At 38.6% G+C, this 72,089-nt stretch overlaps 1 protein-coding gene across 1 annotated transcript; it reads right to left on the reverse strand.

Moving 5' to 3' along the window:
- Positions 1 to 8,823: 8,823 nt before the first annotated feature.
- On the reverse strand, positions 8,824 to 49,810 carry NANS (N-acetylneuraminate synthase). The gene is made up of 6 exons (XM_053702731.1): positions 49,629 to 49,810; positions 43,550 to 43,765; positions 28,999 to 29,098; positions 28,640 to 28,794; positions 24,022 to 24,288; positions 8,824 to 10,139 (listed from the first exon to the last, which is right to left on the reverse strand). Exons 1-6 carry the CDS (start codon positions 49,758 to 49,760, stop codon positions 9,930 to 9,932), a joined length of 1,080 nt encoding a protein of 359 aa, XP_053558706.1. The 5' UTR covers positions 49,761 to 49,810; the 3' UTR covers positions 8,824 to 9,929.
- Between the last annotated feature and the right edge of the window lie 22,279 nt (positions 49,811 to 72,089).

Raw genomic sequence — 72,089 nt, forward strand, 5'->3', positions numbered from 1 at the left:
TAAACATAAATTCTGTTTTCTCCAACATAGGTGTGTCCGGTCCACGGCGTCATCCTTACTTGTGGGAACCAATACCAAAGCTTTAGGACACGGATGAAGGGAGGGAGCAAATCAGGTCACCTAAATGGAAGGCACCACGGCTTGCAAAACCTTTCTCCCAAAAATAGCCTCAGAAGAAGCAAAAGTATCAAACTTGTAAAATTTGGTAAAAGTGTGCAGTGAAGACCAAGTCGCTGCCCTACATATCTCATCAACAGAAGCCTCGTTCTTGAAGGCCCATGTGGAAGCCACAGCCCTAGTGGAATGAGCCGTGATTCTTTCGGGAGGCTGCCGTCCGGCAGTCTCGTAAGCCAATCTGATGATGCTTTTAATCCAAAAAGAGAGAGAGGTAGAAGTTGCTTTTTGACCTCTCCTTTTACCAGAATAAACAACAAACAAGGAAGATGTTTGTCTAAAATCCTTTGTAGCATCTAAATAGAATTTTAGAGCGCGAACAACATCCAAATTGTGCAACAAACGTTCCTTCTTTGAAACTGGTTTCGGACACAGAGAAGGTACGATAATCTCCTGGTTAATGTTTTTGTTAGAAACAACTTTTGGAAGAAAACCAGGTTTAGTACGTAAAACCACCTTATCTGCATGGAACACCAGATAAGGAGGAGAACACTGCAGAGCAGATAATTCTGAAACTCTTCTAGCAGAAGAAATTGCAACTAAAAACAAAACTTTCCAAGATAATAACTTAATATCAACGGAATGCAAGGGTTCAAACGGAACCCCCTGAAGAACTGAAAGAACTAAATTGAGACTCCAAGGAGGAGTCAAAGGTTTGTAAACAGGCTTAATTCTAACCAGAGCCTGAACAAAGGCTTGAACATCTGGCACAGCGGCCAGCTTTTTGTGAAGTAACACAGACAAGGCAGAAATCTGTCCCTTCAGGGAACTTGCAGATAATCCTTTTTCCAATCCTTCTTGAAGGAAGGATAGAATCCTAGGAATCTTAACCTTGTCCCAAGGGAATCCTTTAGATTCACACCAACAGATATATTTTTTCCAAATTTTGTGGTAAATCTTTCTAGTTACAGGCTTTCTGGCCTGAACAAGAGTATCGATAACAGAATCTGAGAATCCTCGCTTCGATAAGATCAAGCGTTCAATCTCCAAGCAGTCAGCTGGAGTGAAACCAGATTCGGATGTTCGAACGGACCCTGAACAAGAAGGTCTCGTCTCAAAGGTAGCTTCCAAGGAGGAGCCGATGACATATTCACCAGATCTGCGTACCAAGTCCTGCGTGGCCACGCAGGAGCTATCAAGATCACCGACGCCCTCTCCTGATTGATCCTGGCTACCAGCCTGGGGATGAGAGGAAACGGCGGGAACACATAAGCTAGTTTGAAGGTCCAAGGTGCTACTAGTGCATCCACTAGAGCCGCCTTGGGATCCCTGGATCTGGACCCGTAGCAAGGAACTTTGAAGTTCTGACGAGAGGCCATCAGATCCATGTCTGGAATGCCCCACCGCTGAGTGACTTGGGCAAAGATTTCCGGATGGAGTTCCCACTCCCCCGGATGCAATGTCTGACGACTCAGAAAATCCGCTTCCCAATTTTCCACTCCTGGGATGTGGATAGCAGACAGGTGGCAGGAGTGAGACTCCGCCCATAGAATGATTTTGGTCACTTCTTCCATCGCCAGGGAACTCCTTGTTCCCCCCTGATGGTTGATGTACGCAACAGTTGTCATGTTGTCTGATTGAAACCGTATGAACTTGGCCCTCGCTAGCTGAGGCCAAGCCTTGAGAGCATTGAATATCGCTCTCAGTTCCAGAATATTTATCGGTAGAAGAGATTCTTCCCGAGACCAAAGACCCTGAGCTTTCAGGGATCCCCAGACCGCGCCCCAGCCCATCAGACTGGCGTCGGTCGTGACAATGACCCACTCTGGTCTGCGGAATGTCATCCCTCGTGACAGGTTGTCCAGGGACAGCCACCAACGGAGTGAGTCTCTGGTCCTCTGATTTACTTGTATCTTCGGAGACAAGTCTGTATAGTCCCCATTCCACTGACTGAGCATGCACAGTTGTAATGGTCTTAGATGAATGCGTGCAAAAGGAACTATGTCCATTGCCGCTACCATCAACCCGATCACTTCCATGCACTGAGCTATGGAAGGAAGAGGAACGGAATGGAGTATCCGACAAGAGTCTAGAAGTTTTGTTTTTCTGGCCTCTGTCAGAAAAATCCTCATTTCTAAGGAGTCTATTATTGTTCCCAAGAAGGGAACCCTTGTTGACGGAGATAGAGAACTCTTTTCCACGTTCACTTTCCATCCGTGAGATCTGAGAAAGGCCAGGACAATGTCCGTGTGAGCCTTTGCTTGAGGAAGGGACGACGCTTGAATCAGAATGTCGTCCAAGTAAGGTACTACAGCAATGCCCCTTGGTCTTAGCACAGCTAGAAGGGACCCTAGTACCTTTGTGAAAATCCTTGGAGCAGTGGCTAATCCGAAAGGAAGCGCCACGAACTGGTAATGTTTGTCCAGGAATGCGAACCTCAGGAACCGATGATGTTCCTTGTGGATAGGAATATGTAGATACGCATCCTTTAAATCCACCGTGGTCATGAATTGACCTTCCTGGATGGAAGGAAGAATAGTTCGAATGGTTTCCATCTTGAACGATGGAACCTTGAGAAACTTGTTTAAGATCTTGAGATCTAAGATTGGTCTGAATGTTCCCTCTTTTTTGGGAACTATAAACAGATTGGAGTAGAACCCCATCCCTTGTTCTCTTAATGGAACGGGATGAATCACTCCCATTTTTAACAGGTCTTCTACACAATGTAAGAATGCCTGTCTTTTTATGTGGTCTGAAGACAACTGAGACCTGTGGAACCTCCCCCTTGGGGGAAGTCCCTTGAATTCCAGAAGATAACCTTGGGAGACTATTTCTAGCGCCCAAGGATCCAGAACATCTCTTGCCCAAGCCTGAGCGAAGAGAGAGAGTCTGCCCCCCACCAGATCCGGTCCCGGATCGGGGGCCAACATTTCATGCTGTCTTGGTAGCAGTGGCAGGTTTCTTGGCCTGCTTTCCCTTGTTCCAGCCTTGCATTGGTCTCCAAGCTGGCTTGGCTTGAGAAGTATTACCCTCTTGCTTAGAGGATGTAGCACTTTGGGCTGGTCCGTTTCTACGAAAGGGACGAAAATTAGGTTTATTTTTTGCCTTGAAAGGCCGATCCTGAGGAAGGGCGTGGCCCTTACCCCCAGTGATATCCGAGATAATCTCTTTCAAGTCAGGGCCAAACAGCGTTTTCCCCTTGAAAGGAATGTTAAGTAGCTTGTTCTTGGAAGACGCATCAGCCGACCAAGATTTCAACCAAAGCGCTCTGCGCGCCACAATAGCAAACCCAGAATTCTTAGCCGCTAACCTAGCCAATTGCAAAGTGGCGTCTAGGGTGAAAGAATTAGCCAATTTGAGAGCATTGATTCTGTCCTTAATCTCCTCATAAGGAGGAGAATCACTGTCGACCGCCTTTATCAGCTCATCGAACCAGAAACATGCGGCTGTAGCGACAGGGACAATGCATGAAATTGGTTGTAGAAGGTAACCCTGCTGAACAAACATCTTTTTAAGCAAACCTTCTAATTTTTTATCCATAGGATCTTTGAAAGCACAACTATCCTCTATGGGTATAGTGGTGCGTTTGTTTAAAGTGGAAACCGCTCCCTCGACCTTGGGGACTGTCTGCCATAAGTCCTTTCTGGGGTCGACCATAGGAAACAATTTTTTAAATATGGGGGGAGGGACGAAAGGAATACCGGGCCTTTCCCATTCTTTATTAACAATGTCCGCCACCCGCTTGGGTATAGGAAAAGCTTCTGGGAGCCCCGGCACCTCTAGGAACTTGTCCATTTTACATAGTTTCTCTGGGATGACCAACTTGTCACAATCATCCAGAGTGGATAATACCTCCTTAAGCAGAATGCGGAGATGTTCCAACTTAAATTTAAATGCAATCACATCAGGTTCAGCTTGTTGAGAAATGTTCCCTGAATCAGTAATTTCTCCCTCAGACAAAACCTCCCTGGCCCCATCAGACTGAGTTAGGGGCCCTTCAGAAATATTAATATCAGCGTCGTCATGCTCTTCAGTATCTAAAACAGAGCAGTCGCGCTTACGCTGATAAGTGTTCATTTTGGCTAAAATGTTTTTGACAGAATTATCCATTACAGCCGTTAATTGTTGCATAGTAAGGAGTATTGGCGCGCTAGATGTACTAGGGGCCTCCTGAGTGGGCAAGACTCGTGTAGACGAAGGAGGGAATGATGCAGTACCATGCTTACTCCCCTCACTTGAGGAATCATCTTGGGCATCATTGTCATTGTCACATAAATCACATTTATTTAAATGAATAGGAATTCTGGCTTCCCCACATTCAGAACACAGTCTATCTGGTAGTTCAGACATGTTAAACAGGCATAAACTTGATAACAAGTACAAAAAACGTTTTAAAATAAAACCGTTACTGTCACTTTAAATTTTAAACTGAACACACTTTATTACTGCAAATGCGAAAAAACATGAAGGAATTGTTCAAAATTTACCAAATTTTCACCACAGTGTCTTAAAGCCTTAAAAGTATTGCACACCAAATTTGGAAGCTTTAACCCTTAAAATAACGGAACGGGAGCCGTTTTGAACTTTAACCCCTTTACAGTCCCTGGTATCTGCTTTGCTGAGACCCAACCAAGCCCCAAGGGGAATACGATACCAAATGACGCCTTCAGAAAGTCTTTTCTAAGTATCAGAGCTCCTCTCACATGCGACTGCATGCCATGCCTCTCAAAAACAAGTGCGCAACACCGGCGCGAAAATGAGGCTCTGCCTATGCTTTGGGAAAGCCCCTAAAGAATAAGGTGTCTAAAACAGTGCCTGCCGATATTATTATATCAAAATACCCAGATAAAATGATTCCTCAAGGCTAAATATGTGTTAATAATCAATCGATTTAGCCCAAAAAAAGTCTACAGTCTTAATAAGCCCTTTTTGAAGCCCTTATTTACAATCGTAATAAACATGGCTTACCGGATCCCAGAGGGAAAATGACAGCTTCCAGCATTACATCGTCTTGTTAGAATGTGTCATACCTCAAGCAGCAAGAGACTGCTCACTGTTCCCCCAACTGAAGTTAATTGCTCTCAACAGTCCTGTGTGGAACAGCCATGGATTTTAGTGACGGTTGCTAAAATCATTTTCCTCATACAAACAGAAATCTTCATCTCTTTTCTGTTTCTGAGTAAATAGTACATACCAGCACTATTTCAAAATAACAAACTCTTGATTGAATAATAAAAACTACAGTTAAACACTAAAAAACTCTAAGCCATCTCCGTGGAGATGTTGCCTGTACAACGGCAAAGAGAATGACTGGGGTAGGCGGAGCCTAGGAGGGATCATGTGACCAGCTTTGCTGGGCTCTTTGCCATTTCCTGTTGGGGAAGAGAATATCCCACAAGTAAGGATGACGCCGTGGACCGGACACACCTATGTTGGAGAAATCCCTGTCCTTGTTCCGTCCGCGGAACTGGATGGATCACTCCCATTAATAGGAGGTCTTGCACACAGCTTAGGAATGCCTCTTTCTTTATCTGGTTTGCTGATAACCTTGAAAGATGAAATCTCCCTTGTGGAGGAGAAGCTTTGAAGTCCAGAAGATATCCCTGAGATATGATCTCCAACGCCCAGGGATCCTGAACATCTCTTGGCCACGCCTGGGCGAAGAGAGAAAGTCTGCCCCCCACACTAGATCCGTTTCCGGATAGGGGGCCATTCCTTCATGCTGTCTTGGGGCAGCATCAGGCTTTCTGGCCTGCTTGCCCTTGTTCCAGGACTTGTTAGGTTTCCAGGCCTGTCTGGAATGAGCAACAGTTCCCTCTTGTTTTGAAGCGGAGGAAGTTGATGCTGCTCCTGCCTTGAAATTTCGAAAGGCACGAAAATTAGACTGTTTGGCCTTTGATTTGGCCCTATCCTGAGGAAGGGTATGACCCTTGCCTCCAGTAATGTCAGCAATAATTTCCTTCAAGCCAGGCCCGAATAAGGTCTGCCCCTTGAAAGGAATGTTGAGTAATTTAGACTTTGAAGTCACGTCAGCTGACCAGGATTTAAGCCATAGCGCCCTACGCGCCTGGATGGCGAATCCGGAATTCTTAGCCGTTAGTTTAGTCAAATGAACAATGGCATCAGAAACAAATGAGTTAGCTAGCTTAAGCGTTCTAAGCTTGTCAATAATTTCATTCAATGGAGCTGTCTGGATGGCCTCTTCCAGGGCCTCAAACCAGAATGCCGCCACAGCAGTGACAGGAGCAATGCATGCAAGGGGCTGTAAAATAAAACCTTGTTGAATAAACATTTTCTTAGGGTAACCCTCCAATTTTTTATCCATTGGATCTGAAAAAGCACAACTGTCCTCAACCGGGATAGTGGTACGCTTTGCTAAAGTAGAAACTGCTCCCTCCACCTTAGGGACCGTCTGCCATAAGTCCCGTGTAGTGGCGTCTATTGGAAAAAAAATTCTAAATATAGGTGGGGAAAAGGGCACACCGGGTCTATCCCGCTCCTTGCTAATAATTTCTGTAAGCCTTTTAGGTATAGGAAAAACATCAGTACACACCGGCACCGCATAGTATCTATCCAGCCTACACAATTTCTCTGGAATTGCAACTGTGTTACAGTCATTCAGAGCAGCTAATACCTCCCCAAGCAATACACGGAGGTTCTCAAGCTTAAATTTAAAATTAGAAATCTCTGAATCAGGTTTCCCCGAGTCAGAGAGATGTCACCCACAGACTGAAGCTCTCCGTCCTCATGTTCTGCATACTGTGACGCAGTATCAGACATGGCTCTAACAGCATTTGCACGCTCTGTATCTCTCCTAACCCCAGAGCTATCGCGTTTGCCTCTTAATCCAGAGGCATACCTCTGACAGGGTATTATTCATGATTGCAGCCATGTCCTGCAAGGTAATCGCTATGGGCGTCCCTGATGTAATTGGCGCCATATTAGCGTGCGTCCCCTGAGCGGGAGGCGAAGGGTCTGACACGTGGGGAGAGTTAGTCGGCATAACTTCCCCCTCGACAGAACCCTCTGGTGATAATTCTTTTATAGCTAAAGACTGATCTTTACTGTTTAAGGTGAAATCAATACATTTAGTACACATTCCCCTATGGGGCTCCACCATGGCTTTCAAACATAATGAACAAGTATGTTCCTCTGTGTCAGAAATGTTTAAACAGACTAGCAAGCTTGGAAAACTCTTTAAAACAAGTTTACAAGCAATATAAAAAAACGTTACTGCGCCTTTAAGAAACACAAATTTTCCCAAATTTTGTAATAACAGTGAAAAAAATGGTTACACTAACGAAATTTTTACAGTGTATGTAATAAGTTAGCAGAGCATTGCACCCACTTGCAAACGGATGATTAACCCCTTAATACCAAAAACGGAATAACAAATGATAAAAACGTTTTTTAAAACGGTCACAACTGCCACAGCTCTACTGTGGCTTTTTACCTCCCTCAATACGACTTTTGAAGCCTTTTGAGCCCTTCAGAGAAGTCCTGGATCATGCAGGAAGAAGCTGGATGTCTGTGTCTGTAATTTTTGCTGTGCAAAAAAAAAAACGCCAAAATAGGCCCCTCCCACTCATATTACAACAGTGGGAAGCCTCAGGGAACTGTTTCTAGGCAAAATTCAAGCCAGCCATGTGGAAAAAACTAGGCCCCAATAAGTTTTATCACCAAACATATGTAAAAAACGATTAAACATGCCAGCAAACGTTTTAAAATACACTTTTATAAGAGTATGTATCTCTATTAATAAGCCTGATACCAGTCGCTATCACTGCATTTAAGACTTTACTTACATTACTTCGGTATCAGCAGCATTTTCTAGCAAATTCCATCCCTAGAAAAATATCTTAACTGCACATACCTTAGTACAGGAAAACCTGCACGCTATTCCCCCTCTGAAGTTACCTCACTCCTCAGAATATGTGAGAACAGCAAAGGATCTTAGTGACTTCTGCTAAGATCATAGAAAACGCAGGCAGATTCTTCTTCTAAATACTGCCTGAGATAAACAGTACACTCCGGTACCATTTAAAAATAACAAACTTTTGATTGAAGAAATAAACTAAAACACCACAGTCCTCTTACGACCTCCATCTTAGTTGAGAGTTGCAAGAGAATGACTGGATATGGCAGTGAGGGGAGGAGCTATATAGCAGCTCTGCTGTGGGTGATCCTCTTGCAACTTCCTGTTGGGAAGGAGAATATCCCACAAGTAATGGATGATCCGTGGACTGGATACACTTAACAAGAGAAAAACTTCTCAACTGCTTAAAAGCCACCACTGCCCTATTGAAGAGACTGATGTGGAATACGGCAAAACCCAGCTAGGAAGATCATAGCAAACCTGATCTGGCTTAAATAATAAAATCTTGATTGAAGTAAATCTTTTCAGACACCAAAAAAAAACTTCACCTCCTCCTTGCACCGAAGGCAAAGAGACAGCTTTGTTGTGGTGCTCTTTGCCTCCTCCTGCTGGCCAGGAGTGATATTCCCAACAGTAATTGATGATTCAGTAGACTCATTGTGTCATAATAGAGATAGAATATATAAAATCTATCCATCTCCATATATCAGTGCCAAAAGGTAGTTCCGCCCTTGAAGCAACACACAAAACGGCACTATCTTAATTGTGATAATGAAATATTTACTTTCTTGTCTCTTTAAATGAGCAGACATTTCAAATGATAAACAAAAATATTTAAAACAGACAAAAAAAAAAAATCTTTATTTTTTTTTTTTTAATGTATTACAAAACATTATTCATACACATTGTGTGTAAAAATGCAACCACCACAAAAGTGTCAAAATCCTTTTCACAAAACATTGTCAAGTCAAAGTATTTCAATCATAGAAAAGGTCAAAATGTAATTGAACTAAATGCAGCACATCACCTATCAATTATAGCTTTTAAAGCAGTCTACTTTACTGTGAATTTCCTTGGCTAGAAGTCCACATTTCATTAACACAGTAATTAAGTTCAACAAAAGAAAAAATAAATAAGGATCAATATCTTATCCAGCCCAGAAAATACATGCAAAGGCAAAAACATAAAAAGGACCAAAACAATTTACAAATGTATTTAAAAGAGTATGTTTTAAACCAATATTTATCCTATACTGATCCAGCTGTAGATCCATTTTTAGGTCTTTAAAAGCAGCAAGGTAATACTAGAAACATATGTATGAAACCCATAATGCCCCACTACAGTGTCCTAAAATGACATTCGTAGTCAAGTGGCATGTACAAAAACTATACTGGATCAGGCATAGGTTAAGACAGTTATCTCTTGAAAACCTCCTGCATGTGAGTACTTTTAAAGCATCTTATAAATATTTTTTTCCTTGAAACTCAGTTAAGCTACTTTAACTAGACTTAAAAATAACTAGCCAATGCAAATATCTTGAGGAATTAATGTAATTTAATGCATAAATAATTTAACCTATGCAAAAACAAAAAGTGAGAAATAAGAGTTTTAGAAGGGGCAGTACTTTTAGGAGGCACATAAAGTTAAAGCAGTTACCAGAATTTTACATTTCTATACAAAAACACAATTCAATGAATTTTCCTAACATTAACTTTTTTTTTTTTACTCCCCCCTCGTTTTAATAGATAAGCTGTTAAGAAAACAAACTGATTGCCATGCAATAATTCAAAGCCTTACAATGAACGGCATTCTTTGCACAGCCACACAATCTGGCATGCCACTGAGAGTTTGATACAAAAGGATTCCAAAACCTGTGTATGTGTACATTTTATACACAACATATTGGAAAATAGAAGGAGATCACTGGTGGGATGTTTGTTTAACATTTTGTTCTAGTGTTGTAGTTTTCTATTGCTTCTTCTGTCACACTTTCATCTTCTTCTATGTCACGTTTGACAGTTTTGCCCTCCAGGTCAAAGATTTCTTCAGGAGGAAAGCCATGAGGTTCTGCCACTTTTATGGTCAACATACTAAGATTGAGAACCGTACCAGCAGGAATCTTCACTTTTGCAACAACAGATTTACCAAGCTGAAAAAAATATAGAAAAAAAAATAAAAATAGAATATTATATAAAAATGCATACTTAGGTCATGGAAATAAGGTTTTGATATAAAACCAGGACTATTTTGAAGTATAGATAAGTGTGCAAGACAGATGTGGACATGTATGTTGGATTTGCAAGCGTGTTATATTTAAAATACACCACCACATGAAAATGTGTAACGGCAACTATTTTAAATCCAGCATTAGCCACAGTTCTCACTCAATAAATCTGTAATTTCATCAATGTTAACACCTTCACCCAATAAGACATATGTAAACACACACACACCTCTTTAACAATCTTCTGTTGGTGCTGGCGGGAGGGCGATCCAGCAGAGGAGGGGCCCTATGCTACGGAACATAAAAAAAAAAAAAAAAAGAAGCGCCTCATATTTGCAGACTGTCTGCCAGAAATCTTAGCACCTAACCTATGCTAAGATTTCTACATTGATATGCGCTTCTTAGCATTTTGAAGCCAGATTCCTCTCAGAGTACAGTGAATGTCAGAGGGATGTGAAGGGAGTATCACTTATTTGAATGCAATGGTTTTCCTCACGGAAGATCTATTTCATAGGTTCTCTCTTATCGGTCGTAGAGATTCATCTCCTACCTCCCTTTTCAGATCGACGATATACTCTCATATTCCATTACCTCTACTGATAACCGTTTCAGTACTGGTTTGGCTATCTGCTATATGTGGATGGGTGTCTTTTGGTAAGTATGTTTTCATTACTTAAGACACTCTCAGCTATGGTTTGGCACTTTATGTATTTATATATAGTTCTAAATATATGAATTGTACTTATATTTGCCATGATTCACGTTTTCAATATATTTCCTTTTGCAGACTGTCAGTTTCTTAACTGGAAAATGCATTTTTTAGGAAAATGTATTTGTTACCTGGGGTATAGTCTTTTTTTCAATTGACTGTCATTTTAAATTTGCAGGCAGAATTAGGCTCACGAGGGCGCAAAATGCCAAAGTATATTGTGTCATTTTTGGCGCAAAATTACGGTTGATGACGCAAATTAGTCACTTCCGGGGACTTAGTTGACGCCGAGACCTTTCAAAAGGTTGCATCCAGGGCTGGATTCACATTTCAGGTGCCCTTAGGCACAAAAACCTGAAGCGCCCCAACCCCCCCCCCCCCAAAAAAACAAAAACAAAAAAACAGAATTTATGCTTACCTGATAAATTACTTTCTCCAACGGTGTGTCCGGTCCACGGCGTCATCCTTACTTGTGGGAATATTCTCATCCCCAACAGGAAATGGCAAAGAGCACAGCAAAAGCTGTCCATATAGTCCCTCCCAGGCTCCGCCCCCCTAGTCATTCGACCGACGGTTAGGAGAAAAAAAGGAGAAACTATAGGGTGCCGTGGTGACTAGTGTATAGAGAAAGACATTTTTCAAACCGGATTAAAAAAAACAGGGCGGGCCGTGGACCGGACACACCGTTGGAGAAAGTAATTTATCAGGTAAGCATAAATTCTGTTTTCTCCAACATTGGTGTGTCCGGTCCACGGCGTCATCCTTACTTGTGGGAACCAATACCAAAGCTTTAGGACACGGATGAAGGGAGGGAGCAAATCAGGTTACCTAAACAGAAGGCACCACGGCTTGCAAAACCTGTCTCCCAAAAATAGCCTCCGAAGAAGCAAAAGTATCAAATTTGTAGAATTTGGCAAAAGTGTGCAGAGAAGACCAAGTCGCTGCCTTACATATCTGATCAACAGAAGCCTCGTTCTTGAAGGCCCACGTGGAAGCCACAGCCCTAGTAGAGTGAGCTGTGATTCGTTCAGGAGGCTGCCGTCCGGCAATCTCATAAGCCAATCGGATGATGCTTTTCAGCCAGAAAGAAAGAGAGGTAGCAGTAGCTTTTTGTCCTCTCCTCTTACCAGAATAAACGACAAACAAAGAAGAAGTTTGTCTGAAATCCTTTGTTGCTTCTAAATAGAACTTTAAAGCGCGGACTACATCTAAATTGTGTAACAAACGTTCCTTCTTTGAAACTGGATTCGGACACAAAGAAGGAACAACTATTTCCTGGTTAATGTTCTTGTTGGAAACAACTTTTGGAAGAAAACCAGGCTTGGTACGCAAAACAACCTTATCTGAATGGAACACCAGATAGGGTGGATTACATTGCAAAGCAGATAATTCAGAAACTCTTCTAGCAGAAGAAATAAAAAACCAAAAACAAAATTTTCCAAGATAGTAACTTAATATCTATGGAATGTAAGGGTTCAAACGGAACCCCTTGCAGAACTGAAAGAACTAAATTTAGACTCCAGGGAGGAGTCAAGGGTCTGTAAACAGGCTTGATTCTAACCAAAGCCTGTACAAAAGCTTGTACAGCTGCCAGTAGTTTGTGTAACAAGACAGATAAAGCAGAAATCTGTCCTTTTAGAGAACTCGCTGACAATCCCTTATCCAAACCTTCTTGGAGAAAGGAGAGGATCCTAGGAATTTTAATCTTACTCCAGGAGAATCCCTTTGATTCACACCAACAGATATATCTTTTCCATATTTTGTGGTAAATCTTTCTAGTCACAGGTTTTCTGGCTTCGATCAGAGTATCTATCACTGAATCTGAAAACCCACGCTTGGATAAAATCAAACGTTCAATTTCCAAGCAGTCAGCTGCAGAGAAATTAGATTTGGATGTTCGAATGGACCTTGTACTAGAAGATCCTGTCTCAAAGGTAGCTTCCATGGTGGAGCCGATGACATTCACCAGGTCTGCATACCAAGTCCTGCGCGGCCACGCAGGAGCTATCAGAATCACAGAGGCCTTCTCCTGTTTGATCCTGGCAACAAGCCTGGGAAGGAGGGGGAACGGTGGAAACGCATAAGCTAGGGTGAACGACCAAGGTGCCACTAATGCATCCACTAGAGCCGCCTTGGGATCCCTGGATCTGGACCCATAGCAAGGAACCTTGAAGTTCTGACGAGACGCCATCAGATCCATGTCTGGAATGCCCCATAATTGAGTTAACTGGGCAAACACCTCCGGGTGGAGTTCCCACTCCCCCGGATGGAAAGTCTGACGACTCAGATAATCCGCCTCCCAGTTGTCTACTCCTGGGATGTGGATTGCAGATAGGTGGCAGGAGTGATCCTCCGCCCATTTGATGATTTTGGACACCTCTCTCATCGCCAAGGAACTCCTTGTTCCCCCCTGATGGTTGATGTACAGTCATGTTGTCTGACTGGAATCTTATGAATCCGGCCTTCGATAGTTGAGGCCAAGCCCGGAGGGCATTGAATATCGCACTCAGTTCCAGGATGTTTATCGGGAGAAGAGACTCTTCCCGAGACCATAGACCCTGAGCTTTCAGGGAACCCCAGTCCGCGCCCCAGCCTAATAGACTGGCGTCGTTCGTGACAATGACCCACTCTGGTCTGCGGAAACTCATTCCCTGGGACAGGTGATCCTGGGTCAACCACCAACGGAGTGAGTCTCTGGTCAACTGGTCTACTTGAATCATTGGAGACAAGTCTGTATAGTCCCCATTCCACTGCTTGAGCATGCACAGTTGTAATGGTCTTAGATGAATTCGAGCAAAAGGAACTATGTCCATTGCTGCAACCATCAACCCTACTACTTCCATGCACTGAGCTATGGAAGGCTGCAGAATAGAGTGAAGAACTTGACAAGTGTTTAGAAGCTTTGACTTTCTGACTTCTGTCAGGAAGATCTTAATTTCTAAAGAATCTATTATTGTTCCCAAAAAGGGAACTCTTGTCGACGGAGACAGGGAACTCTTTTCTACGTTCACCTTCCACCCGTGAGATCTGAGAAAGGCTAGAACAATGTCTGTATGAGCCTTTGCTTTGGAAAGAGACGACGCTTGGATTAGAATGTCGTCCAGATAAGGTGCCACTGCAATACCCCTTGGTCTTAGGACCGCTAGAAGGGACCCAAGCACCTTTGTGAAAATCCTTGGAGCAGTGGCTAGCCCGAATGGGAGAGCCACAAACTGGTAATGTTTGTCCAGAAAGGCGAACCTTAGGAACTGATGATGATCTTTGTGGATAGGAATATGTAGGTACGCATCCTTTAAATCCACGGTAGTCATAAATTGACCCTCCTGGATTGTAGGTAAAATTGTTCGAATGGTTTCCATTTTGAACGATGGAACTCTGAGAAATTTGTTTAGAATTTTTAAATCCAGAATTGGTCTGAAAGTTCCCTCTTTTTTGGGAACTACAAACAGATTTGAGTAAAACCCCTGACCTCGTTCCACAGTTGGAACTGAGTGTATCACTCCCATCTTTAACAGGTCTTCTACACAATGTAAGAATGCCTGTCTCTTTATTTGGTTTGAAGATAAGGGAGACATGTGGAACCTTCCCCTTGAGGGTAGTTCCTTGAATTCTAGAAGATAACCCTGAGAGACTATTTCTAGTGCCCAGGGATCCTGAACATCTCTTGCCCAAGCCTGAGCAAAGAGAGAGAGTCTGCCCCCTACTAGATCCGGTCCCGGATCGGGGGCTACCCCTTCATGCTGTTTTGGTAGCAGCAGCAGGCTTCTTGGCCCGTTTACCCTTGTTCCAGCCTTGCATTGGTTTCCAAGCTGGCTTAGTCTGGGAAGCGTTACCCTCTTGTCTAGAGGCTGCAGAGTTGGAAGCCGGTCCGTTCCTGAAATTGCGAAAGGAACAAATTTGGACTTATTCTTAGCCTTGAAAGGCCTATCCTGTGGGAGGGCATGGCCCTTACCCCCAGTGATGTCTGAAATAATCTCTTTCAATTCTGGCCCAAAAAGGGTCTTACCTTTGAAAGGGATATTAAGCAATTTTGTCTTGGAAGATACATCCGCCGACCAAGACTTTAGCCAGAGCACTCTGCGCCACAATTGCAAACCCTGAATTTTTCGCCGCTAACCTCGCTAACTGCAAAGCGGCGTCTAAAATAAAGGAATTAGCTAACTTAAGTGCGTGAATTCTGTCCATGACTTCCTCATACGGAGTCTCCCTACTGAGCGACTTTTCCAGTTCCTCGAACCAGAACCACGCCGCTGTAGTGACAGGAATAATGCACGAAATAGGTTAAAGGAGGTAACCTTGCTGTACAAAAATCTTTTTAAGCAAACCCTCCAATTTTTTATCCATAGGATCTTTGAAAGCACAATTGTCCTCAATAGGAATGGTCGTGCGCTTGGCTAGTGTAGAAACCGCCCCCTCGACCTTAGGGACTGTTTGCCATAAGTCCTTCCTGGGGTCGACCATAGGGAACAATTTCTTAAATATAGGAGGAGGGACAAAAAGGTATGCCTGGCTTCTCCCACTCCTTATTCACTATGTCCGCCACCCGTTTAGGTATCGGAAAAGCATCAGGGTGCACCGGGACCTCTAGGAACTTGTCCATCTTGCACAATTTTTCTGGGATGACCAGATTGTCACAATCATCCAGAGTAGATAGCACCTCCTTAAGTAATGCGCGGAGATGCTCTAATTTAAATGTCACAACATCAGGTTCTGCCTGCTGAGAAATTCTTCCTGTATCAGAAATTTCCCCATCTGACAAACCCTCCCTCACTGCCACTTCAGATTGGTGTGAGGGTATGACAGAAAAATTATCATCAGCGTCCTCCTGCTCTACAGTGTTTAAAACAGAGCAATCGCGCTCTCTAAAATGCTGGCATTTTGGATAAAAAAATATTAGCTATGGAGTTATCCATTACTGCCGTCAATTGTTGCATAGTAACAAGCATTGGCGCGCCAGAAGTACTAGGGGTCGCCTGCGCGGGCATAACTGGTATAGACACAGAAGGAGAGGATGTAGAACTATGTCTACTTCCTTCATCTGAGGAATCATCCTGGGCAACCTTACTATTTGTGACAGTACTGTCCTTACTTTGTTTGCACGCTATGGCACAATTATCACACATATTTGAAGGGGAAACCACATTGGCTTCCATACATACAGAACATGATCTATCTGAAGGCACAGACATGTTAAACAGGCTTAAACTGGATAATAAAGCACAAAAACCGTTTTAAAACAAAACCGTTACTGTCTCTTTAAATGTTAAACAGGGCACACTTTATTACTGAATATGTGAAAAACTATGAAGGAATTATCCAATCTTTTCCAAATTTTCACCACAGTGTCTTAATGCATTCAAAGTATTGCACCCCAATTTTCAAGCTGTTAACCCTTAAAATGTGGAAACCGGAGCCGTTTGCAATTTTAACCCCCCATACAGTCCCAGCCACAGCCTTTGTTGCGACTTCACCAATCCCAGGGGGTATACGATACCAGTTGAAGCCTTCTAGGATCGTTTTCAGTGGATGCCAGACCCTCACACATGCAGCTGCATGTACTGTACTCAAAAATAACTGCGCAATAATGGCGCGAAAATGAGGCTCTGCCTACTATAGAGAAAGGCCCTTCCTGACTGGGAAGGTGTCTTAACAAGTGCCTGGCGCTAAAAACGTTCCCCAGTATTAGAAAGTGTGAAATTCACTTCAAACTGCATATAATACTTAAATAAAGCAATCGATTTAGCCCCTAAAAGTGTCCACCAGTTTATAGCCCATAATAAGCCCTTTATTCTGTTTGAGACTAAGAAAATGGCTTACCGATCCCCATGAGGGAAAAATGACAGCCTTCCAGCATTACACAGTCTTGTTAGAAAAATGGCTAGTCATACCTTGAGCAGAAAAGTCTGCAAACTGTTCCCCCCAACTGAAGTTCTCTCAGCTCAACAGTCCTGTGTGGGAACAGCAATTGATTTTAGTTACTGCTGCTAAAATCATACTCCTCTTTTAAACAGAACTCTTCATCTCTTTCTGTTTCAGAGTAAATAGTACATACCAGCACTATTTTAAAATAAACTCTTGATAGAAGAATAAAAAACTACAACTAAACACCACATACTCTTCACCATCTCCGTGGAGATGCTACTTGTTCAGAGCGGCAAAGAGAATGACTGGGGGGGCGGAGCCTGGGAGGGACTATATGGACAGCTTTTGCTGTGCTCTTTGCCATTTCCTGTTGGGGAAGAGAATATTCCCACAAGTAAGGATGACGCCATGGACCGGACGCACCAATGTTGGAGAAAAAAAAATAAACAGGATTTTTTTATTTTATTGAGGACAACTAAAAATAAATATTAGATGGAAAATGTAATTACCTTAAGCTTTAATTTTTTACCTTTTATGGAGATACACCAATTGCAATATTTGTTTTAATGGAAGCTACACCAAAAATCAATATTCACTAAAATGGCCATACAATTAAAACCGACCATTATCAAAAATGGATGGAACATACAGCTATGAAATATATTGCAGATATCTAGTAATTTATTTAGTGTATATATTGACAGAGGCTTTTTTTTATCCCTCAGTCAGCGCCCTTTATGGCCCCTTGGACAAATAATTCTGAATCAGATAGATCAATTTGCAAATTAAACACACTGACTTACAGTTAAGTTTACTGTTACTCACTCCTATGAGATTTTCTAGCCACAGTGTACGCAAACAGAACAGCTTGTCTGACCCCTCAAACACAGCCTCACTAATTGTGTTTTAGTCCTTGTATGTGTCACAGGGAGTCAATATTCTTTGTTTAGAACTATATTACAATTCGAAGACAGAAAATATGCAGCAAAGTGCAAAATTCATAGCTGGATCTGTTCATCTATTTTTCACGCTCTAATATATTTGTATATGTGTTAGAGCAGGAATTTGATTAAAGTGTGTGTGTGTGTGTGTGAGATTGTGTGTATATTATTCACTTCCTTCATTACATATTTCCTGTAATACATTTATCATTAAAACAAATATTTAACTTGTACTTTTTAAATGTGCTTGTGTATGATGTATCTGAATTTAAAAAAAAATCTAAAGAAAAACCTATTTAAAAAGAGACATAAAATGTGACAGCTTGTCATACTTGGCGCCAAATATTTTCATTTAAAACCCCATTACTATATGCCTCTTGCCTTTTATCTCTATCAGAGGGCTATGCTGTTTGCATTTTTTCCCATTCCTGAAACTGTCATATAAAGCAAAATTATCAATTTCCGTATGTTTTTTTTCTCTTTCATTTGCAAGATGTCTCAATCTGATCCAGTCTCAGAAATCACTGTTGGAACCCTGCTGCCTGAAAAAAATCCTACCAAAGCTAAGTGCATTTGTTGTAAACTAGTGGAGGTTATATCGCCAGCTGTGGTTTGTAATAGTTGTCATGATAAACTTTTACATGCAGATGTGTCCATCAGTAATAGTACATTGCCTGTTGCTGTTCCTTCAACATCTAATGTACAAGATATACCTGTGAATTTAAAAGAATTTATTGCTGATTCTATTCAGAAGGCTTTGTCTGCCATCCCGCCTTCTAATAAAATGTAAAAGGTCTTTTAAAACTTCTCATAAAGTTGATGAATTTTCAAATGACTGACAACATACTGAATTATCCTCATCCTTCCTCAGATATGGACACTGACAAATCTACTTATTCATTTAAAATGGAGTATATTCGTTCTTTGTTAAAAAGTAGTGTTGATTACATTGAATATTGAGGAAACTAGTCCTCTCGATATTAAAACTAGTAAACGTTTAAAGTCTGTTTATAAACCTCCTGTGGTTATTCCAGAGGTTTTTCCAGTTCCTGATGCTTTTTCCAATATGATTTCTTAGGAATGGAATAGTCCTGGTACTTCTTTTATTCCTTCAAGGATTAAACGTACTACTATTACTATGGAAGATAGTACTTCTTTTAAAGATCCTTTAGATAGGAAACTTGAATCTTATCTACGGAAAACCTATTTATATTCAGGTCATCTTCTCAGGCCTGCAATTTCTTTGGCTGATGTTGCAGCTACATCAACTTTTTGGTTGGAAAATTTAGCGCAACAAGAATTGGATTCCGATTTGTCTGGCATTGTTCGCTTTCTTCAACATGCTAATCATTTTATTTGTGATGCCATTTTTGATATTTTCAAAATTGATGTTAAATCTATGCCTTTAGCTATTTTAGCTAGAAGAGCTTTGTGGCTTAAATCTTGGAATGCTGACATGACTTCTAAGTCCAGATTGCTCTCTCTTTCTTTCCAAGACAATAAGTTATGTGGTTCTCAGTTGGATTCAATTATTTCAACTGTCACTGGGGGGGTTTCAGAGTAAGACCTCCTGTGAGAAGAGATTATCTCTCAAGCATCCCAGCAAATCCAGTAAAAAGTTAGGCTTTCCTGAAGTGTGTTTCAGACCTGGAGTTTTCAGAGGTAATCATGCCGGTTCCGTTTCAGGAACAGGGTCTGGGGTTTTATTCAAATCTATTCATTGTCCCAAAGAAAGAAAAATTCATTCAGACCAGTTCTGGATCTGAAAATTTTGAATCGTTTTGTAAGTGTACCAACTTTATAAGTGGTGACTATAAGGACTATTCGGCCTTTTGTTCAGCACGGGCATTATATGTCCACAATAGACTTACAGGATGCATATCTTCATATTCCGATTCATCCAGATCATTATCAGTTTCTGAGATTCTCTTTTCTAGACAAGCATTACCAAATTGTTACTCTTCCTTTTGGCCTAGCGACAGCTCCAATAATCTTTTCAAAGGTTCTCGGTGCCCTACTCTCTGTAATCAGAGAGCGGGTATTGCAGCGTTTCCTTATTTGGACGATATCTTGGTACTAGTTCAGTCCTTACATTCTGCAGAATCTCACACGAATCAACTAACGTTTCTTCGAAAACATGGTTGGAGGATCAATTTACCAAAAAGTTCTTTGATTCTTCAGACAAGGGTCACCTTTTTAGGTTTCCAGATAGAGACAGAGTCATGGACAATGAATCTAACAGACAAGAGACGTTTAAAATTGGTTTAAGCCTGTCTGAACCTTCAGTCTCAGTCATTCCCTTCAGTAGCTATGTGCATGGAAGTTTTAGGTCTCATGACTGCAGCATCGGACGCAATTCCCCTTTGCTCGTTTTCATATGAGACCTCTCCAGCTTTGTATGCTGAACCAATGGTGCAGGGATTATACAAGGATATCACAATTAATATCCTTAAATCCCAATGTTAGACTATCTCTGACTTGGTGGTTAAATCACCATCGTATAGTTCTAGGGGCCTCTTGTCCGTCCAACCTGGGGAGCTCTGACAGCACAAGGAGTTTGGAAATCTCAAGAGTCAAGATAATCAATATTTCGGAAGTCCATGCGATTTTCAGGGCTCTTCAGATTTGGCCTCTGTTGGAGAACCGTTCATTTGTTTTCAGACAGATAATATCACAACTGTGGCATATGTCAATCATCAGGGTGGGACTCACAGTCCTCTAGCTATGAAAGAAGTACCCCGGATACTTGCTTGGGCGGAATCCAGCTCCTGTCCAATTTCTGCGGTTCATATCCCAGGTATAGACAATTGGGAAGCGGATTATCTCAGCCATCAGACTTTACATCCAGTGGTCCCTCCATCCAGATGTGTTCTCTCAGGTTGTTCAGATGTGGGGTCTTTCAGAAATAGATCTGATGGCTTCTCATCTAAACAAGAAACTTCCCAGGTCCCTATCCAGGTCCAGGGATCCTCAGGCGGAAGCAATGGATGCGTTGACACTTCCTTGGTGTTATCAACCTGCTTATATTTTCCCGCCTCTAGTTCTTCTTCCAAGAGTGATCTCCAAAATCATCATGGAGCAATTGTTTGTGTTACTGGTAACTCCAGCATGGCCTCACGGGTTTTGGTATGCAGATCTTGTTCTGATATCCAGTTGCCAACCTTGGCCACTTCCATTAAGGCCCGACCTTCTGTCTCAAGGTCCGTTTTTCCATCAGGATCTCAAATCATTAAATTTGAAGGTATGGAAATTGAACGCCTAGTGCTTAGTCATAGAGGTTTCTCTGACTCAGTAATTAATACTAGGTTACAGGATCGTAAATCTGTTTCTAGAAAGATTTATTATCGAATTTGGAAGACTTCTGTTTCATTGTGTTCTTCTCAAATTCTATTGGCATTCTTTCAGAATTCCTAGATTTTTACAGTTTCTTCAGGATGGTTTGAAGGGACAGATCTCTGCTCTGTTTTATTTCACAGAAAGATTGCTAAGCTTCCTGATATTCACTGTTTTGTACAGGCTTTGGTTCGTATCAAGCCTGTCATTAAATCAATCTCTCCTCCTTGGAGTCTTAATTTGGTTTTGAAGGCTTTACAGGCTCCTCCATTTGAGCCTATGCATTCTTTGGACATTAAACTACTTTCTTTGAAAGTGTTGTTCCTTTTGGCCATCTCTTCTGCTAGAAGAGTTTCTGAATTATCTGCTCTTTCTTGTGATTCTCCTTTTCTGATTTTTCATCAGGATAAGTAGGTTTTGCAGACTTCAATTCAATTCTTACCTAATGTTGTAAATTCTAACATTAATAGAGAAATTGTTGTCCTTTCCATGTGTCCTAATCCTAAGAATTCTTTGGAGAGATCCTTACATTCTTTGAATGTGGTAAGAGCTTTGAAATATTATGTTGAAGCTATTAAAGATTTCAGGAAGACTTCTAGTCTATTTGTTATCTTTTCTGGTTCTAGGAAAGGTCAAAAGGCTTCTGCCATTTCCTTTGCATCATGGTTAAAGCTTTTGATTCATCAAGCTTATTTGGAGTCGGGTGAAGCCCCGCCTCAGAGTTACAGCTCATTCTACTAGATCAGTCTCCACTTTGTGGGCTTTTAAGAATGAAGCTACATACATTTACTAAATTCTACCGTTTTTATGTATTTGCTTCTTTGGAAGCAGTTTTTGGTAGGAAAGTTCTTCAGGCAGCTGTTTCAGTTTTTCTTTTCATTTATGAGAATGAAAACTTATATTTTGGGTTGTGGATTTTTTTTTTCAGCGAAAAATGGCTGTTTTTATTTTATCCCTCCCTCTCTAATGACTCTTGCATGGAGTTCCACATCTTGGGTATTGCTATCCGATACGTCACTAGCTCATGCACTCTTGCCAATTACATAAAAGAAAACATAATTTATGTAAGAAACTTACCTGATAAATTAATTTCTTTCATATTGGCAAGAGTCCATGAGGCCCACCCTTTTTAAAGTGGTTATGATTTTTTTGTATAAAGCACAATTATTAACAAATTCCTTTGTTGTTGCTTTTTACTCCTTTCTTTATCACCCCACTACTTGGCTATTCATTAAACTGAATTGTGGGTGTGGTGAGGGGTGTATTTATAGGCATTTTGAGATTTGGGAAACTTTGCCCCTCCTGGTAGGATTGTATATCCCATACGTCACTAGCTCATGGACTCCTGCCAATATGAAAGAAATGAATTTATAAGGTAAGTTCTTACATAAATTATGTTTTTTTTTTTTTTTTTACATTTGATTGCATTTGGCAGTGAAATGGTGACATGAAATATACCAAAATGGGCCTAGATCAATACTTTGAGTTGTCTACTTAAAACAAATTAAAACAGAATATAAATACAGATCGATCTCTCGATATCTCTCTCTCTCGTTTTGACAGATATAGAAAAACACAAAAAAAAAAAAAAAAAAAAAAAAACACAAACAAGGCTATATTCTCTGTTTAAATGGGAGTGATGGCAAAAAAAATGCTAGAAATTCTGGTACTTCGGGCAAGTTTTTTTTCCCCGGTAGTGAAAGGGTTAAACAAAATAATTGCACACTACAGAAAAGAAGAAACATTACAGATACCATCATGAGTCAATATAAAATAAATAGACACAGCATTTTGAGTCACAAGCGCTTGATTTCTAATGGTTATGGTGTGCATGTTTAACAATTAGACATGGCTATTAGCTCCTCCAGTATTTTTAATCCACTCAATTTCAGTTTTCCTAATGGACGTTTTACACGAGGCTGAGCCAGGTGTTAAGGTATATAATAACAATGTTGTCATGTAGTACAGTACTGTAAGCCTTTTAGTTGCCCACCAGACAGGGACATGTATTCTACTAGTCCCATTTAAAAAAAATAAGATAAAATTATAACAGAAGGGTGAGATCCTTCCACATAAAGCCTGTGATTACTGTGGTGAACTATACCTTTATCCAATACGTCAGGAAGTGCCTTTGGAGTGCCAAAGGCTTAACCGTTACTGACTTTTATGGTGAATCTTTAACTGATAAAATTGGGTACCCAGCGAGTATAAATCTGCTAAGGGCCAGTTCCCTCCATCGTATTTGATCTTCAGTCACAAAACATATCAGAACAAAAACATAAAACCACTAACTGGTTAAGTAAATGCTATTAGGTAATATGGTTGAATAAAAGAAACATCCCTGCTTGAATGTAGAATGGGACTTTTGATCTTGTACACTGAGCTCAAAAGCATTACATTTTGACTGGGCTATGCATTCTTGTTTCCTTTGTGTTTTACATTTTGAAATAGGCTGTTCAAGTATATATTCTAGTGTGGCAACACTTGGCTCATTTGAAATGTTATGCAATGAGTTTAAGGAAATTATGCAATTGTATATAAACAAAAGGCTTAATATACATGTGTATTAATTTATGTCCCATCATTTGTACAGGCTGATACCAAGGTCTGGGTTTTTATGTAGACTGGTGATATTTTTATAGCGATTGCAATCTGGTGTTGGTATAATACAATGCACAGAAAAAAAAAGCAACATAAATATCCAAAAATATGAACATAGTGCTGGGATTATATGTATTTTAAAAAAAGGTTTAACCTTCTCTTCCCCTTTACTGGAAAGGGGATTTCCTTCAGCACCATTATTTAATATATCAGTTTAAATAAGGTCCTTTAAACAAATAAACCTAGCGCTCATGTAGAAATATTTTTTATTTATTAAATAACCGGTTTCACCACCAGTTGTGTCTGCCTGCATATGCAGATATTTTATTTCACATACATATACACACACACACACACTTACCTTGTTGTAACATGGAGCTTCACAAGGCAGGAAATGTTTGATGGGGGAACCCAGTGCTCTCTCCACAATCCGGATAGACTTGACCAATTCAGCTAATTCGCCTGGCTCTAGTGATGCCTCATGATCATTTCCCTTCCAGGTTTTGTCCAAAGTTACATGACGTTCAACTACTTTAGCACCCAAAGCTACAGCCGCCACAGTGATAGCAATACCAGATTCATGACCAGAATAGCCAACTGGGATATCAGGAAACTGAGACTGATATTCCTTTAAAAGGAGAAAAAAAAAAAATTATATATATATATATATATATATATATATATATATAAAAAAAAAAAATATATAAAGTATGCCTTAAAGCATAAAATATTTTTATAAAGCATAACGTGCTATTATTGGGTTGGAGATATGCTACTATGTATAGTTATGTGTTACCCATTACTACCCAATAGATAACGGACTACAACATTTTATCTTGCATGGAGACATATTAAAACGGATATGAAACCCCCCAAAAAATAAATCTAATTTGTGATTTAAACAGAGCATACTAATATATATATATATATATATACATACACACACACACATACACATACACAGTATATATATATAAAATTTCAATTTGCTTAGGATCCTGCTTTTTAACAAAAAATAAATAAAAAAAAATAATGATACCAAGAGAATGAAGAAAATTTGCTAAAACTAAATTGGAAACTTGTTTAAAATGACATTCTCTGAACCATTTAAGAATTTTTGGGTTTCATGTCCCTTTAACCTCTTTGGTGCTGAGCCATTTCGCATGCTAGAGCTCTTTTAGCAGTTTGGTACTTATTGCATTTACACATAAAATGCAACCTCTTTCTGTGAAGCACCCACACGTCATACCTCTTTTTCAACAGACCAAGCGTTTTTTAGGTAACTTTAGTTTGCAGAAATATAATATTGGAAAAACATCACCATATGAATAAAAGTTTGTTTGCTGTTCTACGACTTCCTCTTTCACGTGTGGGGTCACCCAACCAATTTTAGCTAAAGGGACAAGTGACCCCACATTTGAAAGGAAAAAAAAAATCCCCTCTTGAATTGTGGGTTACAGGTCGCTCTGGAATGCATTGTAGGCAGTTTGGGAATGAAGGATTTTAATAAAGACCATATCCCTCCTGAAAACAAAATGCATGCTAAACTGATAAATTCATTTCTTTACAGGTGGTGAGAATCCATGGGTTCATTACATCTGAGATTCAACTTCTGGCCACTAAGAGGAGGCAAAAAGATTCCCAGAAACTCCTAGAGTATTCTATCCCTCCCACCTCACTGATAAGCCAGTTCTCAATATAGCCAAGTAAGAAGTTAAAAGGCAAGAAGGGAAAAAAAAAAAACAAGGAAATGAGGTGCAAAACTAGAACTGCTGCCAGAGAGATAGAGATATATATATATAGATAGAGATATAGATAGATAGAGATCTATAGATATAGATAGATAGATAGTAGGATGGGCCTTATGGACTCAACCTTGAAAGAAAGAAATTTTATCAGGCAAGCATACATTTTGTTTTCTTTCATAAGGTTGAGAAAGTCCATGAGTTTATTGCTTCTGGGAAACGAATACCCAAGCTGTGGCGTCCACGAGTAATGAGGGTAGGAAAAAAAAAAAAATAAAAAAAATAAATAAATAAAAACACACCTTTTTTGGTGAACAACTTGGGTTGTTTGTCGATTGGTGGATAAATTCATCCACCAATAAAAAAGTGCTGTCCAGAGGTCTGAACTAATAAAAAAAGCTTAGATGCCTTCTTTTTCAAAGAAAGATAACAAGAGAACAAAGAAAAATTGATAATAGGAGTAAATTGGAAAGTTGCTTAAAATTGCATGCTCTATCTGAATCACGGAAGAAAGAAAAAAAAATTGGATTCAGTGTCCCTTTAAGTCTGACTAAACCTTGAACAAAATTCTGATCAGGAAGTTTAGCCATTTTCCTATGATAAGAGCTGAAACTTGACCCTTCAGAAGAACTAGCAGACAAACCCTAGTCTAAACCTTGTAACAATTGAAGAATTATGGTTATTTGGAAAGAATGCCAATTCAAATGTTGCTTTTCAGACCCAAAAATAAATGGAAAAAAAAAAAAAATCCACAACTTTACATACTTCGGAACAGATCTTCCTTGCAACAGGTTTCCTAGCCTAGATCAATGTATCTACAACATCAGAAAAATCTCACCGTGTTCAAACTATTCGCTCAGTCTCCATGCCATCAAGTTGAGCCTTGATAAAAAGGACCTTGATATAGAAGCTCATGACAAAGAAAGAGACCATGGAGGAGAGCTGCACATTAGAACCAAGTCTGCAAATCAAGTTCTGTGAGGCTAAACTTTAGCTATTAAAATTACCGCCGATAGCTCCTGCTGTATTCAAGCTATCACTCTTGGAAGCAGAACAGTGGGAGGAAATAAGTATGACTGGTGAAAGGACTAAGAAGTTGCTAGATCTGCAATCTTCCTGATTATCTCTGGTCCTTGTAAAATATCTGGGAATCTTGACGTTTTAAAGGGACATTCTGGTCAAAATTTAAAAATGCAGATAAATGAATTACATGTTTTAATAGAAACATATTTGCAATATACAAAATGCTTCTAGTAAAACGTCATTACTGTTTTAGTGTTAACATTTTTCTCTGCACGTGCATGTGAAGTACAGCTAAATATTCTCAGTGCACCAGCATTTTAAATACTGCAGTTGTTCAGAGCACCAGTGGGGCTTGCATCATGTCAGCAATTAACAAATTGAGTCATTACCAGTTGCTACAAGCACCTTAGGCTCTCTGAGCAAGTGTTGTGTTTAAAATGCTGGTGCACGGTGCATACTTAAAAACAATTTTGAAACAGCTATATCTTTTATTAGAAGTATTTTTGTTAATGCATGTATATTACAAAAATGCTTCTGTTAAAAAGTGAAATGCATCCATGTGGATTCCAATTTTGGCTGGACTGTCCCTTTAATGGAGAAGCCATTAGATCTACAAGTGTGGTGTGCAGCCGCAATTAGCGGCATTCGAATGACCAAAACCAATGGCCAAGCCATATATGTCTGCTATTTCTGAACAAAGGGAATCTCAGAGAAGCTTTTACAATCATTTATGTCATGATTGCATCACATTTGGCTGTTAAATGGTGGCTCTACTTTTATTTAAATGGAGTGATAGCAAAAAAGCTAAAAATTCTCCAGTTGTTTGGGCAAGTTCTTCCTGGTAGAGAAGGGGGTTCACAGCCCAAGAGGTTTTGCTGAATCTTGATGAATGTTTATAACCTCACTCTGAAGTAGCATTGAATGTGCAAGGGTTTTCCAAATTGCTTTAAACACCTGGCTATTAAAGACAGGTATCATGATTATCACATATATACCATTCAATGTGTATTTTAACAGTTTGTTATGACATTTATGTTACTTTTAATATATTTTGCATATAAACTAAAGAAAACTTGTCAACAAAACTCCTTGAAGTGTAAACACCCTCATTTTTGTGCTTACATGACTTGATTTTCTGTGTTCGTAAATGGTTATACTACTAAGATAGGTGTCAACTTTACACTTAACTTTGATATAGGTAAAGCGCACATATCAGGAGTTTCTAGTCTTCTCTGATGTCAAAATGTTTCACTTATTGATGTCATTTGAGCTACTTAGAATTTTTGGAACATTTAATCTGTTGATGTAATTTTAGTTCATGGATACTTGTTATTGTCGAAAGAAAATATAAAATAAAAAAAATATATAAAAATATATATATAACACAAACATTATCAACACACAGAAAAAATGGCACTCGCCAGCAGATACATAATAATATTAAAAAAGCAAAACTGGGGGAAGTCAGTTACATTTGGCGCAAAGGATCAAGCCCAGGACCACATCAAAGTCTCCTACTTCCGGGGACCCTAACTGGCACCCACACAATGCAGCCTGGGTGAAAGGCCCATAGGGAAGCATTACAAACATTATCAACACAATACACAGAAAACCTGGCACGCGCCAGCAGATACACAGTAATGTTTAAAAGCAAAACTGGAGGAAGTCAGTTATATTTGGTGCCAAAGGGGGTTCCCAGTTGGTTCGTTTAAAAGTATGCATTGTGTGGGTACTAGATAGGGTCCCAGGAAGGTGGAGACCTTGGAGTGGTCCTGGGCTTGATCCTTTGGCACCAAATGTAACTGACTTCCCCCAGTTTTGCATTTAAACATTACTGTATCTGCTGGGGAGTGCCAGGTTGTCTGTGTGTTGATAATGATTGTAATGCTTCCCTTTGGGACCGTCACCCACGCTGCTCAGGGGTTAACTGCCTGGGTTGCTGGGAACTGTGCAGCTGTCTGTCAGTGTTCAGGGCTGTGGAGTTTACAGTGACTTAGGATGTGAACCCGGTCCAGTCTGAGAGTGAGGTCCATTCCTGTGTTATATAAATAAAATATTTGTGCAAATATATTTGTGCTTAGAACATGGATTGTGAAATATTCATATTTTTTATGTCGGGTTAGCACACTTGAAAATGAGGGATTGGGTTTGCATGCAAGTAGGATGTTAGCGGGGGGGGGGGGGGAGCTCAATATTTAAAAAGCTACAAACCTGAATGACCCGGAGGTTGACATCCTCTGGCAACAGTGGGTATGCACTGGTGCACTGAAGAAAGCAGAAATTTGGATTGATTGGTTTGACAATCTCATAAACTCGACGCATGTTGTCCAATGTCTGCATTCCACTTGATATTACCATTGGTCGACCTGTGCAAACATGATAAATCAGGATACAGGAAGGTAGTTAGTAAGAACATAGGAGTAAAATACTAAGAGCATTTGCTACTAATATTCTTCAGTGTGTGACAATATATGATGAACGAAGTTAAAACTAGAAATACATTTTTTCTCCTAGGGGTCAAAATGTTATAACGGTTGGCAGGACGAATAATTAACTTGCATGTTACTTACCTTTTTCAGCAGTCTTTTTTATATAAGGAAAATTATTTGTATCTCCAGATGCAACTTTGAAAAATGGTACATTGAGTTCATCCAGAAATTCTACGGCCATCTGGAAGAGCAAAATATACATCTTACATTAATAAAATTATAGACATTAAAAAGGGACATAAAAACCCAATTTTTTCACTCTCATGATTTAGAAAGAGCATGCAATTTTAAACAACTTTACAATTTACTTATATTATCTAGTTTGCTTCATTCTCGATATCCTTTGTTGAAAAGCATATCTAAACAGGCTCAGTAGCTGTTGATTGGTGTCTGCACATAGATGTTGCGTGTGACTGGCTCACCCATGTACATTGCTATGTCTTAAACAAAGGATATCTAAAGAATTAAGCAAATTAGATCAAAGTAAATTGGAATGTTATTTAAAAAAATTGTATTCTCTATCTGAAATCATGAAATTTAAAAAAAAAAAAAAAAAAAAGTGTTTCATGTCCCTTTAATGAATAAAACTTTTAAATGAATGCTATGAAAACAGTTCTTAAAAGGGACGTAGTGCAAAATGACATGCTCTATTTTGTTAGAGCATGTAGTGATAGCACTTCTGACCTCGCAAGTCTTTGGCCTGATTCTCTAAAGCTCTCTGGACTTATGATATTCTATAATTAATCTCATCAGTACTATGAAGCTCCTGTCCTAAGTTTAAATTCAATTGTTCTGCATAAATCTGATGCAAAAAATTAAAATTCATATATTGAATTTGCACAGGAAAGAAATTTAAGGTGAACAGTAGAAATCGTAAAAACAAAAAAAAAATGTTAAATTAGTATTTATAATAAAAAAAATGCAAAATGTATTTTCTTATTGTAAAATTTGTTTCCCTGCCTCTGCTAGTATGCTGAACAGGGGCGTTCCATTGGTCTATCTCACTGGTTTTCAAACCTGTCCTCAGGCCTCCCCCAACAGGCAGGTTTTCAGGATTTACCTTGGACGGGAACAGGTAAAATAACCATGTTTACTAATCAAAATGGACACAAATGTAGAATATATGAGGAAGAGCGCTCACGATGTGCAATGGCAAACAAGAAATTGCTAATAATGTACTTGGCCCAAAATATCAATACGTGTACAAAAATATTAAAAGGGATAGTCTAGGGGGCGTGTCCAGACCACGAATGAAGATGGCTGCTATGCTGTGAGCTTGTATGCATTAACAAACCATCCATTATCAAAGTATGCACTAATGTGAGGGGGACACCCTAAAGATCACTATTATACCAATATTTTCAGTGTTAAAGCTCATTAACCCAGACGAACGGGACTCTGCATTACTCCCTCGGGAGCAAAAGCTAAATCCCCCCCCCCCCCGGGAAACCGGGTATACAGCAGATAGTAGCAGCTTTCATCCTGACTCTCTATGCTCAGAATGGGAGAACTATATATTACAGTGAAAAAAGCCTTAACAAGGTTTGTGAAACAACCAACCAACCACATGGGCCGATTTGACAGAGACGGCATGGGCAGAAGAACCCGATGTATGCATGCAACTCATACTGCACTCTAAAACCTAGGAGGTTCATATGCTAATTTCTTAGACCTTGAAGGCCGCCTCTAATCTAAATGCATTTTTATAGTTTTTCACCACTTTACCATGGAGACAGCTCTTATTGGCTAAAATGCAAGTCTGTCAAAAGAACTGAAATAAGGGGGCAGTCTGCTGAGGCTTAGATACAAGGTAATTACAGAGGTAAAATGTGTATAATTATAACTGTTGGTTATGCAAAACTGGGGAATTGGTTTATTAAAGGGATTATCTATCTTTTAAAACAAAAATTCTGGTGTTGACTGTCCCTTTAAAAACGAAAGAGAGATAGTCTAGTCAAAATTAAACTTCCATGATTCCGAAAGAGCATGCAATTTTAGGCAACTTGCTGATTGGTGTCTAAATGTAGACACCAATCCGCAAGCGCTACCCAGGTGCTAAACCAAAAATGGGCCAGCTACTAAGCTTACATTCTTGCATTTTCAAATAAAGATACCAAGAGAACGAAGAAAAATTAATAGGAGTAAATTAGAAAGCTGCATGCTCTTTCTGAATCATGAGGACCCTTAACTCATAGAAGGGAAAGTAGAGGGACCTCTCACTGGACTTATATTTTAATCTAAAATAGTTGAATCACGAAAGTCACGTTTTAGTTGAACATAAAATCTGATAATAAAACCAAAATTAGTTTTGTGCTGAATAATGCCCTGGTAGTCTAATAAAAAGTGTGGTCTGGTGAAACGTAGGAGCTGCACGTTGATCTGGTGTGTTGGCAACTCAAAGAAACCTGGAGTGCGCTATGTGAAAGTGACGTCACTGTATGTTGAAACAAGGTGAGAGTCTTGTGTTTAATATTGTTTTTTTCTACACGTATTGATATTTTGGGCCAACTACACTATTAGCAATTTCTTGTTTGATTGTCATTGCAAATTGTGAGCGCTGTTCGTCATTCTACATTTGTGTCTATTTTGCCTCATCTGCTCATCAACCCTGGAGGATTAGCAGACACTTTTTGTCAACTAGGAGTTCTCAGGAATCTAGCTAGCGCTACAGGAATCTAGATAGCGCTAAAGAACTAAACCTAGTTTGTTTCAGGTTTACTAATCAGCTGATTATTTCACCAGTTCAGATATCCTCAAAATGTGGCCTGTTAGGGAGGCCTGGGGACAGGTTTGAAATTCAGTGGTATAGCTGAAATATCTCTTCCATGTCTGGTGTATTCTCTAAACATTTTCCCCTGCAGTCACTGTTTTTCCCTCTCGCAAATTGGAGCACAACAAGATTGGGTTTTTTTTGCATAGTTTTGACACACACTTATTACCCTAATAGAAAGGCATATGGTATTTTACAATCGCTTCTATTTTTTTTTTTAAATATATTTTTATTGAGGATCTTTAGAGAATATAATAAAGAGAAATGATTACATTGTGCATATTATAAAGCAACCTTGTACTGGTATAAGGTTATATAAAGACAATAAAGACAGTAATTCACTTTTGCACTGACACATCTTAACACATATAAGACAACTTCTCTTAAGATACAGTACAGATTGATAGTTTGAGATCCTCATTTTATATTACACAGTTATAAACAGCTTATTATATAGACAAACATTCAGCTCCTGCCTTAAATTAAAAGATACAGTAGGCCTTTAGTATAGAGTCTGTAACATAAATTCTATATCTACACAGTAAACTTATGACACAAATTAGAATAATTGTACTGCTTCTAAACATTGAATTCCAAAGAAGCATTAACTCAGGATGTGTCTTTATGCTAAAAGAGCATACTCCAGTCCTCAAATGAAAAGAGTGTAGAAGCTGAGGGGGGGGGGGGGAAGTTTGGAAAGGATACTTCTAAAGGTGAGCGAAAACGTAAATGTGGGCAGCCCTCAACACACTGGTAGTGGGGTCAACAATTTCAGGCTACTAGGATATGTGGATCTCATTCCATTTACTCCATATTTCATAATATAGTTCAAGTTTGTTAATATGTCGGAAAGCAAATTCCTCCATATTTTTTATGTGCTCAATGATGTTTATTATTTTTTTGGGAGACGGAGATGAGGGCTGCTTCCAATCCCTGGCAATAGCCAGCTTAGCGGCCATGAGTACATATAAGGTCAGATTCCTCTCCGCTTCAGACATTTCTGGGAAGCCATGATGCAGGAGACCCACGGGAGGAGAAAATCGTAAATCAATGTTGAGATCACATAGAATCCCAAAAACAAATCTCCAGATGTCTTTAACTAAGGGACAGTCCCACCATATATGGATTTGTGTACTCAAATTCCCACATTGTCTCCAACATATGGGAGAGGTTGTCTGGTAGAATTTGTGGAGCGCAACCGGGACAAAATGCCAGCGAGTTGATATTTTGTAGTAAAGTACCAGCTCACCTAACCAAAATTGATGTATCACAACTGATTTTAAATTCTCCCAAGCTTTATATTGAGATCAGCAAACTGTAATGAAATGAGAGGGAGCCTTTGATTGGCTTACCTAATTTCCATCTTTGTTCCCATCTGGTGGGAGACCGTGTAGGTTGACCCGAAAGCCCCCAGGCCTTTAGGATACTAGCTAATCTTAGAAATTCAAAGCTAAGTGAGGGTGGCAGAGAGAATTTAGTTTTTACCTCTTCAAACGGCAGGAGAGACTCATTCTTATATAGGGATGCTATACCCTCATTAGCAGCAGTTAACCAAGTCCCTACGTGTGTCTCATACATTGAGACTAGAATATTGTGAATCGTATAGATAGGAGATGGATGAGGGGCAAACTCCACGTGCTTTTTGGAGTCCCAATGTTTCAATGTATCCATAAGGAGTGGGTGATCAATTTTCAAGGACCTCCGAAGGTGCCCCGGTATGCAGGGTAGATCAGAAAGCAAGATACCATTGGGAAGAAACGATTGCTCGACTTCTTGCCACCTTGAGCTAGAGTCCGTGATACTCCAACCAAGCATGTGAGCTAGCCTGGCCGCATCATGATAAGTTAAGATACTAGGATATGCCAGTCCACCTCTGTTAATTGGTTGCTGAATCACTGCCGTGGCGATTCCGAGTCTTCTACCTTTCCAAATATATTTTGAAAGAATGCTTTGGTACTTATTGAGAATTGGTCTTGGGACTGATAAAGTTATGCATCTAAAAAAGGTACGTAAGCTTCGGGAGCAATGACATCTTCACAGCAGCAATTCTGCCGGTCCAGGAGAATTCTCTGAACTCCCAGCTCTCTAGTTGCTTCCTAAATTCAACGAAGCGCTCAACATAGTTTTTAACTATCATTTTATCAGGATCTGGACTTAGATAGATGCCTAAGTGCTTGATGAATGAGTGAGACCAGTGAAAATCGTATTTACTTTGTAAATATTTCAAATCATGATCCGAAATATTCAAATATAAAACTTCTGTTTTTGAGTAGTTCAGTTTATAAAAGCTGCACTTTGCGAATAATTCTAAATTTTTAAAGACCGCTGGCATAGATCTAGTAGGGAATGTAAGCAGGATCGTCACAGCGTCAGCGAATAAGGCAACCTTGTGAATCAAGCCCCCGAAGTTAATGCCTGAAACATTGGGATCAAGCCCAATTAGTTGGGCCAGAGGCTCTATGGCCATTGCAATGAGGAGTGAGGACATAGGACAGCCTTGTCTAGTACCATTTAAAATGTCAAAGGATGCCGAGTTAAAACCTTTTCCTGTAACCCTCGCTGATGGGGCTGAATACAGAGCCCTAGTAGCCCTAATGAATTGGGGGGGGGGGGGGTTGCCAAAGATTTCCAAGACACTCCAAAGATAGTCCCACCTGACCCTGTCAAACGCCTTCTCAGCATCCAGAGACAGGGCCAGGAGGGGAATCCCTTTCCTCTTAGCCTCAAACATGATAGAGAAGAGCCTGCGACAATCACTTCTGTTTTTATATGTATATGCTATATACACCTCAGTTTAACAAACTTTGCCTTCTATGGAGGTGGTGAAGTTGTGCTCGATTTCTTCTGTGATAGATGCTTCTAAGCATTCTGAAGCCCAATTCCTCTCAGAGTACAGTGTTCGTCAGAGGGATGTGAAGGGAGTATTGCCTATTGATTTTATGGTTTCACCCATGGGAAATCTTTTCAAAGGCTCTCTGTAATCGGTCGCAGGAATTCATCCCCTGCCTCCCTTTTCAGATCGACGTTATACTCCTATACCATTACCTCTGCTGATATTTTTCAGTACTGGTTTGGCTGTCTGCTATATGTGGATGGGTGTCTTCTGGTAAGTATGTGTAATTTTTTAAGACACCCTCAGCTATGTTTGGCGCTTTATATTATATTGTAAAGTTTTAAATATATGTGTCTGCTTATATTTGCCATGAGTCAGGTCTATGTATATTTCCTTTTTTTTTTTTTTGCAGACTATCAGTTTCAGTATGGAAATTATATTTGGGAAAATTATTTTTTACCTGGGGTTCCAGTTTTCAATTTGACTTTGTTTTCCAAAAATTTTCACGGGCAAATTAGGCTCAGGAGGACGCAAAATGCACAAACTTTTTTTGGGCGCGAAGTTGCATCTATTGTGACATAAGTCTTGTCATTTCCTGCGTCTTTGTTAAGGTTAGTTCTTTTGGCGCGAACTCACGTTTGTTATGACGCGAGTTGCGTCATTTCCTGGTGTTAGCTTTGGCGCCAAATAATTTTTCACTTCCTTTTGCGTCATACTTGGCGCCAAGATTTTTTGTATATAACCCCTCTTTCTTTAATGCTTCTCTTTATATTTTTAAGAGTTATGATGCTTATTTTCCTGCATCTTACTTTAGCATAAGCATTTTTCCCCCTATTCCTGAAACTGCTATATGAGGAAATTGGACATTGTTTAAATGTTTTTTTTTCTTTTTACATTTTGCAAGATGTCTCAGTCTGATCCTGCCTCTGATGTTGCTGTAGAAGCCATGCTGCCTGAACACAGTTCTACCAAAGCCAAGTGTGTCTGTTGTAAGTTCGCTGATGTTTTTTCTTCAGCTCAATTATGTGGCATCTGTCATGACATGCTGTTGAATGATGATAATGTTTCTATTAGTACAAATATATTGTTTGTTGTTCCTTCAATATCTAATGTACCTGATATTCCTGCAGATGTAATGATTTATATTGCTGCAGCTATAGAAAAGGCTATGTCCGCTATTTTGCATTCAAATAAACTTAAAAGGTCTTTTGGGGGGGCGGAGCTGACAGCAACCAAGATGGCTGCCTATGCCCAGAGCTCCATTATGAGACTGCAAAAGAGTGAGGGCTATGTCGGCTATAATGCACATTAATCATTTTGTTCAGCTACATACAGCTGAAACAAAGAAGCACCTGTTGATGCAACTCTGGAGCATCTAGGATTTATATCAACTGCGTTTTTTAGATTTCAATCCACGGACAGTAGCAGCGGCTATACTGCAGAGTATGTGACGCAGTGAAACTTCTATAGTGCTGACCGAAGCATGCAGATAAAACAGAACCAAAGACAACACAGTCTAAACTACAGCTGAGCCTTTAATAGGAACAAGAGCCTACAAGTTTTAATGGGACAATCCTCAGTGGAGACATTCAAAAGGACCACTGAACCTATTTTATTTTTTTGTGCCTAAAATGGCTCTGTTACAAAGCTGCGAAGCGACATTGCACGAAGCACTTAATTACCGCCTTCTGATATTGGAGCAGAACATATCCTCAGCTCTTTCACAAGCTTTTAAAGCTCCCTTACCATTGTTAGATCGGCCAAAGTTACAATCGGAGCTTGCCAATAACTCTTTATTTAAGGTAACGCTAGTTGAGTCGGCTGACCCACATCCTGATTTGCAAGCGCACAGTAATGCAACCTCTATGACCATGCTACCGGCCTTACTGAACAAGCAACCCTTGATTGAGGAGATAATTAGTGGAGTCTACCAAACAGCCACAAAGACCACCGGAGTCTCATTACGGGATAAGGTGGTAACTACAGTAGGAGAGATTGTGGACCCGGAGCGATGGCTCCACTTACCTAGACCAACTCTACCTGATTTGAGAGCAGAGGTGGGTTGCGCGCTGAGATGGCGCCCTCGGTGCGGGACTCATCCACTCTGGTGCTCATTCTTTGGCGGTTATACTGGGAGTGATGTGGTGACTCCGGTCCTCACAGATCTAAATGATATGATGCTCCACAATGTACCAACACAGCCTGCCTATGTTTACTTGATGCCGCTATGCAAAATCTGCTCACAGTATGTCAGATTGCAGAGCCTTTATCTTGGAATGGCTGCCACCTTACAATCCCTATACTATCACTTGGATGATCTACTAGAGATGGCTTGGATATCTGACTTGACTGTTCAGCACCCTTTGTTAACATTTACGGTCTCTGGTTTTGAGTTGTCTTTGCCCTGGCTCCTGGGGGTTAGCAATGCGTATATACCCTCATGGACATCTTGTTTTGTATGTGGCTTATTAGTAACAAATAGTTATAAAGTTTGTTTTTGATTTGTATACTACTGTTCCTGACCTGATGATGTTTTTTTTGTACATTGGAGCTTTGGTGATACTGAAGCGTTAACTGTAGATAAGCCAATATATTTGGGTCTGTATTTTCGCTATGTCTCTTATTTCTCCCAATGATAAATATACATAATGCACAAAAAATTTGGTATATGTACTAAATTATCTGGAGATAAGATGATGTCTATAGATATACCTATTTCCCTGGATAGTCTAGGCCCACCGTATACTTGCTTGAGGCGGGAAAATAGTTAGTTGGGGACTCCTCTTCTTGCGGCCGCAGCAGGGGAGTCCGCTATAGAAAATCATATTGTTGGGCACTTATCCTACACTAGCATTGTAGTTCCTTCAATTAGTTAATATGAATATAGAGTTTACTAATTTGCAGTTAAGCCCAGATATGTACGTTTTCTTACAGCTAATTCCCACCATCTAGTTAGGTGTATTCTGCTATATGTCTATCGGATGTTCATTATTCTTTACCTTAAATTCAGTTGTTTATCCTATCTTTTTTGAAACTAGATATATGCTGGTAGCCATCTGAAATGTATACGCTATGTTAGTATGCATGTTGTAAAATTCCACATCTTAGTAGAGTATATATGTTACAAGTCTTTTGTATAATGGTAAGCTCCGTTTCCCCCATTATATAGCTTACTGGTTAAGCTTAGGGGCACAGACCCCATATGCAACTCCCTATCCTATGTTTAAGTGTGATTATCCATAGATTCTGTCTCCCGAATTAGAGTACCTACATGAGTAAAGTAAACAATATTGAAGAGCTATTATAATATACTCTAGGTTGTTTAGATACGGCTATTGCCATATTTACTTTTCAGACTATACTAAATATATGCTTGATTCTTTAATCTGGTTGTTTCTAGAGGACTCGTGAATGTCAAAATTTTTGTACATGTCTTTTGGGTATGAAAGCTTATATTCTACATGTAATTTGTTTGCAATTACCTCAATAAAACTTTTTTTTTTTTTTTTTTAAATAGTCTTAAAACTTCTCATAATTCTGATGAAATTTGTATTGACAAACATACTGAAGTATCCTCTGCTGATGAGGATCTCTGGTTCAGAGGATCATGAATCAGACAAATTTGTTTAAGATTGATTATATTCGTTCTTTGTTGAAGTAAGTGTTGGTTACTTTGGGGATTTGAAGAGTCTAGTCCTCTTGCTAAAGCCAGTAAACGTTTAAATTCTGTTTTTAAACCTTCAAAAGGTTGCTCCTGAGGTTTTTCCTATTCCAGATGCTGTTTCTGATATGATTACTAAGGAATGGTCTAAGGCTGGTTCTTCTTTTAATCCTTCTTCTAGGTTTAAGAAGTCGTATCCTTTACCTGTGGCTAATTTAGAGTTTTGGGAAAAAGTCCCTAGAGTTGATGGGGCTATTTCCACTCTTGCCAAACATACTACTATCCCTATGGAAGATAGTTATTCTTTTAAGGAACCTTTAGACAAGAAGATTGAATCTTCTCAGAAAAACTTATTTACATTCTGGTTATATTCTTAGACCTGCCATTTCTATGGCTGTCCAACCAAAAAGTTGAAGCATCAGTTTAGCTCGTCAGGTAGAAGATTCTGATTTGTCTAGCATTGTTCTTCTGCTTCAACATGCTAATCATTTCATTTGTCATGATATATTTGACATTATTAAGACTGATGTTAAATCTATGTCTTTAGCTAGAAGAGCTTTATGGCTTAAATCTTTGAATGCTGACATAGTGTCTAAATCCAGATTACTATCTTTATCTTTCCAGGGTAAGAAATTGGTTCTCAATTGGATTCTACTATTTCCACTATTATGGGGGGGAATAAAACAAATCTAAGGGTAAATTTAAGGCTCCTAATCGTTTTCGTTCCTTTCGTCAGAATAAAGAACAAAAAGCCACTCCTTCCCCTAAGGCCTCTGGTTCTAATTGTAGACTATCTTCAAATTGGAATAAGACCAAGCCTTATAAAAAACAAATCCAGCCCCCAAGACTGCATGAAGGTACGGCCCTCAATCCAGTTCAGCTGGTGGGGGGCAGATTTAAATTATTTCAGGAAATTTGGACAGGTTCTGTTCAGAATCAGTGGATTCAGAATATTGTGTCTCAAGGATATCGAATACGTTTCAGAATAAGACCTCCCGTGGGAAGATTCTCTCTCTCTCTCTCATGTTCCAACAAATCCTGTGAAGGCTCAGGCTTTTCTGAAATGTGTTTCAGATCTAGAGCTTGCAGGGGTGATTGTACCAGTTCCTCTCTATTAACAAAGTTTGGGGTTCTATTCAAATATTCATTGTCCCAAAGAAATAATTATTTCAGACCAGTTCTGGATCTGAAGCTTTTAAATCGTTTTGTAAGACTCCCAAATTTCAAGATGAGGACTATTCTGCCTTTTGTTCAGCAAGGGCATTTTATGTCCACAATAGACTTACAGGATGCTTATCTTCATATTCCAATTTAGCCAGACCACTATCGATTTCTGAGATTCTCTTTTCTAAGCAAGCATAAATAATTTGTCACTCCGTTTGGCCTAGCGACAGCTCCAAGAATCTTTTCGAAGGTTCTCGGTGCCCTTCTATTTGTAATCAGAGAGCAGGGTATTGCGGTGTTTCTTTATTTGGACAATATCTTGGTACTAGCTCAGTCTTTTCAATTAGCAGAATCTCACACGAAACAACTAGTGTGGTTTCTTCAAAGGCATGGTTGGAGGATCAATTTACAAAAAAGTTTCTTGATTCCTCAAACAAGGGTCACCTTTTTAGGTTTCCACTTTCCAGATAGATTCAGAGACATTATCTGAATCTAAATCAGAATTATCGTTAGAGGTCTCTGCGGAGTAAACAGTAGATAATGCTGATAATTCTTGTCTAGAGGAAGAAGCAGTTTTGCGTTTTAAAACTCCGTTTTTTTATCCCCTTGAGAGAAAGGGGTCTCTTTGCTGATGTTTTACTTCCTTTTCCGCTAGGAAGGTTAATTAAAGATAATTTTTTCTTATCCACTCATTTTTGCTAGCTTTAAATAGCATTAGAAGGCGCTTTCCTTTTTATAATTTGTGTAGAAGAGGGTAAATTAGAAAGTAAAATTAGTCATTTGAGACATATATTTACCTAAAGATGAATCAATCATTTTTTGCACAGACTGTTCAGTAAGAGGCTTAGGGCAAACAGGATTTTGAGACATATTAACCGAAATAATAAATATAAATATTATCTAGAAAATAAAAGACAACAACAATAATGGATTAAAAAAATACCAAGGAATTAATGAGGAAAGAAAATTTTACAATTTCTGACAGAAACAATAAAGTGTATATTCTAGTAAAATATAAATATAACCACTGGGTGTCAGGAAAACAAATAACCAAATTCTTTTCAGCAGAGCAAACCGCAACTTTGTTACACTGTTGTCACTGAAAAACCAGCTGAGGAGAATACAAGAGGTTTTAGGACGAGGTGGGAATAGTTACGTAGGCGGAAACACCCACAAAATGGCACCGGGTGAGGGAGAAGAAGCACAGAGAAATTGGCAGTCGGAAACAAAAAAAACATACAGGGAGAACAGTAAGACCGGAGACAAAATAAGGAGAAAATAGAAAGGAATGAAAAACGGAAGCTAAATATAGCAACCGGAGCAGTAAAAAGTAAACCAAAACAGGGAAAAAACGGAACGAAAAAAGAAGGGAAAAAAATACATAAATCTAATATATAGGAATAATAAACAGCTTGTAGAAGCAGCAAGGGAAAAAGTAATTAAGAAAAAAAATAAACTGCAATAAAATGTTTATTATTTGACTAAAATAAGCACAACACTTTAATACTTATCTTCAGCTGACCAGCAAAAGAAAGAGGGGGTTGGGGTGCTCAGTTTATGGGCACTACGGTTACTCTGATTGGTCACTTTATACCTTGTTCTCTAACTTAGCCTTTTCATTGGCTAACTATGTATGGTATATTTTTTCTCTGCTGTGTTTATGTTTGTTATCTTGTATTACTTGAAAAAGCTGCAGTTGAGTAGTAAAGGAAAGTTTAAGCAAATATGAAGTCTCTGGTATAGTAAATATATATATATATATATATATATATATATATATATATATATATAATATAAAGGCAGCAACCTAGGTTGAAATAGCACTGAACCAGGGTGAAGAAAAAAATAAAAAATAATAATAAAGAAAATCTGATCTAGATAGATTTTTTTTTTTTCTCAGTTATTTAAGATACATTATAATCCAAAGGCTATTCACCCTGAAACAAGGATTTGTTTTTAATTATGTAGTTTGAGGCTATATATTACGGCTGTAATGCTTAAATTTGTTTGGTAAATTAATTCACAATGTTATGCTCTCGGTTTCTGTAAGATTATTTTAGCAAATTTGCTTCATTCTCTTAGTATCCTGTGTTGAAGGAGCAACAATACTCTACTGGGAGCTAGCTTTACACATAGGGTGAGACATTGACAAGAGGCATATATGTGCAGCCACCTATCAGCACCTAGATTCCAGTAGTACATTGCTGCTCATGAGCCTACCTAAGTATGCTTTTGAACAAAGGATAACAAGAGCACAAAGCAAATTATATAATAAAAGCACTTTGAAAGGTTGTTTAAAATGTACATGTTCTATTAGAATCATGAAAGTTTAATTTTGACTTTACTGTCCCTTTAATTTTTTCCCTGCAATTATTATTATTATAATAAGTTTATTTTTATCATCCAATTTGCTTTGCTCTCTTGGTATTTATTCTTAATTGAAAGCTAAACCTAGGTAGGCTCATTTCTAAGCCCTTGAAGGCCGCCTCTTATCTGAATGCATTTGACAGTTTTTCACAGCTAGAGGGTTTTAGTTCACGTGTGCCATATAGATAACATTGTGCTCACGCGCGTGGAGTTATTCAAGAGAGTAAGCACTGATTGGCTAAAATGCAAGTCTGCCAAAAGATCTGAGATAAGTAGGCAATCTGCAGAGGCTTATATACAAGGTAATCATAGAGGTAAAACGTTTATTAATATAACAGTGTTAGTTATGCAAAAATGGGGAACGGGCAATAAAGGGATTCTATCTTTTTAAACAATACAATTTAATGGTGTTTACTGTCCCTTTAACAAGTATTAAAAAACAACAAAAAACAAAAACAAAAAAAACACCACACACACACACGAGGCTAATTTATGAGACTGCACAAAATATACTATAGAATATGCAGATATAATTCATACAGATTTTAGTTTCTGTATTTGATAGGACAACAGAATAAACTGGTGGAGTGTGGATGCTTTTTGTTTGCACAAAAAAAAAGCCCTTTGCAAGCTCATCTAGTGAGATTTGTCAGATGTTTCCATGGTAACACTTATTGTTCAGACCTGCACCATGCAAAATCCACAAGCATAACATTCACACTTCAGCATTTGTAAAATGTGCTATCTTCTGTATAGAGGAAGATACCCTGCTATGAACTGTTAAACCTCTTTAGTGGTTTTCAAGTCAAGGAAAAATAAAAATGTATGATATATAGATTAGAGAGAAGAATAAAAAAAAAAAAAAAAGGAGAGAAGATATCACACAAACACATTTGCTTTGGTTTTACAAGTTAAGCAGATAAAATACAAGAATATGATCCTATATAATAAAAGGCCAAGGATGTTTGTCCGACGCAGTACAGACTGCGCGAGACAAATATGCCTGGCCTTAGCCCCTTAAACAACCAGCGTTGTTATTGGTGCTGGTTGTTAAGCCCTTAAAGGGACATGAAGCCCACATTTTTTCCTTCAGGATTTAGAAAGAGAATGCAATTTTAAACAACTTTCTAATTTACTTATATTATCTATTTTGCTTCATGCTCTTTATATCCTTTGCTGAAAAGCATATCTAGATATGCTTAGTAGCTGCTGATTGGTGGCTGCACATAGATGCCTCATGTGATTGGCTCACCCAGGTACATTGCTATTTCTTCAGCAAAGGATATCTAAAGAATGAAGAAAATTAGATAATAGAAGTAAATTGTAATGTTTAAAATTGCATTCTTTATCTGAATCATGAAAGATATTTTTTTTTTTTTTTTGGGGGGGGGGGGGGGGGGGTTTAGCATCCCTTTAAGGACCAGCATCATACTCTGTATAGGAAAACAAACTTTCCAATTTACTTCTATTACCTAATTTACTTTGCTCTCTCTGTATCCTTTGTTGAAAAGCATACTGAGTTAGCCGATTGGTAGCTGCAGACATACCTTACCGATATGTTCAGCTAGCTCCCAGTAGTGTGTTGCTGCTCCTTCAATAAAAGGATACCAAGAGGATGAATCAAAATTTGATAATACAAGTAAACTGAAAGTTTGTTTAAAATTGCATGCTCCTTCATGAAATACATTTTTGGGGTTTCCTGTCCTTTCAACTGGTGTTAAGATTTTATTAATACCATAGTATTAGAACAATTACAAAATTATCAAAAGTTGTAACAAGCTGATCTCGGTAATCTTAATATAGATATAGTTACAAAGAATAATAGCTACTGTCTCACCTCATCCATGCCAGAGGCTGTAAAGAAGATCCCCACTTCTTGTGCATATTTCTGTAACTCCCTGTACTGATCATGGCTGAACTCTAGGTGGATCTTGTGATCTCCATAGGTTTTCCCCCAGGAGTGAGGACTATTGTATGCTCTTTCCAGGGCTTTTTTGTTAAACTTGTACGAAAGTTCACTCTTTTGAAATTTGGCACAGTCTGCACCACAGTCCTGGAAAAAACAAAACACAAACACAAAGATTAGGTTAAAGAGCAGTGAACTAAAGCATGTTCTCCCCTTTAATGTGTTTCCAATGATCCATATTATTCACTGGAATGCCTTTAATGGTGTACAAATAGCTCAACATTTTTGTGCAGTCCTGCCGAACACCCTTCATAAAAATAGCTAGATAATCTGCCCACGGTCTGCAATTCTGCAGTGTAAACATTATATAATAATTTTAGTGCTTTGATGCGTTATATGAAAACAATAATCCATTGTTCTATGCTTAACCCCTGAAAATGTATTAAACACATAGTTAAAGTCAGCTCCAGAGCAGCAATATACTACTGAGAGCTAGCTGAGCCAATGACAAGATGCATGTGTGTAGCCACTAATCACCAGCTAGCTCCCAGTTCCAAGGCAGAAGAAACTGATCCAAGATATCATCGCAGAAAATGCAGCATGTTTGCAGAAACAGGAAACCTGCAGGAACTGTTGACGCTTTCACTTTACAGAGCTGCTCCACATAAGGCTTTACTCTTCAAACAGTGCTTTGCTCTGGCTGCACTGTGTACATTATCTAAGAGAGCAGCTAGAGTGAAGCCCTGTTTGAAGATAATAGTCAAATGCAGAACAGCTTTGTAGAGGCAATGCATCGATTGATGATGGGGCCTTGGGGATTTTTGCAACCCCGGCCCCTAGCTTTTCCCAGTCTACAAAGCTGTGACTCCTGAATGCATGATGTCCTTACAATTATGTGATGTTAGGCCAAGGTCAGAGGAATCAAGTCATTTTAAAAACATTTTTTTTTTCTCTGCAGCTAAGTTGCCATGCAATTTTCAGCTGCTGCAATATATTATAAAAGACTTTTACAAATTACTTTATTCTCCAGTTAAGCAACACATTGCAATTAAGCTAGTGTTTTAGTGTAACTGCCTAGAACTGAATTTAATTTCAAAATGACCTGCAGAAAAAGGTTTACTAGAAAATAATAAGTTCTGCCTCTGGGGCTCCCAGTACTGCATTGCTAACCCTTATCTAGGTATGCTTTTCAACAAAGGATATCAAGTAAACAAATCAGGCATGTTATTTTAAGACAGACACTTTTAAAATATACTTTATTGTCTTAGTATCCTTTGTTGAAAAGCATATGTGCATAATCTCAGCAATGCACTGGGTGCAATCTGCTGATTGGTGGCTTCACACATTTATCTATTGTCATTTGCTCACCAAATGTGCCTACCTAGTTCCCAATAGTACACTGCTGCTTTAGAGCGGACTTGAAAAGACCTTAAAGGAACACTGAACACAATTTTTTCCTTTCATGATTTAGATATAACAGACAATTTTAAGCAACTTTCTAATTTAATTTTATTATCATTTTTTCTTTGTTCTCTTGGTATCTTTATTTGAAAAAGCAGAAACTTAAGCTTACGAGCAGCCTGTTTTTGGTTCAGCATCCTGGATAGTGCTTGCTGATTCATGCTGAACCAAAAACAGGCTGCTTGTAAGCTTACATTCCTGCTTTTTCAAATAATAATAAAGATACCAAGAGAACAAAGAAAAAAAATTTGATAAATAGGAGTAAATTAGAAAGTTACATGCTCAATCTTAATCATGAAAAGAAAAAAAAAAAAAAAAAAAAAAGGGCTCAGTATCCCTTTAAAATAAAATAAAAAAATATGACATCCTCTAGCTTGTTAGAGCATGTAGTTTTAAAGGGACATTCCAGCCAAAATTGGAATCCACATGGATGCATTTCAGTTTTGGATAGAAGCATTTTTGTAATACACATGTATTGGCACAAATGCTTCTAATAAAAGCTATAGCTGTTTAAAAAGTGTATTTAAGTTTGCACCGTGTACCAGCATTTTAAACAGAGCACATGATCAGGAAGCCTAAGGTGCTAGTACCATCTGGTAATAGCTAAATTTGTTAACTGCTGATATAGTAGCCCTACTGGCCATCCGAGTGGCTGCAGTATTTAAAATGCTGGTGCACTGAGAATATCTAGAGAAATGCTAACACTAAAAACAACTTTTACTAGAAGCATTTTTGCCAATACATGTATATTACCAAATATATTTCTATACAAAGATGTAATTCATCTATGTGCATTTAAATTTTGACCACAATATCCCTTTAAAGACTAGCATTCTACTAGCGCTGCTGATTGAGTTAGTCTTTAGTAACATACAAGATAGCTGCAATTTTTGGCAACGTTACTAAAATGTTTACTTTATTCCTTATTGTAGTCAAACTTGAAAGTGTTGTAAAAGGTAATAACACACACAGACTCTCATACAACACTCATCACGACCCAGTAAATATGAAGAACCCTGGGTTAGAACACTGCTGATCCCAAGTGGAACTTTAACCAATGCAAAGGGGTTTAACACATAGTTAAACAGAGGTGTAGGGTTACCAGTCTTAAAATGACAAGCTCTAACAAATTTGAGCATGTCATTTTTCAACTATAATGTCCCTTTAAATATGTCTTTAATTACTTTGCAGGCGTTAAACACCCAGTAATAAACAAGTAACAGTTCAATAATAAAAACGATCTATTACAGCATTTTCAATATGATACTTCTGTGCCTCTTTAAACTGAAAGGCTAACTATAATACAAGAAAAAAGCAAATTCAGCAACCAAAGTTTAATTCAAAATGCTGAAAATTGGCTTAAAGTGACAATTTACCCTCAATTGTTCTCCCCATTTGTTCCCAGTGATCCATTTTACTGGCTGGAGTGTATTAAATTGTTTACAGAAAGATTTGCTTTTATAATCGACATTTGAAATGGCAGATTTTGCCTGTGGTATACCTAACTATAGCGAGTTTCTATACTTAAAAAGGGACATTAAACACTTTGAGATGGTAGTATAAAATGATAAATTGTATAGTGGTTTGCTGTGATTAGATAGCGCACCCGATCGCTCTACTGAACTAAATGTCGCTAGCGCCCACTACCAGGACAGAGCAGGCTAATATTAAAAAAAAAATAATCCAATTTTATTGCACAAATTATCATTAAATATGTTTAAAGTTAAATTCTGCAATTAATTTGTGCTTTGGATTGCAGAAAATTATATACTAGAAAGTATAAAACTACCCCCACCCGGCTACTTCATAAGACCACCCATCCGGAAAAATTGTCTGTAGAGAATACATACGGCTTGAAATTTCCATTAGTCCCAGAGGAGTATAAATAAAAAAATAAAAAACTGTCCTCCGACTAGAAAAGTATAATAATATTATTCAACCCATATTAAATAGAGAACCCCCACCACCAGTAAGTCACAATTTTATCCGCCTGCATATGTGGATCACTATAATAGTCTAAAAAAAATTCTATCTATTTACTAGCGGAGAAGAGTATCAAGCATAATATATCAATGTATTTATAATAAAAAGGTATTACATTAATCTTCGCAATGCCTGTTACATTTTGAGACATAAAAAAAAAAACCACAACACATACTAGGCACAAAGTGGCAGTTCTATGGGGGTGTTATGCACCCCCAAATGCGTGTGTAGCACCCCTGTTAAACTGCAGAGTGTAATGAATGTGATAGAGCCTGTGTCTTAGAGCCAAGTCTCACACGTCCTGTCCCTGTTACTTTGAGCCAGTTCAGAGCTGGTACCCGCCCCCAGCACTGTGCACCTGGCAATGTACCCAAGCTCTGTCTTAGCACAGCATCAGGTTAGTAACTTCTGGTCTCTGTTACATCTCTGATTTTGTAGCTATAAACCTTCACTAGACTCATTACATCTAGACTTTTTTTGTACATCTCCATATTTAATATTTATACAGCAAAAAAAAAAATTTTTTTTTTTTTAAAGAAATAAGTGCTCACTGATAGCGATGGAAAATTATATCATCACCACTCATGGAAAAGTTACTAGGGATTGTAACAAAATATAAGCCACTTGTAGATTTGCTGAAGCTAAAAAAAAAAAAATTCTTGATGCCAATATAGAATATATCATGATAGCCGCATTAAAAAAGTTTAAAAAGAAAATGCTCTAAAGCACTATAAGCAAATGAGTTAAACACATAGTTTAAGTACGCTTAAAAGCAGCAATTTATTATTTTGTAGTGAGAGGAGTTGATTGGAGAACAGTTCAAACAGTTGGCTCACAAAAAAATATGAGTCTTTAAGTGGGCCGCTGGAGCGCAGGGTATTTGAAAAGTAAGTTACAGCACATCTTTATTAGAAGTTATCAGTTAACATGATTGTAAAGTTAAATCAATTAAAGCCCAGTATATAAAAAATACTCTAAGTGAATTTAAATTTTCACGAATGAAAGCCCCGTTTTTAAGAATACTATTAAAAACAGGGGCACTTTCATTCCTGAAAGTTTACATTGCAGACGTTTTAATTTAAAAAAAAAAAAAAAAAAAAAAAAAAAAAAAAAAAAAAAAAACTTACCCGTTATTCCTTGCAAGCTTGGAACACCGGAGCAGCGATTCCCCCGCCCCCAGGTCCTCTCTTCTTACATCATAAATGACAAATCCGGCTTTCTCCAATCACGGGCATGGCCTCAGGCAATGTTTGCTCTGGGGGAGAAGCCATTATTGAAGGAAGCCGGATTCGTCATTTCTGACGTAATAAGAGGACCTGGGGAATCGCTGCTCCGGTGTTCCATGCTTGCAAGGAATAAAAAGGTAAGTATTTTTATAAAAATGGCTGCAATGTAAACTTTCATGAATGAAAGTGTCCCCGTTTTTAATAGTATTTTTAAAAACAGGGCTTTCATTTGTGAAAATTTACATTCACTTGAAAAAAGGGGCACTTTAATTCATTATAATTTAAGAACACGCTTCCCCCCCCCCTTTCTAAATACTTCCCCTTTTTATTACGGTAAGAAGACCACCGATTCTCTGCACATGTCTTCATGTGTACTTTGCAGATTGATGACAAATACAGCTTCCTCCAATTGTTGTGTGTCTCCCTTGGCATCTAGCTTGTGGGGCACGCAACGATTGGAGGAAGGCGGATTTGTCATCAATATGCAAAATACAGGCAGAGATGCAGGCGGAGGATCGGTAGGCTGTTTACCGTAACAAAAAGGTAAGTATATTTTTTAGATACTGGGCTTTAAATTGATTAAACTTTGCAATCACTTTAAAGTCCCTCTAAAATATTGCTTAGATTCCAGACCTGATTTTAAAACATGTAAAATTTACCATCGCTTTAATACCAGGATTTATGGGGTATTTTTACATAGATAGATACTGCCCAGGATTGAGGTGACAAGAATACAATTCTATGAGCCTTGGCTCCCTGGTTACAAAGATAATCAAATGACAGATATGTTACCTGTAACTGCATAAGATTTTCTAACATTAGTCTAGCTTTTTCCTAGGCCTACACAAACTAAAATCAGCTGCCCACTACCGCAAGTGATTCGGAATACCAGGAATATTAAACTTCTCTCCCTGTATTCACTAAGAAATAAAACAAAAAACTAGAGATGACTATTCATATTTACTAACATTCAAATGGCTGCATCCCTGTCTAGTGACTCAGCTACTCTGATAATTCAGTTTGACTTAGTGAATCTCGTATTTCTGTGGATGCTGAGAGCGTGAAAGAAAAAACTGCGCCCCCCTTTGCAGCATACTACGGGATTCACCGCATTGTACACAGATAATGTTATTGGGGTACGAGGAATGAAAACCTAAAGGTATTTTGACAGTCATATTTTCATTAGAACCCCCCGCCATTAAATACTTGAAGTGTGAATTATTTGGGTATATAGGTTTAGAAAGAGTGGTGCGTTTGCAAATAAACATTGTTATTGAATCACTGTATTCCGTCTGATCACACAGCAAGGCTGGTGAAGCACCTATTGATTCGTCTGTTACCTTGACCATTCGGATCATTTTCTTAGCAATCTCCAAGTCTCCCTGGTGGTTCTGCCCGATTTCGGCGATGATGAAGCAGGGGTGATCCCCGCCCACCGGCCGGCCGGGACATAGCTCAAACTGCAAAGGCATGATGGCTACAAGCAATGGGTACGCGAAGGAACAGCAGAGATCTAGGAAGTGCTGACGGAGAAACAGGATACTTATTCCCTGGCCTGACCAAAAGCCGAGCCCACCGGTGACATGGCACTGATACTTTAGCCAATGAGTGAAAGCCAAAATGACAACGACACTTGTAATTTCGTTGTAGGACGTGGCCAGAGGCCACCCCTATATTGGCTGCGTCATTAAGAAGCCTGCAGTTGTTATTCTGCGAAGAGGCCAGGAGAGGGCAGTATGTTTCAACTAATGTTACAGGGGATGTTTGACACTGGTTGTCAAGATTTTTTTTCTTCCAGTTTTAAAATACTACCAGGAAAATAGTTTGCTTATTATTTTACTTGCACCTAAGTGTATAACACACATAATTTCCTATTAATATGTGGTAATCTCTTATTTTATTAGTAGCATGTGCCCAATTTAGTATTTTAGCGTAGTTTATTCTCAGTGCTCTCACTGGTAACACAATATTTATACAATACAGCATGAAAACCTGTGAAGCTGACCATTTCATGCCTTCCGTTTTAACAACTAGTATTATGATCTGTAAAATTAACCCTTTTGCCAACATTAACTTGCATTATGCACTGTACAATTAACCCTTTATTACTAGTATTATGCCCTGTAAAATTAACCCTTTATGGGTTAATGTGGGGACTGCAATGTGAGGAGCATAAATGGTTACTGCACATTATAGGATTCAATTAGAGGCGAGACCGGAGAAATATGGTTAGTAATTTGCTGTAAGGAAATGGTTAATGTACGATACAAAGTTATAGTGAGGTGTAAGGGATGAAAGAGAGGTTAATATATTCATGGGGAGACTAATATTAGTATTGCAAGGGTTAATAGGAACATGGGGGTTATAGTTAATAACTGATGGCATTGCAAGGGTTAATATGAAAAGAGATTTAATTTATTATGTCAATATGTGCACTAAGGACAATGCAGTTTTCATTTTAAAAGCTGTCTGTGCAGTTTATTCCACATTGTATTAAGAAACATTGTACAAAAAAACTTCAACAGTGGCTGGGAATTTAAAACACTTGTTTCTCCCATAGAGAATTAAATAACACTAAAATAAGAGATTACCTTAATAGGTATATACTAAAGTAAAATAAATATATTCAAAATAATTAAAAAAAATGTATACAAAAATATTTATCTGATTTTAAAATATACAAGGCAATGTATTCAACACTATTCATAAAAAAAACAAAAAAACAAGGCAAACACTAAAACTAGCTAACCAGATACCACTGATGACATACTTTGTTTTAAAACATATCATTTATATTGGCCATAATTTATGATGTTAGATTTTTAAGGGAACAGTAAAGTCAAAATTAAACTTTCATGATTCAGATAGAGCATGCAATTTTAAACAACTTTCCAAATTACTTCTTTTATCAAATTTGCTTCATTCTCTTGGTATCTTTTATCGAAGAGTAAAACAAGGTAGGCTCATAAGAGCTCAGGAGTGTGCACATGTCTGACAGCAGTGTTTTGTAACATTGTATAGCAAATCTACAAATAATGTTGCAAAACACTGCTGCCAGAGTATTAAAGACATGTGCACACCCCTGAGCTCTTATGAGGCTAACTAGTTTTACTCTTCAATAAAAGATACTAAGAGAACAAAGCAAATTTGATAACCAAAGTAAATTGAAAAGCTGTTTAAAACTGCATGCCCTATCTGAATCATGAAAGTTTAATTTTGACATTACTGTCCCTTTAACTGTGGGACACATGTTTAAAGAGTTTTTGTTTTATGCAGTGGAAATAAAATGTATAATTAAAAGGGTATGAAACCCAAAAAATGTGTTTCATGATTCAGCTGCTAGAGCATACAGTTTTAAACAACTTTCCAATTTTCTTCTATTATCTAATTTACTTTGTTTTCTTGGTATGCTTCATTGAAAAGCATACCTAGGTAGGTTCAGAATCTGAGAGGTAGCTGCTAATTGGTGGCTGCACATAAATAACTTGTCATTGGCTTAGCTATACGTTCAGATAGCTCTCAGTGGTGCATTGCTGCTCCTTCAATAAAGGATACCAAGAGAAAGAAGCAAAATTGATAATAGAAGTAGATTGTATAGTCTATATGAATTATGAAAGACATTTTGGGGGGTTTCATGTTCTTTTAAGTCAAATGGTGTCATCAGTAGAATCTGGTAAAACTTCTTATTAACCCCTTCCCTTCCCGGACTTATTTGTCTACATCGGAACAAAGTTCTGATGTAAACAAATAAGCTACAAAGTGAAATGACACGATCGTTCATGCGTTTGCATGATTTCAATGATTTGACTGTGTCTATGGGTGTGCCTATGACGCTAGGCACTCCCTCCAGCCCGCAATCCCATTCAGGGAATGCCTTTGGCTTTAGTACAGACAAAAGGCTAGGACGTTCTATGCCGTCCTATGGGCGTTAAAGCTCAGTGCGGTTAGGACGTCATAGAACGTCCTAAAGGCGGAAAGGGGTTAAAGGGACAGTACACTGTAAAATTGTTTTTATATGAATGTATTTTCAATGACTTGTTAAAACAGCTGCAGAGTATAACATTTATGAGAAATTGCATTTTCAGGTTTATTTGTGTATATGAAGTAGCCTATTACAGTGGGTTGAGCTTCAGGTAATATCAGATCTCATTATGTTATCACTTTTATGTACACACACTTGCTTCCTTATCTTATATTTGTCTAGATTCATATACCATCTCTAAGAAAAGAATAAGTGTAACCTCTATTTAGTGAATATCAGCTTAGTTCCTAGTTTCCATTCACACATTAGATATTTAACAGCTTTTTTCCTTTAAATTGTATAATATTTTTAAGTATATGCAAGAAGCTAAAATAGATTATATAAATACCTCTGAGAGTCTCATTGCAAACTGTTTGCATAGAACTGACCAGATTGAGAATCAGTGTGTGCAAACAAAAGGATACTCTTATAATTGGGGCGGGGAGAACAGCTTAAGATGAATTGATAGAAAAATGTTTGTATATCAATGAGTAAGCTGTAATGACAGATATTCTGCCTAACAACAAAAACAAGTGGAGAGTTGCACACTAAAAAATAAAGTCACTGAAGAACAGGTGCTACCTAGAAAAAGTACATATGAAACAACATAAGAAAGAGAGTAGGAACTCCACAATAAGGAATTCCCAAAAGTCTGGGTAAATCCAGCACAACTGTATCAATAAAAAATGCACAAGAGATTCAATATGTCAAAAAGTAGAAAAAATATATTTTAATAAATATACCAAACACACATATCACATTCATACAGGGGATCCCAGAATATTACAAGTGAATCACACTGGCTGAGAATCATCTGGTGCACCAGGGAGTAATAGAAATTGATCAGTCCATTTAAGAAATGCTGATATTTGTAATCCAATAGGTACACAGTCAGTGAGATTATGTAACCCCCAGTGGCTCAAGACCAGTCGAACCGGACTTTTTCCCTATTGTAACTGAATCACCAAGTTGCGTTAGAGCATAGCATAGGAGGAGCTGTTAGTGCACGCGTATTTATTCACAGGTATGTATTGCCTAGAGATAATACTTCATACAAAGGGCAGTTCACAAGCGGTACCTATATTCGTTCACGCGGTTGCTCCTCCTAGCTGTATCGCTCCCATAACGCGAGAGCTTCAGGGGTAAGTCACGGTAAGCAGGGGATCCGCTGTAGTGAGGCTGCTAAGCATGACGAGTCCAAACGCTCGTTTCGATCCTTCAGCCAGTGCAGCGTGGAGCTTCTTCCAGGTGCTGACGTCACCTTGATTACCATGCCTTTTTAATGGATACCGGCTCTATACAGTCCTGTTCCCATTTGTTAAAGTCTTTGTCAATCACAGCCAGCCATAACACTGCTGTTACATTGTTTTCAAATGGATACTTTTTAATTACGGTTGTTTGTAGGGCTTTTCATGTAACCAAAGTGAAACATTTATTAGCAGACATAAATTGTGTGAATACAATTGTAAAAAACACACACGCAAATACACACATTCACAACAATACACTTACACATCAAAAAACGATTAAAAATGCAAATTTTATTTTAATTCATTCAATTGTGTTTCAAAAATTGAAAAATAATAAATATATGCAAATATGTGTATTTAATTCATTTGAGAATTAATATGTGCAATTAGCTATCATCAGAGTTTATACTCAATTTTTATGACAGATAGTAATTATTTAGAGATCCCATTTTTTATATGAAAGAGCAGGTGTGCAGATAGAGATAAATGGGAGGAGTCAACCTAAAAAGGAAGCAAATTCCAATTTTTCATTCAAGCCATTGGGAGATAGTGTATTCAATTTGTACATCCATCTTGTTTATTTTTGTAATAGAATTCTATCAATGTCACCTCAACGCACACTCAATTTGACTGATTCTATTCCAATGAAACAAAGGTCATCTGTTTTAGATCTGTGAAATTGGGTGAAATGTCTAGCTACTGGGCTATCAATATTGAAGTCCTTTATATCATCCCTATGTTCTGTGATACGGGAACGTAGTTCTCTAAAAGTTTTTCCCACGTAAAAATATTTGCAAGAACAATAGAGAAGATATATGACTCCTTTGGTAGAACAATTAATGAACGAATTGATTTTATATATGATCCCTGTATTTGTGCTAAAGGTCTTAGTTTTCTGCATGAATTGGCAGTAGACACAATGACTGCAAGGGGAGCTATCAACCATCTTTTGAGCATTACGTTCTAACCAATTACATGTAGGAACTTTATTAAATTCGCTCTTGACAAGAAGATCTTTCAGGTTGCTAGGTCTCCTTGCAGTCGTTAATGGATAATCTCCCACATATTGGTGCAACGTGGAATCATTGACCAATAAGTGCCAATTATTATTTAAAATGTTTTTAACCTTACTCCAATGGGCATTATATTTAGTGATGAATCTGATTTTAGTGTCTTCCACATTCTCACTTTTGTTTTTTCTCTGATACAAGAGGTCCTTTCTTTAATGCTGAGATGCTCTGTAGAGTGCTCTTTTCACACATCTTTTTGAATAACCTCTCTCTCTTTTAAACAACAGGCAAAAGAAATGGCGACTCGTTTCTATGAGAGAGGTTATTCAAAAAGATGCATGAAAAGAGCACTCTACAGAGCATCTCAGCATCAAAGAAAGGACCTCTTGTATCAGAGAAAAAACAAAAGTGAGAATGTGGTAGACACTAAGGCCTAGATTTAGAGTTTGGCGGTAGCCGTCAAAAACCAGCGTTAGAGGCTCCTAACGCTGGTTTTGGGCTACCGCTGGTATTTGGAGTCAGTCAGGAAAGGGTCTAACGCTCACTTTGAATCCGCGACTTTTCCATACCGCAGATCCCCCTACGCCATTTGCGTATCCTATCTTTTCAATGGGATCTTTCTAACGCCGGTATTTAGAGTTGTGGCTGAAGTGAGCGTTAGAAATCTAACGACAAAACTCCAGCCGCAGAAAAAAGTCAGTAGTTAAGAGCTTTCTGGGCTAACGCCGGTTTATAAAGCTCTTAACTACTGTGCTCTAAAGTACACTAACACCCATAAACTACCTATGTACCCCTAAACCGAGGCCCCCCCACATCGCAGCCACTCGATTACATTTTTTTAACCCCTAATCTGCCGACTGCACACCGCCGCCAGCTACGTTATACTTATGTACCCCTAATCTGCTGCCCCTAATACCGCCGACAACTACATAATATTTATTAACCCCTAATCTGCTGCCCCCAATGTCGCCGCCACCTACCTACAATTATTAACCCCTAATCTGCCGACCGCACACCGCCGCCACCTACGTTATCCCTATGTACCCCTAATCTGCTGCCCCTAATACCGCCGACCCCTATATTATATTTATTAACCTCTAATCTGCCGCCCCCGCTATCACTGACCCCTGCATGTTATTATTAACCCCTAATCTGCCGCTCCGTACACCGCCGCAAACTACGTTATCCCTATGTACCCCTAATCTGCTGCCCCTCACACCGCCGACCCCTATATTATATTTATTAACCCCTAATCTGCCGCCCCCAACGTCACCTCCACCTACCTACAATAATTAACCCCTAATCTGCCGACCGGATCTCACCGCTACTCTAATAAATGTATTAACCCCTAAAGCTAAGTCTAACCCTAACACTAACACCCCCTAAGTTAAATATAATTTAAATCTAACAAAATAAATTAACCCTTATTAAATAAATTATTCCTATTTAAAGCTAAATACAGGTAGCCCTCAGTTTACGCCGGGGTTAGGTTCCAGAAGGAATGGTTGTAAATCGAAACCGTTGTAAATTGAAACCCAGTTTATAATGTAAGTCAATGGGAAGTGAGGGGGATAGGTTCCAGGCTCCTCTCAAAATTGTCATAAGTAACACCTAATACATTATTTTTAAAGCTTTAAAATTAAGACTTTAAATGCTAAACAGCATTATAAACCTAATAAAATAATCACACAACAAAGAATATATAATTAAACTAAGTTAAATGAACAAAAACATTTGCTAAACAGCATTATAAACCTAATAAAAAAGTCACACAACACAGACTTCACTTGCATTTTTCTGCAAACAGTTCTTTCTATGCATTCCAATCTGGACTGATATATAGACAGGAAGATCTTGTTCCTTTGAAATCTGCTTGATAGCTCAGGTCTGGTTAAACTGATTAATTTCAGCTTGCTTGGCTTTGCTGCAACACAAGCGGACAGCTCCACCTACTGGCTATTTTAATAAATGCACTGCTTCTCAATGCTTTTCAATAGCAGTCACATGACTGGAAAAAAAGGTTGTTATTCTGAAACGGTGTAAATTGAACCGTTGTAAAACGAGGGCCACCTGTACTTACCTGTAAAATAAACCCTAATATAGCTACAATATAAATTATAATTATATTGTAGCTATTTTAGGATTAATATTTATTTTACAGGCAACTTTGTAATTATTTTAACCAGGTACAATAGCTATTAAATAGTTAATAACTATTTAATAGTTACCTAGTTAAAATAATTACAAAATTACCTGTAAAATAAATCCTAATCTAAGTTACAATTAAACCTAACACTACACTATCAATAAATTAATGAAATAAAATACCTACAATTATCTACAATTAAACCTAACACTACACTATCAATAAATTAATTAAATACAATACCTACAAATAAATACAATTAAATAAACTAACTAAAGTACAAAAAATAAAAAAGAACTAAGTTACAAAAAATAAAAAAATATTTACAAACATTAGAAAAATATTACAACAATAATTACACCTACTCTAAGCCCTCTAATAAAATAACAAAGCCCCCCAAAATAAAAAAATGCCCTACCCTATTCTAAAATACAAATAGAAAAGCTCTTTTACCTTACCAGTCCTTAAAAGGGCCATTTGCGGGGCATGCCCCAAAGAATTCAGCTCATTTGCCTGGAAAAAAAACATACAATACCCCCCCCCCCAACATTACAACCCACCACCCACATACCCCTAATCTAACCCAAACCCCCCTTAAATAAACCTAACACTAAGCCCCTGAAGATCTTCCTACCTTGTCTTCACCACGCCGGGTTCACCGATCGATCCAGAAGAGCCTCCGATGTCTTGATCCAAGCCCAAGCGGGGGGCTGAAGACATCCATCCTCCGGCTGAAGTCTTGATCCAAGCGGGCAGAAGAGGACATCCGGACCGGCAAACATCTGCATCCAAGCCGCATCTTCTATGTTCTTCCATCCGATGATGACCGGCTGATCTTCAAGACCTCCAGCGCGGATCCATCCTCTTCTTCCGACGACTAGACGACGAATGAAGGTTCCTTTAAGGGACGTCATCCAAGATGGCGTCCCTCGAATTCCGATTGGCTGATAGGATTCTATCAGCCAATCGGAATTAAGGTATGAAAATTCTGATTGGCTGATGTAATCAGCCAATCAGATTCAAGTTCAATCCGATTGGCTGATGGAATCAGCCAATCAGATTGAGATCGCATTCTATTCGCTGTTCCGATCAGCCAATAGAATGCAAGCTCAATCTGATTGGCTGATCGGATCAGCCAATCGGATTGAACTTGAATCTGATTGGCTGATTCCATCAGCCAATCAGAATTTTCCTACCTTAATTCCGATTGGCTGATAGAATCCTATCAGCCAATCGGAATTCGAGGGAAGCCATCTTGGATGACGTCCCTTAAAGGAACCGTCTTTCGTCGGGAAGTCGTCGGTGAAGATGGATGTTCCGCGTCGGCGGGATGAACTACATGGATCCGGAAGAAAGAAGATTGAAGATGCCGCTTGATAGAAGACTTCAGTCGGATCATGGACCTCTTCAGCTCCCGCTTGGATGAAGACTTCAGCCGGATCATGGACATCTTCAGCTCCCGCTTGGATGAAGACTTCAGTCGGATCATGGACATCTTCAGCCCCCCGCTTGGGCTTGGATCAAGACATCGGAGGCTCTTCTGGATCGATCGGTGAACCCGGCGTGGTGAAGATAAGGTAGGGAGATCTTCAGGGGCTTAGTGTTAGGTTTATTTAAGGGGGGTTTGGGTTAGATTAAGGGTATGTGGGTGGTGGGTTGTAATGTTGGGGGGGGTATTGTAAGTTTTTTTCCAGGCAAAAGAGCTGATTTCTTTGGGGCATGGTAAGGTAAAAGAACTTTTCTATTTTAATTTTAGAATAGGGTAGGGCATTTTTTTATTTTGGGGGTCTTTGTTATTTTATTAGGGGGCTTAGAGTAGGTGTAATTAGTTTAAAATTGTTGTAATATTTTTCTAATGTTTGTAAATATTTTTTTATTTTTTGTAACTTAGTTCTTTTTTATTTTTTGTACTTTAGTTAGTTTATTTAATTGTATTTATTTGTAGGTATTGTATTTAATTAATTTATTGATAGTGTAGTGTTAGGTTTAATTGTAGATAATTGTAGGTATTTTATTTAATTAATTTATTGATAGTGTAGTGTTAGGTTTGATTGTAACTTAGGTTAGGATTTATTTTACAGGTAATTTTGTAATTATTTTAACTAGGTAGCTATTAAATAGTTCTTAACTATTTAATAGCTATTGTACCTGGTTAAAATAAATACAACGTCGGGAACCTGTGGAAGACAGATAGAAGAGGCGCCTCATGGGACAAGTATCGTCTTGAGCGACAGAGGAGAGCAATAACAACGGACCCCCCACAGAGTGTTACTCATAAGAGCGGCGGTACAAACGTGTACCCAGACAAACAGGACGGAACCAAAAGTCGCCCGTCAGACAAGCGCAAGCTCGGTACGCCAAAGCGGACGTCACTCAGCATACAGCGTCAGAGTCGACCCAGCAGAGGAACCAATGGAGTTGATGGAAACTCGGCACAGCGGACCTCCACGGAGGAATCAGGAACAAGACCAAATTGCACCAGCGGCAACAGTGATAGATAACAGGCAGGTCAAGATAGCTAAGTGATAGGATGTTAATCATCAAGGGAGGTGTCTAAGGAGCCGGAGCTGAGGATGGACTTGGAAAACAAATGACATGCTCAAAGAATGAATATACATTTGTAACATTCTGGATCAACATTAATTGTTCATATTTAATCTAATCATACAGAAATAATTAGCATGCATATCATACATATAATAAATATTCCTATAACAACATAAAACATAAAAAATTGTCGATAGGTACCAAACCAAGAGTTGTCTACAGGAGAGCTCCCACTCTAAAGACCCTGCTTGCTCCTAGCAAGATAGTGAAACATAAGAGACAACCAGCTCTTACAACACCTAAACCTATTGCACCAATTTTTGGCGCTTTCAGATGTAGAGTGAGCAGATGTAAGATGTGTCATTTGATTGACACCAAACAAAAAACTTTCCGATCTACTATTACTAATAGATCATATTCTATCATTAAACATATCTCCTGTGCATCAACTTATGTTGTATATCTACTCACCTGTTTGTGTGGTATCCAATATGTGGGCCGAACCTGTAGGCGGTTCAGCACAAGGTGGTCTGAACATAAACGTAATATGAGGAAGAATTACAAGCACCATAGTGTCTCTAGACACTGTAACATCATGCACAATGGTGATACTAATTGCTTCTCTGTGACCCCTTTAGAACATGTACCTAAATCCTATATTTATAATAGGTATTTTAGATTAAGACAAAGAGAAACGTATTGGATCCACGTTTTGAAATGTATGCATCCAGATGGGTTAAATTTGTGTATTGACCTAGCAGCTTTCCATTAATTAGGACCAAATACTAGAGCTGTTTCCAGTTACCTAACCTTTATTTTACACTTCCATCTTAGTACCTAGTTTAGTTAGTGACTCTATTTATTGTCTGTTTCAGTATCTTTTGTTGAGTTTAGTTACATTAGTAGCAGGTTGTCTATAGGACACAAAATTTATTGGACCTACAAATTGTCCTTTATATGCCCTTCTGATTTTATTTTGGTCTCTTTAGTCTTATCCCATTTCCAATTTACCTCCCCTTTAATGATCGTCCCCTACCATACAACCCCCCCCCTTTTATTTAGCAATTGTCATTTAGCCTTTTTTATCCAATTAGATTGGACCATTGGCACCGACTCCTGATATTTTAACAGTACCTCTCAAGTTATTTATTACTTATCTGATTCGAGTTTTCTAATGACACTCGAATATTATGATATATTGTTACTTTTTTAATATTTCATGTTTACCAATTTTCATATTAATTTATATTATTTTATATTAAATTATGATCCTAACTTTTGAGCGATCCGATTTTTTACAATTTTTTATGTTTTATGTTGTTATAGGAATATTTATTATATGTATGATATGCATGCTAATTATTTCTGTATGATTAGATTAAATATGAACAATTAATGTTGATCCAGAATGTTACAAATGTATATTCATTCTTTGAGCATGTCATTTGTTTTCCAAGTCCATCCTCAGCTCCGGCTCCTTAGACACCTCCCTTTATGATTAACATCCTATCACTTAGCTATCTTGACACGGAGGCGTGTTAGCAGCTGGAGCTTTTGTGATTGGCACAGGTGTGTTATAAATAGAGCAGGTATATCCATGTATTAGTATCAGCCTGATGAAACGACTATATGTTGAGAAACGCGTTGCTGGACGCATGTTTTTATCTGTTTATACTCAATAAATTATTCTTTTGAGTATATCACACCTGCCTGTTATCTATCACTGTTGCCGCTGGTGCAATTTGGTCTTGTTCCTGATTCCTCCGTGGAGGTCCGCTGTGCCGAGTTTCCATCAACTCCATTGGTTCCTCTGCTGGGTCGACTCTGACGCTGTATGCTGAGTGACGTCCGCTTTGGCGTACCGAGCTTGCGCTTGTCTGACGGGCGACTTTTGGTTCCGTCCTGTTTGTCTGGGTACACGTTTGTACCGCCGCTCTTGTGAGTAACACTCTGTGGGGGGTCCGTTGTTATTGCTCTCCTCTGTCGCTCAAGACGATACTTGTCCCATGAGGCGCCTCTTCTATCTGTCTTCCACAGGTTCCCAACGTTCATCTACAACTTCCAAGAGAGCTGCCTGGATTGCTGGTTGCTGAATCCGCCATCTTCTATATGCTGTGATCATTTGCGCACTTCCATAGAGACTCCACTGTTCTCTTTTCTCTTAAAATAAATACAAAGTTGCCTGTAAAATAAATATAAACCCAAAAATGGCTACAATATAATTATAATTTATATTGTAGCTGTATTAGGGTTTATTTTACAGGTAAGTATTTAGCTTTAAATAGGAATAATTTATTTAATAAGAGTTAATTTATTTAGTTAGATTTAAATTATATTTAATTTAGGGGGGTGTTAGTGTTAGGGTTAGACTTAGCTTTAGGGGTTAATACATTTATTATAGTAGCGGCGAGATCCGGTCCGCAGATTAGGGGTTAATAAGTGTAGGTAGGTGGAGGCGACATTGGGGGCGGCAGATTAGGGGTTAATAAATATAATATAGGGGTCGGCGGTGTTAGGGTCAGCAGATTAGGGGTACATAGGGATAACGTAGGTTGCGGCGGTGTACGGAGCGGCAGATTAGGGGTTAATAATAATATGCAGGGATCAGCGATAGCGGGGGCGGCAGATTAGGGGTTAATAATAATATGCAGGGGTCAGCGATAGCGGGGACGGCAGATTAGGGGTTAATAAATATAATATAGGAGTCGGTGGTGTTAGGGGCAGCAGATTAGGGGTACATAGGTATAATGTAGGTTGCGGCGGTGTACGGAGCGGCAGATTAGGGGTTAATAATAATATGCAGGGGTCAGCGATAGCGGGGTCGGCAGATTAGGGGTTAATAAGTGTAAGGTTAGGGGTGTTTAGACTCGGGGTACATGTTAGGGTGTTAGGTGCAGACTTAGGAAGTGTTTCCCCATAGGAAACAATGGGGCTGCGTTAGGAGCTGAACGCTGCTTTTTTGCAGGTGCTAGGGTTTTTTTCAGCTCAAACAGCCCCATTGTTTCCTATGGGGGAATCGTGCACGAACACGTTTTTGAAGCTGGCCGCGTCCGTCAGCACCGCTGGTATTTAGAGTTGCAGTGGCGGTAAATATGCTCTACGCTCCCTTTTTTGGAGCCTAACGCAGCCCTTCTGTGAACTCTAAATACCAGCGGAATTTAAAAGGTGCGGGGGGAAAAAAGCCAGCGTAGCTAACGCACCCCTTTGGCCGCAGAACTCTAAATCTAGCCATAAGATCAGATTAATCACTAAATATAATGCCCGGAGTAAGGTTAAAAACATTTTAAATAATAATTGGCACTTATTGGTCAATGATTCCATGTTGCACCAATATGTGGGAGATTATCCATTAATGACTGCAAGGAGACCTAGCAACCTGAAAGATCTTCTTGTCAAGAGCGAATTTAATAAAGTTCCTACATGTAATTGGTTAGAACGTAATGCTCAAAAGATGGTTGATAGCTCCCCTTGCAGTCATTATGTCTGCTGGCAATTCATGCAGAAAACTAAGACCTTTAGCACAAATACAGGGATCATATATAAAATCAATTCGTTCATTAATTGTTCTATCAAAGGAGTCATATATCTTCTCTATTGTTCTTGCAAATATTTTTACGTGGGAAAAACTTTTAGAGAACTACGTTCCCGTATCACAGAACATAGGGATGATATAAAGGACTTCAATATTGATAGCCCAGTAGCTAGACATTTCGCCCAATTTCACAGATCTAAAACAGATGACCTTCGTTTCATTGGAATAGAATCAGTCAAATTGAGTGTGCGTTGAGGTGACATTGATAGAATTCTATTATAAAAAGAAACAAGATGGATGTACAAATTGAATACGCTATCTCCCAATGGCTTGAATGAAAAATTGGAATTTGCTTCCTATTTAGGATGACTCCTCCCATTTATCTCTATCTGTTCACCAGCCAATAAGATTTCACTTGCTCTCATCTTATTGTCTGATGTGAAAATGTCAGCCAATAGGAATTTCAAGATACCCCAATAAATATGGGGTACCTTGCATTTAATCTTCAGTGTGCGGCAGAAAATTTTTTAACTTAGTTTTTTTTTGGCACTTTGCAAAAGAGCTAAATGCCATTTTTTTTAAGAGCAGTGCAAAAGAGCTAAATGCCCTTTTAAGGGCAGTGCAAAAGAGCTAAATGCCATTTTAAGGGCAATGCCCATACAAATGCCCTTTTAGTAGTTTGCAATGTTAGGGTTGATATATATAGGGGTTAATAATTGTATTCGCTTTCTAGGGTTGGCGGTGTAGGAGTTAATAATTAAAATAGTTGACTGCTTTGGTGGTGGATGGCATTTTATGGGTTAATAAAAAAATTATTAAAACAGTGCAGGCGATTAGTTGTTTTTTTTTAATACTTGATGCGGGTGGTTAGTTTTTTTTGTAATACTTGATGCGGGCAGTTCGTTTTTGCTTTTGTAATGCTCCGTTTGCCTTCGCTGCATGCCGGTGGATTCCGAAAATGGCAGGGTGGTGAAAGAATCCACATTCGCTGCATCCAGGTTAATTCAGATTAATTCTAGGTTATTCTTTTGGCCTCGCGCTGCCAACATTCCATTGAGGATGCCGACGACGACAGACATTACAAACACAATTATAGTATAGATAGCAGGCATGTGTTTAAAAAATAGATCATTTAACAACCAGTCATGGGACTATTCTTTTCTTTCCATGTCCTAATATTAGAAGGATGTGTTTATTAGTGTCTTACTAGGATGTGTGTATATATATATATATATATATATATATATATATATATATATATATATACCATATATATATATATATATATATATATATCCTGATTTCAAAATATATATTTTTAAAATAAATAAAAGAATATATAGCATGTAAATATATTTATTTTGTTAAAAAAAAATGTTTTGTGAATCCAGCAAACCTGAAAATCTGAAAGAAAAAAAAAGAATAAAAATAATTATAATATGAAAGCAATTATGTTATTTCATAACACATTACAAAATACAAAATCTGTAAGTATAACAATTCTAAAGTCATCTTCTGTCTATGCTCTAAACTTTAGGGTTTGTTCTGATATTAAAGCCAGGTTCAGACTGGATATCTATATCAGCTGCTTCATAAATCGACCCCTATATCTGCACATTTAAGCTATGACCTGCTACATATCTGTTTGGGGCTAAAAACAGACATTTGCTGAAAGAGACAAACAGTAGTTAAAGCGCATCCTATATCTGCACATTTTAACTATGACCTGCTACATATCTGTTTGGAGCTAAAAATAGACATTTGCTGAAAGAGACAAAAAATGGTTCAAGCGCATCCTATAGCTACACATTTTGCACATTACACAAACACAACTGTTTGAAAACATTACAGTGGCAATTGTCTAACTTCTGAACCATGCTGTGCACAAGTACTCACCAACGAGTCACCCATGGGAAAACTGTCTGTCCTCAAACTGTTGCCAGAGTGAGGACTGCCTGAGGATACGGGCATCATGACTGGAACCCCTGAAATTCACAAACACATTCATAATTCTCATACGTGTGTCACACACAAACTACACGTTCAAATTATTTAAGTGTTTGCAATTTCTGAAGGGGCCCTCTTCTGCTGGAGCCCACAGAGCAATATGAGTGCAATCTATTGCTCCCAAAACATTGGGCATTTCAGCTATTCCGTATAATTCCCTCTTGAGTCGCCTCAAATCGTCCTAATTTTGAGGGAATCCTATTTAAAGCCTACAAATTCTTGTCATGGTGTTCAGAAACCCCAGAGAAGGTACCCTGAGACAACCCAGATATGTACCGCTCTCCGGATTGAAAGCTTCCGGACGCCAGGACATGTATGCATCAAAGCATCTTGGACATGCCAGGGATTGCACTGCGCATACATCTGTGTGGCTCCAGATAAGGCTAAGTACATCATACAGGCTCAAGAGCTGCTGTCTATTGAGCCTATATTTGTCAAAAACCTGAAAGTCGCTCATGTTATCCAAGGTGAGACTCACCCTGTGAACAGAAGGACCCCTAATCCTCAGACGTTCCCCACGCCTCTCTTGGAGACGCCGAGCCCGCCTGAGTCTGTTGTACATAACTTGTCCAACAGCACCTACACAATCTAACTGAGGGTTATCCATATTTGCAAAGCCAAGCAGCACAAAGCCAAACAGATGAGCAAACACACAAGGAGTAACAAGGTATGCAAACACACAAAAGCGATTTGATACAATGTCGATCACAAGGGACGTATTGGCCATGTTGTTTGGGTGATTTATATTGCAAAATGTCCAATGATAGCGTGTTTGTAATGATTGCTGATTGTATACACTTTATTGTATCTGAGCGGCGTGAATGCTTTCAAAGTGGGCGTTTTTTTTGTGTGTTTGTTGAAATGTTGTTTTTCCCCAATAAATCATAATGTGAAAGTGTTAAAGTGTAAAATGTAACATATAGAGTGCATTGTGATTGGCGAGATCTCAATATTTTACATGTCCCATTGAAATCGCAATAATAATGAAGATCTTCCAAACCTCTCGTCTACGTATATATGTAATACTGAGTGAGAAACTGATTAAAGGGGCAATAAAGTCCTAATGCTCAAATCTGTATGGTTGAAGCTTAGAATGATGTCATCATATTAGCTACATGCCTATCTACTTTACAAATCTTCGTTCTGTTGTTTTTTGGCAACATTCTTATTGTGTGATGATTAAAAAGATAAATGTGTGTTTTTGTTGTTGTGTGATGTGTGTTATGTACATCTCCCATATGTTCATTTATATAAAGCAGTATAGCATTGTTGTTCCTTCCAAAAAAGCGACAAATAAAATATTTTCTAAGGATATATTATAATTATTTAGTATTCCTAATGGTATATTATGTTTAAATCCTGATGTTAAAGGGACACTAAAGCCATAATTTATCTTTCATGATTCAGATAGAGAATACAATTTTAAACAAAATTCCAATGTACTTCTATGATGTAAATCTGTTCATTGTTTATATATCGTTTGTTGAAGAAATAGCAATGCACATGGGTGAGGCAATCACAGAAGGCATCTATATGCAGCCACCAATCATCATCTACTGAGCCTATCTAGATATGCTGTTCATCAAAGGATATGAAGAGAATAAATTAAATTATATAATAGACGTAAATGAGACAACTGTTTAAAATTGCCTACTCTTTCTGAATCAGGAAATCAAAAAATGTTTTATGTCCGTTTAAATATGTGTTAATTCTTTAAACTGATTTCGTATTTGTGATAATACAATTGATCATGATTTATAGTTGAGGTAATGTAATTTCCTAAAAGATTTTGAGCTTGTAGTGATGTTCACACATGTAAAACACATAACTCCAGTGCCAAATAGTATATTTTATGATCTATTTGTCATTGTGGGACCTACGCAAGAATGAATTAGCGCAACCCGTATAACGCTGGTATTACAAGTTTAAAAAGAGAAAATATTGCGTGCGTTACGGAAAGAGGCCGGTCGCGTGCATGAGCACGTATTCCACGTAGAAGTCAATGGAGGAGAGAAATTGAAAGAAAAAACTTCCAACACTCCAGTTGAGCTCAAAGTGAGTGACGTCATGTCATTATGTGAAAAAGTACCTGAAATCGTGATAATTTCATATTTAAAATATATTTTGTGTACGTAATCTGCTGCATATTGTTTGTATGTAGGGAATTCTGTATGTATGTGATGATATTTGTACGTAGATGTAGCTAAATGAGTGTAATGTATGTCAATGTAAATTGGGTTTGTTTTTTTTCAGACACCCGAGATCTCGTTTCTTTGATCCATTATATTTTTACTTTAATATTTTTTTTTAATAAAAATCATTTATTGTATGGTGTTTGTATGAGTGTAAATGTACTTTGTATAATATTTTTGAAGTGATTCGTGAAGGTTTTTGGTGGCGATATATCAATAACTACTGGTCTTGGATAGCGTAATGGATTTGTGTGTACATGGCGATTTTTGTTGCGCTATGGATGTTTTTCAAACTTGTAATGGCTGCGTTAGGGAAATTGATGCGTTATGGGCCATAACGATACAATTTGAGTCATAACGCACAACTTGTAATCTAGTTGTTAATTATTTTGCGATGTGGGGGTTGGGAGTTAAGGTGTTAATACTTTGTGTGGGCAGTTCATTTTTTTTTTTGTTATACTTCGTGCGGGCGGTTAAGTTCTTTGATTATTTTGTGCCGGCGGTTGCGTGTTTTTTCCATAATGCTTTGTTTGCGTACACTGCATCCAGGTGGATTCCGACAATGGCAGGGTGGTGAAAGAATCCACCTGCGGTTTTCTTTTGGCTGCGCACACATTCTTTTGAGGATGCGTGTGCAACTGGCGACGGCAATGGACAAGTTACAAACGTGATTATAGTATAGACTGCACAGTTTTGCATAATCAACATAGTTATATTAATATACTTTTTACCTCTGTGATTACCTTGAATCTAATCCTCTGCAGACTGCTCCCTTATTTCAGTTTTTCTGACAGAATTGCATTTTAGCCAATCAGTGCCCTCTAATAAGTAACTCCACAAGCATGATCAAAATGTTATCTATATGGCACACATAAACTAACACCCTCAAGCTGTAAAAAACTGTGAAATGCATTCAGATAAGAGGGGGCCTTCAAGGGCTTAGAAATTAGCATATGAGCCCACCTAGGTCAACTTTCAACTAAGAAAACCAAGAGAACAAAGCAAATTTGATGATAAAAGTAAATTGGAAAGTTGTTTAAAATGACATGCCCTATCTGAATTATGAAAGTCTAATTTTGACTAGACTGTCCCTTTTATATTAAATGCTCTGATAAAGAAGATAGAAGGAAAGAACCCTCAAAATATTGCTCCATTATGTGCTGTTATTTGTGTATGCTACATTTAAATAAAGCGCTTGTTAAAGGTGTGATAATCACTGTATTGCAATATTGACTCTAGAAAGAAATGATTTGGGCTTTAACCCATTAAGCAACTAAAAAAAACATTTGAAGTGAACTTCCTAGTTCTGCCTGTATTGGCATCATATGTATGCTTGAACTGGTGAAGGTTTCATCTACATCCTAGATGGGTTTTCGAAAAGTTCACATCTACTATATTTAGAACTGGAGTTCATGGAGAAGTAAAATCACTTTAAGGTGGTGGTGTCAGAAACCTTACGGCTAGATTTAGAGTTTTGTCGGTAACGACCCGCGTAACTAACGCTGGCTTTTTTCTGGCCGCACCTTTTAAATAACTCTGGTATTGAGAGTTCACAGAATGGCTGCCTTAGGCTCCAAAAAAGGAGCGTAGAGCATATTTAACGCTACTGCAACTCTCGATACCAGAGTTGCTTACGGACGCGGCCAGCCTCAAAAACGTGCTCGTGCACGATTCCCCCATAGAAAACAATGGGGCTGTTTGAGCTGAAAAAAAACCTAACACCTGCAAAAAAGCCGCGTTCAGCTCCTAACGCAGCCCCATTGTTGTCTATGGGGAAACACTTCCTACGTCTGCACCTAACACTCTAACATGTACCCCGAGTCTAAACACCCCTAACCTTACACTTATTAACCCCTATTCTGCCGCCCCCGCTATCGCTGACCCCTGCATATTATTTTTAACCCCTAATCTGCCTCTCCGTAAACCGCCGCTACTTACATTATCCCTATGTACCCCTAATCTGCTGCCCCTAACACCGCTGACCCCTATATAATATTTATTAACCCCTAATCTGCCCCCCACAACGTCGCCTCCACCTGCCTACACTTATTAACCCCTAATCTGCCGAGCGGACCGCACCGCTATTATAATAAAGTTATTAACCCCTAATCCGCCTCAATAACCCTATAATAAATAGTAATAACCCCTAATCTGCCCTCCCTAAGATCGCCGACACCTAACTTCAAACATTAACCCCTAATCTGCCGACTGGAGCTCACCGCTATTCTAATAAATTTATTAACCCCTAAAGCTAAGTCTAACCCTAACACTAACACCCCCCTAAGTTAAATATAATTTAAATCTAACAAAATAAATGAACTATTATTAAATAAATTATTCCTATTTAAAGCTAAATACTTACCTGTAAAATAAATCCTAATATAGCTACAATATAAATTATATTTATATTATAGCTATTTTAGGATTTATATTTATTTTACAGGTAACTTTGTATTTATTTTAACCAGGTACAATAGCTAAAATAGTTAAAATAATTACAAAATTACCTGTAAAATAAATCCTAACCTAAGTTACAATTAAACCTAACACTACACTATCAATAAATTAATTAAATAAAATACCTACAATTACCTACAATTAAACCTAACACTACACTATCAATACATTAATTAAATACAATATCTACAAATAAATACAATGAAATAAACTAACTAAAGTACAAAAAATAAAAAAGAACTAAGTTACAAAAAATAAAAAAATATTTACAAACATCAGAAAAATATTACAACAATTTTAAACTAATTACACCTACTCTAAGCCCCCTAATAAAATAACAAAGACCCCCAAAATAAAAAAATGCCCTACCCTATTCTAAATTACTAAAGTTCAAAGCTCTTTTACCTTACCAGCCCTGAACAGGGCCCTTTGCGGGGCATGCCCCAAAGAATTCAGCTCTTTTGCCTGTAAAAAAAACACATACAATACCCCCCCCAACATTACAACCCACCACCCACATACCCCTAATCTAACCCAAACCCCCCTTAAATAAACCTAACACTAAGCCCCTGAAGATCTTCCTACCTTATCTTCACCATACCAGGTTCACCGATCGATCCAGAAGAGCTCCTCCGATGTCCTGATCCAAGCCCAAGCGGGGGGCTGAAGATGTCCATGATCCGGCTGAAGTCATCATCCAAGCGGGAGCTGAAGAGGTCCATGATCCGGCTGAAGTCATCATCCAAGCGGGAGCTGAAGAGGTCCATGATCCGGCTGAAGTCTTCTATCAACGGCATCTTCAATCTTCTTTCTTCCGGATCCATCTTGCAGACCTCCGACGCGGAACATCCTGCTGGCCCGACGGACTACCGACAAATGAAGGCTCCTTTAAGGGACGTCATCCAAGATGGTGTCCCTCGAATTCCGATTGGCTGATAGGATTCTATCAGCCAATCGGAATTAAGGTAGGAAAATTCTGATTGGCTGATGGAATCAGCCAATCAGAATCAAGTTCAATCCGATTGGCTGATCCGATCAGCCAATCAGATTGAGCTCGCATTCTATTGGCTGTTCTGATCAGCCTGATGAAACGACCGGAAGGTCGAGAAACGCGTTGCTGTTTCTTTGTATTTTAAACAGTTTTAAATTCAATTTTATCAATAAAAATTTCGTTTATGATACCCCCGCTCTCATTGTCTACTATCTGATCCTATGTGTGGAGCGGTATCTCGCCACTTACACCAAGGACTCTGAGCCATTAATCCTCCCACAGACGCTGTGGGCCTCTGACGTCTGTGTTTGTCCGCCGTAGCGGATTGGACCACTGGAGCACTAGAGCCTTCCTCCTATTGGACCGTCTGGCGGGCGACTAAGGTTCCGTCCTGTCTAGTTTGGCATACGTTTATGCCATCTCACTTGTGAGTATTTTTCCAATTGTGTGTGCTGTCTGCTCCTACCTGCTTTTTAGCGACACCACGATACTGTCCCATAAGGCGCCTCTTTCTGTTCTCTGCTCCTACAGATATCTACAAATAAGATTACCCTGTTATATCTGGCTATAATGGACGATTGGCAGTGCATGCAAATCTAATTTACATTTACATGGCACAAACTTCAGTTTCACATTCTTTGAGACAGAAGTACCTCAAGAAAACCTGACATAAAAGTTAAAAAACAAAACACATAGAACTATTGGCAATGCAAGATTCCAAAATGGGAGTCTACTTTACACACCAGTAAAAACCAGTGAAGAGTTATATATGTCTCAAAAGGAAAATCTTAAAATTCTTTTTAAAAAACAAATCAATCTTTTTCTAGGCTTCTAGATATTAAGAAAGTGACTGTTTTTTTGAGTATGGAGGAATGTATAGAAGGATAGTAGAACAAAATATGGAAAAGATCATTATCTACCCCACACATTTAAAAACAAGTAAGTAAAAGGAAATTTATGATGTTTAGTTAGGACATTATGGTATTTGAGTAACATCATATCATTTTAACCCCTTAAGGACAAGGTCATTTTTCAATTTCTTACCCTTAAGGACAAGGGCTATTTTTACATTTCTGGGGCCCCATCCGATATGCAGCGTCGCCCGCAAAAGCCGGCGATGCCGTTTTTTGCACAGGTTTGGTATCCTATATACAGCGCCGCATATAAATGCGGCAAGTATATTTCACCCATCGACATAGTTTTTTCACCCATAGACTAACATATAAAACCCACGCAATTTGGTATCCAATATCCAGCGCAAGGCCTTACGTGGCGAAAATGGAGAAATCTTACTCCATTTTCACCTCGCCATAAAATGCAGCCGTAGCAGGCCTTGCACTGAGTATGGGAGCACCGTAACTCCCTAAAATGCCTGCAAAAAAAAACACCTAACACATGCGCAATGTCTACCTGTCAACCGCAAACCCCCACCGCAATACCTAATTAAGTGTATTAACCCCTAAACCGCCGCTCCCGGAGCCCACCGCCACCTACATTATATGTATTAACCCCTAAACCTCCGCTCCCGGACCCCGCCGCACCTAAATAAAGTGTTTAACCCCTAATCTGACCCCCTACACCGTCGCCACCTACATTAAATATATTAACCTCTAATCTGACCCCCCCCTACACTGCCGCCACCTACATT

The sequence above is a fragment of the Bombina bombina genome, chromosome 2 (genome assembly GCF_027579735.1).
Source record: "Bombina bombina isolate aBomBom1 chromosome 2, aBomBom1.pri, whole genome shotgun sequence".
Classification (NCBI taxonomy): domain Eukaryota; kingdom Metazoa; phylum Chordata; class Amphibia; order Anura; family Bombinatoridae; genus Bombina; species Bombina bombina.

What these genes read in the sequence shown, in the direction of transcription:
- NANS (XM_053702731.1), bottom strand. Translation starts at nt 49,760, where the DNA reads ATGCCTTTGCAGTTTGAGCTATGTCCCGGCCGGCCGGTGGGCGGGGAT. An exon ending in AAATGATCCGAATGGTCAAG is followed by an intron (nt 43,766 to 49,628) that starts GTAACAGACGAA and finishes TGTTTTTTCCAG; the next exon opens with GACTGTGGTGCAGACTGTGC. An exon ending in AAAAAAGACTGCTGAAAAAG is followed by an intron (nt 28,795 to 28,998) that starts GTAAGTAACATG and finishes ATGTTTGCACAG; the next exon opens with GTCGACCAATGGTAATATCA.